This window comes from Conger conger, chromosome 9 (genome assembly GCF_963514075.1).
Source record: "Conger conger chromosome 9, fConCon1.1, whole genome shotgun sequence".
NCBI classification, from domain to species: domain Eukaryota; kingdom Metazoa; phylum Chordata; class Actinopteri; order Anguilliformes; family Congridae; genus Conger; species Conger conger.
Window position 1 is genome coordinate 18,582,870 of NC_083768.1, and position 72,089 is coordinate 18,654,958.

Here is a 72,089-nt window from a genome sequence, read left to right on the forward strand (position 1 = left end):
TCATTTTATAAATGGCACCGTGGATTGTTCTTTGGAGGAAAATGATTGATAAAAAAAGCCATGCACACAGGAATGTAAAGCTCAAATATGGTTAATTGGTTCAGGGAGTTGATTCCAAATCTAATCAAGTCACAGATTTATCCAGCACACTGGAGTTATAGGCATGCCTTTTCCCCAGAATTCTGGCAATATTTGCCTACAAGGTGCTGAGAAAACATTGTGTTTTGACATCAAACCTTTAGCTACACTCACTGCATATGAATTAATGAATCTTTCAAGAATGCATTTCATTTAAATTCAAATAAATACCTAAGAAAAAAAGATAAAAGAAGCATGTATTATATTTGATATGATGTAGTGTTATGTTGCACATTTAAAAGTCTGTTTGGTGGCTTGTGTAGTGATATTGTTATAAATAATCATTAGAATCAATGTTCATGTTTTATTTTATTTTTTTCACCTTAATACTCAATTACTGTATTCTGAGATGTTGTCTACCTGTATTGCTCTTGGCCTACTTTGGCGATATGCTGTGTTTTGCCATGTTACCATTGTTATTTGTTCTGGGTCAGAACATTTGTCACATATATTTAGACATAAAGAGCAGCTGAACAGGTAGGTGAGTCATTACAAAAAAATGTATCGATTGCAAAATGTATCGATTTACTTACATTAAATTAGTACAAATTCAATCCAGCTAAGTCTAGCAGCGTCAAAGATCTTTGGTAAGGAAACGTCTTCTTTTTTTTTATTGGCGTAGCTACGTGTAGTGACGTTACAGTAGATGCTGCTGAGGTTTAGTGCGTCGGCGCAATAGTTTCAGGGAGGAGGGTGAGTTCGCGGGGAGCTGCAGCAGTAGTTTGAGTTATTTAGCTGTCGCTGGGGAACGGAGAGCTCTTTGGTGATTAGACTTAGCCAGCCAGCAAGTACGCTAGCTTAATATTCTCATTGTAAGGGCACGGTATAAACGGAAGTCATATTAGCTAGTTGGCCTTACGAAATCAGTGCAAGATAGGAACAAGACAGACTGGTCACAGACTTTGAAGGGTCAGATCACACGTTTTGGAAGGTTTCAATGTTTTCTGAAGAAAGGGGTAAGTCAAGCTCATCGAAACGTCGATTAGCGTTTATTTTGATTTTCAGAATGATCCTAGCTCGGAGGACCCCTCTGTTGCCTTTGTCTCTGCACTCTGGTACGTTACTGTACCGCTGCTGCTCTTAATAGATAGCTAACGTTAGCACGTTAGTGTCCGGTTTGTCTCGCTCCTGCGACGCTGGTCATCTAGCAGGGTAGTTATGCTAACGTAGGCTAAGTGACGATGATCCGTCCAGGGCCTTCACAGGCTGTCGTTTGTTGGTTAAGTAACGTTAGCTAGCTAGCTAGCTATCGGATCACATCACGTAACTGTTCCATCTGATTAAGTTACTATTAACTGATGGTAATTCGCTCCATATTCTGTAGCGAACTAGATCAGCTAACCTGTGCTCTTTCAATGCAAGCTCTAGGGATGCACTGACCCAGGCAGGGTAGCTAGTGCACGATGATTGACTTTATTTTAACGGTAGCTAACATTAGCTAACTGGCAATTTCATTTTGTGTGTGCAATGATGCCCCAATGGAACTAGCTAAGCGTTGTCTGTGTGTTTTCCCAACTAGTGCTAGCTACCTAAGTTACAGTTTTAACGTTCGCTAGTGCTGGATTATAAACTGCAGTATTAATTTTTTTATGGTATGTAATGTTACTAGTAAGTTGCCAGTCAGCACCCTGGAGACTGCCGTTTTATGTCGCTAGCTAACGTTAGCTAGCATGCTGTCTTTTACCACAGTGTTTTGCGATTGTAGCTATAGTAACATTACTGATCGCATTAAAGACGGGGACATGGAAATTTGCTTGTCAATTTCACAAAACTGAATTAAGAGTTGGTACCCCGAGTTACCTATAGCCAGCTAGCGAGCTAATGCCGGTGTATGTGAGCTAGCTAGGCTAGCTAGTTCCCAGCCTGTCATCCGAGATCAAGACAACCTTACTAGACTAGCATTTATGTAGCTAGCTAATCACTTAGCGCTATGATTACATTATCTTTTTCTCTTGCAAATGGTAACGTTATCTCTTTAACTCAGGGATGTTACCACGCTACTTTGTTTGACGTTTGCAGCTGTTCTGCTAACGTTTGCCAAATTAAATCGTTGCCAGTCTAACATTATTTGCAGTATGAACCTACTGGTCGTGTTGATGGGAGGTTTATCTGATGGTTAACGTTCTGGATAAATAGCTAGGCTTGTTGCCACATCTAGCTAGCTTGTAGTGATTGTTATTTGTTTATTTTCGTGCGTCACTTAAAAGGCGCATTGAGAGTAACTAGTAACCCACCACGCGTTATAACAATCCCTTAATAGCTACGACACAATCGAGGTCGTTATTGATATCTAGCTATCTTTAGGTAACTGTACTCGCTTGCTAATTACCATTTTCCACAGCATACCTTATGTATTCTTTGATGAACGTGTGCCTTAAACGAAACAAATGGTTCACAGCGTCGACTACGTCTTGATACCACAGTATCGAAAACCAGCCGCACCACCTCGTGTATTACAAAATGGAACGCAGGTGTGGCACCACAGTTAGCAGTGTGTAAATAATTCACCGACACCCCTTATATTTTGGTCTTTCAGGACACTTCAGTGGATGAACAAGTACTGTGCCGTTTTATGTAGGTTTGCAGTTTCCAAATGTGGAGTAGCTCCTCAGTATTTTGATTTGTGGAAAGGTTTCTTGTTAGATGACAATGACATGTAGCCTAACTTCTGAGCAATTGGGCCGGATGCTGCTTAGCAAATGAAACCATAACATTACTACCCTTTGTCTCTGGAGATTTACATTAAAATAGAACGGCATTCTACAGTTCTCTTGAATGTCAGTGGAAATGCCAACACATATTTTCCAGCACTTCTTGGGGTACTTCTTGCTGTCTTCAGAACTGTCATCGGTCACAAGACTGCTTACAGTTTTACTCCGTCTCGATAATGTCCTTTGTATTGGCTCCTACACAGCAGAGAAAGGTACGAGTATGTCATGCATACAAAATAATCCAGTAGTGCATTGCCTCTGTGACACACAAAATGGAAGGATTCTCACAACTAGTCAGAAAAAAACGCTTGGTAAACATTGTGTAGATGTTGCAGGAGTAATGTCTGCAGGATGCAACCTTCTTTTCTGTTTAACTATAAGGTCATTGAGGTGCAATCAATGGGAATAGGAAATTAGGAATAGCAGAGATTTGATTCTTGAATTAGCTACGTTCGGTGTTAACTTTGGAAGTTAGCATTTACTTCTTGTGTTGAGGCATTGAACTTGCCACTGAAATTTCCGCATGGCATTTGTGAGTACTAACGTGGGTTGCAAGGTTCAGTCTCACCCAGATAGTTTCTCTGATAGTTTTATGGAAACTGCTAACCTAAGATATAACATTTGAGATGAAGGCATTCCAGACTGATATCCTCAGTTCTATGCTGGGACTCTGCTATAGATGCTGGTAATACATAACCTGTAAAAATTGATTAAACGGAAAAAGGAGAGGTGATTTGACACTTGACTTGTTCCCCACACACCTTATTCTCTTGAGCTAGCACCTGACTTTATCTCTGAAAGTTTCACTTCAGGAGAAGTTTTGTCAATGATAACGAAGTGATTCTGGCAGTCAAGGTGTTTTGAGGAAGTGGGGTGGTGGGGGGCAGTTGTGTTGAAGCAGGAACACCAGTTACATGGTTGGCTAAGAGGAGATTGGCAAATTGTATTGTATGAACAGGTCTGTTTTTGGGGCACCATCTGGCTTGGGCTGACTTCTGATTAACCCCTTTTCCCAGCCTTCCCTGTATGCAGCATGACAAATGTTAGAGTATTTGAAGTAGATTTGCTTTAAGCTTGTTAGTGTGTTTCCATTGGCAATAAAAAAAAAAAATATTGGAGAACTTTCTGACAGGATATGTGAGTTGTATTCATAATAAAATCGGTTAAGTTATCTGCTATGGCTACAAGGTCCTGAGGTGTTGTTGACAACTGCAGTTCTGCTAGTTGTGAAGTGGTTGATTGCCTTGCAGCAATATGGCCTATGCTCCTCATAACAAGCTGTCACACCTGCTAGAAAATCAATTGTTAATATACTAGCTGTAATCATGTTGTGCACTGCAAGTGCGCAATATGTGATTAACTAGAATTTAAAATGGTCTTTATAATGATTTCATCCATTTTCCTAAATTGAACTCATTGTGCAAGTTCTCTTGCATGGAATTAAAAAAGAGAATGCTAATGCGTGAGACAAAATTAAGAGAAGTAAAATGACCTGCTAATTGCATACAGATTATATGTTTTAATGTTGTATAATAAAAACAACTTGTGCTGATCAGTTTGAATGTAAGATCTACATGTCCCTTGATGTCAGGACATTCAAAAGACAATGCCTTTAAGGAAATATATTACAGGACAGATAATCAAAATCAAACAATCAATATTAGACATACATTGTTCAAATTAATGTGTACTTGTCTGTTGAGATCCACTGAATTCATAAAATGCCCTGACAGGCTTTTACAAAGTCATATCAGAAATACTACTATTGCCTTGCATACACTACTGTTATAGGTGAGCAGAATCAATTCTTCTGTTATGACTGTTTTTTGACTTCAGACCTGCAGCCATGTTCACATTAGTGGCCACAGGTGGTTCAACAGGTTTTAAGTGAAGCAGGTTACTCAAGTTTTTTTTTAAGGCAAAAACACTACCCAGAGGGATAAAAACGTCCAGCCATATCTCTGGGACTTGTTTAATTTGTTTTTGACAGTAGGTGTTTCCCCCCCCCATACACACACTAACACACACCAAAAGCTGTTCACTATGATTGGTGAAATGGATGTCGATTTGGGTGGATGTTCCATGTTCCATGCATGGTGTGAGTTGAAGCACCAGCACTCTTCGCTGTCAGAAAAGGCTAGATAACTGTGAACAAAATAATTCACTCTAGTGTCCAAATGAGCCCTGGTGCTTGGGCAGTGCTGTGATACTCAGCTCTTGTTCTTATAAGAACACCACACTGTGGTGAAGAGAGAATTTCAAGACTCAACCTATTAACCTCTTTAGTTCAATGCTGTATAATGCCTCGCTGAAGTCTACGATGAGTGTTGATGGTGTTTGGCCTTGTTGAACATAGTGCTTCATCACTTTATTAGGTGCCTTTGTGTGTTTGAACCTGACCAAAATGATGAAACCTGCCGAAGCCATTGGCATTGTGCCATGACTAGCACATTCCCATACCATCAGTCTCTGTAAACAAGATAAGCCTGTTACAGAATCTGAGGCATGGATGGCTGGTTTGAATGCAGGGGCTTGTGTGTTCTTTATGCGATGAATCCACCTGATTGCTGAGGATTTATTTTGGCTTTGGAAACGTGCTCAAGAATTATCTCTCCTTTTTGGTGTAAGATTACACATTCATTGTCCACCTCAGAACTCTTGTATGTTTGAAGCCAGTCTTTAAGAGGTCTTAGTTCAGGGATCTGGAGTCAACCTTACTTTTTATCAGTATTTTGTGTCATGAAGTGGATGAAAATGATGTTTGTACAGTAGTTGTATATCCCAGGTTGTCATCCTCTGTGAATTAAAATACAACAATGGTAATTATTATGCTGAATTTCTTGAACAGTTAAACAATGAGTCATTTTTGGAATAAGTTATTCTTAGGAAATAATATATCAGTGTATACTCTATGTAGAGCTGCCTGTAAGATATGCTGGGCTTTAGCTCCGAAGTTTTGAAGTAGCCTGTTCTTTCATACACAAAATGGCATTTTTTGGGCTCTGAAGACACTGAGTTCATTAATTCATTATCATTAGCATGCTCTTTGCATGATGTTCATTATCTCCTCAGGCGAATATTTTGAGAATGTACAACATAGCATGTGTGGGTAGAATTCTGGTGACTAAATTACATGGTATTTCTTTTTGCGGTGGGGTTGGATCATTTACAGGAAAATAACGCCCTACATGTCATGAGATGCAGTGTTTACATACAATTCATGTCGAGTCGCTGTTTTCAGTAGAATGCCAATTTAAAATGTAATGTAGATGTGTTCAAACCTTCAACAGTTTCCCATTTTAATATCCATTATTTTCCAGTTGTTCTAACTTTGTTGCCAAAATACCTATATTTCCCAGGTTTCTCTGGTTGATTCAAAGAACACCGTCTGTGTGAAGTGCCCTGTGAGAAGCTTATTATTTAATGACCGATACTAAGATGTTCTTCTGCAGAAATGGATAGTAATGCAGGCTATGATTTTACTTCTTCCTGCAGTAAACTGGGAGTTCCAGGGTTTCCCCTGGGTTTTGAAATGGCTTTGGTGGTAAAGGTGTCACATGTCGCTGATTACCCCAAGTAATTTCTGAATCCATATATTTCTTACAGATGGAATGACATTTTTTGTTGTTGCTTCCATGGCACAGGTCTGTTTGAAAGCTGGCACCATGGGCTCCAGGTCGGTAGCAGACGTGCTGAAGTGAGCCGACCCCTCCCCTTGCTATAAACCCTCACCCCACTGGGGGGCTGAGCCCAACCTACCTCCCGACCGGCCCGAGACCAGCCATGGCAGGCTTCAAGCGCGGGTACGACGGCAAGATCGCCGGACTGTACGACCTGGACAAAACCCTGGGGCGAGGCCACTTCGCCGTGGTCAAGCTGGCCCGCCACGTCTTCACCGGGGAGAAGGTGGCCGTGAAAGTCATCGACAAGACCAAGCTGGACACCGTGGCCACGGGGCACCTGTTTCAGGAGGTGCGCTGCATGAAGCTGGTGCAGCACCCCAACATCGTGCGCCTCTACGAGGTCATCGACACGCAGACCAAGCTCTACCTGATCCTGGAGCTGGGCGACGGCGGGGACATGTTCGACTACATCATGAAGCACGAGGAGGGCCTGAGCGAGGAGCTGGCCAAGAACTACTTCGCCCAGATCGTCCACGCCATCTCCTACTGCCATCGGCTCCACGTGGTCCACCGAGACCTCAAGCCGGAGAACGTGGTCTTCTTCGAGAAGCAGGGCCTGGTCAAGCTCACCGACTTCGGCTTCAGCAACAAGTTCCAGCCCGGAAAGAAGCTGACCACCAGCTGTGGGTCCCTGGCTTACTCTGCACCGGAGATCCTGCTAGGAGATGAGTACGATGCCCCGGCTGTTGGTAAGCTCGCAGTCTGGGTCCTGGCACAGGGATAGACATATGCAGTGCTATGTTTCCCTGGTTATGGGTATGCACTTTGCACTTTGTTGTACGTCGCTCTGGATAAGAGCGTCTGCCAAATGCCATTAATGTAATGTAATGTTTCAGAACAATCCTAACTTTAAAACTGGCATGAAGAGAGACCAGTTCTATTCCTTTATGGATATGAATTTAATAACCAATAATCAAAGTGGCAGTAATTTACATTTTGCCTACATTTTAGCTGATTTTGCCACTTGGCTGATGCTCCTATCCAGAGTGATACACAATGTCAAGGTCATTTCATTTTTATGTCTGGAACAAGTCACGCCTCCGTCTCACTTTTACAGTTAAAAACAAAATGCATTAATGGAAAGAGTGACTCATTTTTGTTTTAGGCTCACAGTTTTGCATTGCTACTGGGACATATCCAAATGTGTAATTGCGTACGCTTGCGGTTTCACACCAGTTTCGGTCGACCTGTCTGTCTGTAATTCAGAGGTGCGTCTGTGTGTGTATCGGGTGATTTGTCTTAATGGGATTGGTGCGGCCTTCACTTTTATCTCCCACTGGTGTGCTTTGAGGGCAGTGTAGGGTCGGGTCTGTGCAGAATGTTATTATGGATTGTGTTGTATTGCTGCCCCATCGGCCCTGGCAGAGATCTGTGTGTGAGAGCTGCCGGTGTTTTCTGTCCTTCGTGTGAGTAAATAAATGTGCATTACCGCGGGCAGGAATAGCCAGTGGAGACCATTTCACTTGAATGTCTGATGGCTTTTTTTTTTTTTTTCACCTGCACCACAACAGCATTGCCTTTTGTGCAGAGTTTTATGTCTGAAACAGAACATTTCTACCGTCTCTCGATCTTACAAGGGCAGCAGACAAGTTATTAGTAGGTCTATATGCGTATCAATGTCTATTATCATTATTGCATATGCCAATTTTGTGAAACTACTGCTGCAAATACCCAATCTTCTAAATCTGAGGTCAGGTACTGAAAGGGTTTTTGGCAGTTCCTCACAGAGTGCAGGGCAGTGCATAAAATATAGAAAGTGTTCAGGCGGCATAGTGTCAGTGTCATGGAGTTTGTTTCACGAATTAACGAGCTGACTTCATTGCCAGACAGCCAGAGAGACCCCATTGTTACCGTGCTAAAACAGTTTCTCCTTCGCTGTCACAGTGAGATGTTAGGAGAGCCGTAGTTATGGTTACAGTTGTGACAGGAAGAACAGTTAATCCTCAAACCGTGTCTCATCTTCACCTCCAGATGACATGCAGGCGGTGGGAGTGTGTGTCCCTGTCTGTGTGTCTGTGTGTGTCTGTGTGTGTCTGTGTGTGTGTGTGTGTGTGTGTGTGTGTGTGTGTGTGTGTGTGTGTGTGTGTGCGCGCGCGTGCGCATGTGCGTGTGATTAGACCGTGTGATTAGACCGTCCGTTATCAACTGCGGGAACATGCCGGTTCAGGTTTTTGCTATTTTTCAGGATTTCGGGCCCTTGAATAGCGAGGTGTAGGACCTGAATCTGTATCCTCAGCTCGCTCTTCAGGATTTAGCTTGAGCCCGGCTCGCTTGCACAGACGTGATTGACACCCACATACAGAGAGCCCATCATGGCTCCTCTACCCCACAGCGGGAGGGGAGGGGAGACGTCGCCCGCATGAACATACTTGTGGCAATTACCTGAACCGACCGGTCCTGGAAAGGCGCTATGCGTAAAACCGACAGACGTGGGACCTTATAGGTCGCACCCCCCCACCCCAGACTGGACAGTACGCAGGCGTTGGCTGACTGGTTTCGGTGCGATGCTTTGGGTTCGGGCGGGGTGCTGAGCTGGCAGCCTCTCCCTGACGCGCCGTGGCGGCGTGGGAGGACCACGCGCACAGCTGCTGGCTGGCTCTCAGCTCGCAGGCTCATTCACAGATTTCCGCCTCCGTTTCAGAGGTGCGACGCCGGTCACGTTGCCGGATCGAACGCCGCACGTTCCCAGCCTGATTTACGCGTGCGAGGGCGCGCTGGAAGGGCGCGCTGGAAGGGCGTGGCCCAGGCTTGCGGCGAAAGGTATGCGTGCCTACGAGGGCGCAGTGCTTCCAGGAATGTGACCGCGCATGACACCGCCGTCGAGGTCGTGTTTGTCATCGTCACGCTCCGCTCCTACGGGACGCACCGCGCGGTTACCGCTCGCAGGGGGAGGGGACCGCGTCACTGCCTGGAAACTCGGAGAGCAGCCGCCTGAGTATCAACACCGCGTAGCCTGCGTTCTTTTTTATTTTCCATTTGCCGTGACGTGGTGTCCATGCCGGACTGCTTAGCGTGCAGGAATGAGCGGTGTCGCTGGTGGAGTTGCGTGACTGAAGGGCCGTACACACCCTGGGTAGTTAATTACGTGTGACACGGAAAGGCCTTGATGAACAGGTGTGTTAGATTCCTCTTAGACAAGCCACACCACCTTAACCTCATCTTTTCCGTCACTCCACGACCTCTACACTGCTCATTTTCTGTCTCCATAGCTGTCTTTCCATCTCTCTTTCTGTTTGTATCCGTCTGCCTCGCTCTCTCCCCACGCGAGCCGTGTATCTACTGCTAATATTTTGCTCTGGAGCCTGGCTCAATCACCTGCTGCAGCTCTGAATTATTGCCTTCAGAAATGTGAAATCAAGTATGGCGTGATGTTGGAGTCGGTATCTCCCGCGTGATGAAATGTCTGATGGAACAGAGTGAGGGGGGGGCCCTCTCTCTACGGGCGCCACTACAGATGAAGCGCCCAGTCCTGCCACAGCCGGGCAAATGAGAAGGTAATGGAAGGGGAATGGAATTTGCGAAAATGGAATTTACATCAGCACTGGTGCCTTTTACCTGCAGGCCATGAAATAAGAAAGGAATGGCTGAAAGAGCTTGGCTTTCCATTTTTCAGACTGAACGGGCGTGCGCCCCCAGTCTCTTTCTCTTAGGGCTTCTCTTTTTCTGTCTGCCTTCTCTGCTTTTGTGCGGCGCAAATTACCCATGTTCCTTTTAACACCATTTTTCAGCGTCCCCGCTCACTCAATTTGCAGCCTGACTGAACCTGCTCTGATTGGCCCGGGGCCCTTGATGGGCGGCGGGGTTGATTGACCTGCGATTGACAGGCGCGCAAGTGGGCGGGTCAGCGGTGCAGACAGACGTAGTCTGACCGGTGCGCTGTTTGCCACCTCCCGAGGAGCCTGCTGACAACGACTTTGCTGTTTCCGTAGTGATAGGAATGGCTTAAAAGCCCTTGGGGTTTGCTGCCACTGTCCTCTGAATTATTTTGTTTGCATGTAGCATGTCTGTTGAGAGAATGGCCAAGGAACCCAGGGTCCTATTCTCCTGTGACGTCAGAAATTAAATGAAATTACAAATTGTAATTACTATTGGGCACTATGCATATTACTTTTACTAGTAACATTAGCATACCCGTTTAAATTATGTACATTTTCAAGTGCATGTATTCTTCTGCGCTGTTGACAGCTGTGGAGCTGCAAGGGGCTGGCTTGCTACCCACTTATCAGCCAATGTCTTGTGTATGATTCTTTTACCGACACTGGATTCAATTTTCCAGGTGAACACCCGGTTGCTCCTAATTAAGGACGGCTATAAACGATGTTCTTCTGCGTGAGTCTGCGCTCTTTTAAGGCCACCGTTCCTCTTTTGTTTCCTGAGGGGAATATTAATGTGGGCGCAATTGATGGTCTTTTTGCAGCAGGAGCTTTCTCTGGACATGGGCAGTGTGGCCCAGTTGGCCGGTGTCCATGACCTGCAAAGCTGGAGAGCTCAGCCCACAGTTCCTAAAAGGTCCGCCTCATGGTCCAAAGCTAGGGCTTGGGTGGCACAGCAAGATACCCCTATAGGGTTGGGACTTTAGCGTTGGGACTGTAGTGCTAGGACTTTAGCACAAGGACTTTAGCACTGGGACTTTAGCGTTGGGACTTTTTAATCTTTCTGCCTCCCCTAATGTATAGTTATATAATATTGTTGAGTGTTGCTGACCTTTATGAATGGAATTACGAGTTTTTGGTGGTGGCGCTTTTATTCCTGACTAAGGATCCTCGTGCCTGCTTGCTGCTTCTGAGGATTGGAAGAGCTGTTCTGCTGCGGCAGGCTGTGCGTTCGGGCTGACAGGCGAGGACCCGCACCGGCGGTCTGGAAACACGGCGTCTTCTATAAATAAACCGCGCGTGGGAGGGCTCCAACGCTAACGACGACTCCACACCCACCGGCCCTCGGCCGCTTGGGCAATAAATAGAGCGCCCTGTGCCCGGCTGAGCTGCGTGGAAGGATGGGGCTCCCAGTGTTTGGGACCCTCTCTTTTATTGCGCTTTTCTGCTTTTGTGAACTTAGGTCATCTGCTTTTAATAGTGCCCACTGGCTTTATAAGGCATGCCGGTCCACCGGTCTGCTCACAAACGACTCCGTGACTTTACACAGTGATATATGTGTGAGACATTATTTGAAATAATCCAATTAGTTTTGATGCGCCATGGCATTTTATCTTTATGCCTTTAGTTACTTTAGTATATTTTGATGATGCGTGTAGACAGTGATTGGTTAATCAAGAGACTCAGAAGCTGGGAGTAGTAGGTCATATAGAGAAAATGGTATTGTATGGAAGCCACAAAAGCACCCTGCCCTGACGAAATACTTTCACATGAGCTGAACAATTGATTGAGTTGCTCTCATCATGTGTTCTAATGACCATGCATCAGACAACTAGGTCTTGTGTCTGGGAGTCAGACCATTTAATCATGACTGAAGATTCCTGACTGTGTTGTTGGAAAATTTGAGAGGATCTAGATACAAGATACTGCCCACCTTTGTTCCAGTGGGTGTGGCAGGCTATCCGCACGAACTGCTTTGTTATTTATACTAGAGGTTCGGTGCTGACCTGATGACTTTGTTCCGTTGCCATGGGTACAGCAGTTTCTTAATTTGTGGTGGGCAGCCTTTGCGCTAGGAGCGATTTGAGTTTTGAGTTAGAATTTGAGTGCAGGAGTTGGCACACTGGGACTCTGGGTGTATTGGTTCCTGGGTGGGGATATTTTAACCCCTGGTGTTAAAACTAAAATGACCTTCAGGATGTGGGTGCAAAGGTGTTCTCCTCGGCTCCACGCTTGGCACCTCACGTTGTTTTTTGTTTTTTGTTTTTTTCCTTCCCCTCAAACAATGGTTAATGCTGACTGGAAATAACACACTCATTTCCTCCTCTGTAGCCTGCATGTCCAACAGTGCATATAATCCTCACCTCTCCCCAGACCATGGGCTGCTATGGCACTAAGTGCAGCAACAGTAACCACACCAGCGAACAAGTGCTAGGTCAGCTTCGCTGTTTGTACGCAGCTGATAATCACTAAATGGAGCTCTGTGACAGAAGTGTGACAGCTGTAGCCTAGTTCCCTGAATTGAGACTGTAATTATTTACAGTAGTAGGTTTTATGGTAATTGGTGATTGTTATATTTGCACTCTTGATCCCTGCTCATTGCATGGATGGAAATACTCGATGTCACTTTACTCGAGATGGGTGAATAACTGGCTGCACCACAGCAAAGATGGTGCCAAGAGATAAATCCCCAAATCACTAATTAATGCTTCGCTGTGGTGGACGTGTTAGAGAGATGTGTTATATTGCCTTCTATAGAGATACGAAGAGAGGAAGAGAGGGAGGGAGGGAGGAAGAGAAGAAGAGAGGGAGGGTGGGGGGAATGAATGCGAGAGAGGAAGAATGTCCTTCCTTTCCACCCCTATATTTTCACACGAGAGGAACCCTACAATCAGTTGAGAACAATGCATTTCAGATTCCTTTCTGCAGGCAGAGCGCAGAGATAACACCCGGATCGGCGTCGCCATGGTTACACCTGCGAGCCAGGTGCCTGCAGCGGCCTCACAGCGCCCAGCGCTCCCCGCCCAGCAGAGGGCGCTCTGCTATCTCAGCTCACTAACGTGTACTTCCACGGTCCAGATCTGAGCTCTGTCATTCAGCCATGTTGGGGGAATGGGCAGCCCAGTTGGGCGTAATTAGCTGCTTGCAGATCCCTCCCCTGGATGACGACAAAGACAATAATAGCGGCGAATGCAATATAGCTTCTCTTGTGACTGAGCTAGAGAACAGAGGAACAAGGGAAGAAATGTTATTACGCTTGATATCATTATCACTTGTATTAGATGCCGTTACTCTGAAAGTGGTTCCAGGCCCACTTAAAAATCTTGTCTGTGATTCTGGCCTCACAAATCGACAGCGTTGCTTTGCACATTGCTGTTCATACGAGAAAAGGCTTCCTTCCCTGTTACAACGAACGAACGAACTCACGCACGCACGCACGCACGCACGCACGCACGCACGCACGCACGCACGCACGCACGCACGCACGCACGCACGCACGCACGCACGCACGCACGCACGCACGCACGCACGCACGCACGCACGCACGCACGCACGCACGCACGCACGCACGCACGCACGCACGCACGCACGCACGCACGCACGCACGCACGCACGCACGCACGCACGCACGCACGCACGCACGCACGCTGTACTCTGTTGTCATTGTAGCCAGTTGTGATGGAATGAGAATGTTGTCCAGATCATTTTCAACTGATTTATAAGGTTGTCCACCAAGGTCCACTTAATTAAAATTAAGAGGCTTTCAAGGATAAAACATAACCTTTTTCTTATTTCTTTATTTATTTTTTGCAGCGTTGCGCCAGAGGCACTTTGATGTCTTGTTCTTGCCTGGATGGATGCATTCCAGCGAATTTGAGCAATTTGTTATTCTTATTTATTTATTTAGGTTAATTTGAACAAGGGAGCTTTTATAATACGGGTCATTGTAATCTCACGAAGCGTAAGAAGCGCGCTGCTTTCTCCCTGAAGCCATTATGCAGAATAACAATAAGCGTGATGATAAACAGGAATAAAAATCTCCAAGCCTCTCTTCCGCCCCCCGCACCCCCTGCCAGGAGCTGATAATAACCAGCATCTGATGGCATCCAAAATACATTTCTGCTTTTATCACGTCTTTTCTTGTCTTTCCAGGCCCTCCAAGGAAGGAATCTGCCACATTTGGTTGTAGTTATTGAAAATATCCAGAACATGGTTACATTTTCCTTGTGGTCTTGTTTTGTAAAATATATGCAGATGTTACAGCTTGAATATATTATACAACGCATGCTATTTCTGTTTGGATAGTGAATGCAGTTCTGCTTCGCCTATATTTCTTGCCTTTTCCTTTTTTGCCCCGTGGTTGGTATTTTCTTCATTATCTGCTCTGTGTTTGTATGGTCTAAATAATGTTTTATTGTCATTAATCTTGGCTGAGTGTAAAAATCAACATGCCATTAACGTTCGGAGCACGAATGAGCAATTAGGGTTTGGATAATTAATGTGTTTTACTAAGAACCATCCGCCTCGATGTAGGCCGATGTTTTCCGTCAGTGTGGTCATTATGTGCATCGTATGCACCATTGATTTCATGAGGACTGCTGGGGAGTCCTGGCCCATGCTTAAGACTGTTTACTGTACTTTGTCTAGAAGGATTGCATCATTTCTATGCCTGACTGTAAAACGTTTGACCTCAGTAGCTGTGTCCCTCAGTGATCACACAGTGTTGCTTAAAACATAAATATCCCTCAATATGCTAATGTGAGCGATTGAAAAAGTATATATTGAAAGGAGTGTACATTGCCTCTATTTCTGCTGATGGCAACAGTATTATTCTCCATAGACGTTGCTTTTATCACTAAAATAATAACAATCAGTCAAATTCCAATCTGTTATCTGTTGCAGAATTGGCACTCATTGTTCTGCCTTTACTGTTACATCATGGTAGTGCAGGGAAAGTGGTATTTAAATGATTCAATGTAATGTAGGGTCATTCTGTCATAGCTTTGCAAGGTATCGGCCACCAGTATATGCATGATTTAGTGATACATCGCTGGTTTTTCCTCGAGACGTACCATTCATCGTTCATCACACAGTACACAAATCGTATTTTTGTATGTTCCGTATAGTACTCCTGTTCATACATTCCGTGTAGGAATTTGACAGTATTTTGACTGAACAGGGGAGAGAAATGTAGCACGTGTGCTAACGTGACTCTGGCAGCTGGGCTTGAGCTAGCATTCCTGCGCAGTGTGGCGCCAGCGTTGCGCCTCCATCTCCGGGGGCTGACGCTGGAGTTTGGCACGAGCTCCCCACGCCGTTCCTCGGAAGACGCATTCCATACAAATATTCTGCTGACGTCAGCCTCCCCGGAGACTTTTTGCGTGTCGGCCGCGTTCGTGAAATGGGTTTGCATTACTGCTGGCCTCCCGCCGGGCCTTCCCGATTGCGTTTTGCACTTTATTTATCCGCGCAGGACCGGACCTGGCTGCGGCTTCACACGCTGCCGCTTACTCAACCTTCTCCAGCGCTCGTGTTTCAGGGTTTAATGTGGTGTCGGATGCAGAGCCCTGGCACCTCTGCTTCACAGTGCCGCCTGTCCTGTGCACGTTATAGGGAGAGAGAGGGAGAGAGAAGCATTAGCACTAGCAGCAACCCGTGCTGCACATTTCCTTAATATCTGCGGGTAAAGTGCTTCCTGTCCTGGTGTTCTCCCCGATGAATATAAACCACCCTGCTCTTTTTGTAGGTAAATATTGCATGTGTCCAGGTGTCTGCAATTTCCCATTGACATGGTAATGCCCTGCTTGGTAGTCACAGGTTTGCTTCCTCTTCCCCAGTTTGTTTGCAAATGAGTGTCTTTGGCATTGGTTCTTGGAGGCTTCATCAGCCTAATAAAGGCTAATATGAGTTCTCCCACTCTAGCACCGCTGTCCCTACGATAGGCCTTTTGTGCCCTTCACTAATGTTGCGCAGTGTGTAATTCTGTGAGTGTTATTTTGTAGTAATCACAATTAATGCCCTATTTTGTTGTACAATACAGTGGTTTTTGGCACTTGTATATGGTGAGGTAGTAGTGGTGTAGAAGTTGATGTTACTGTTCTGTTGATGTTTTCATGCTATGATGTTGATGTTGATTTTGACAGTGATGTTGGTTCATTGTTCTGATACTGATGTTTTAATGATGTGGTATTGATTGTGTTGTATTGGCTTTGATGTTATGATCTTGTAATGTTGGTGTTGGTGTTATGATGTTGACGTTTTGATGTAGCGATGTTGATGTTTGGATTTTGTGACATTGGTTTTCTGATTTCGATGCTTTGATGTTGTGATTTTATGATGTTGACGTAGTGATGTCGGTTTTGTGGTTGTGATGATATTTTGATGCGATGTCGGTACTGGTGTTGTGATGCCTGTGCTCGGATGTTCCCATATTGAATGATGTTGTGTTGGTTGTGTCCTCATCCACCTGACGGGCTTTGCATTGCTTTCTCATTCACACTCATTAGTTTCTCAGTACCCAAAAGTCAGAGGTGAAGCTCTTGACGGTGTCCCCACACACTGATGTAGACACTGAGGTGAGGAAGAAAGGCCTAACAGTGTGGGCTATCAGTTTGCTCGCAAGGCTTTGGGGTCCTAGCCCTCTTCTGTACAAGACCATCACCAAAAAGCACTAAATATTGAACCGTAAGTCTGCACTTAGGAGGAGCATGGTAAGTGAATTGGACAGCGTGGCATACTCTTAATGGAATGGGTTGTTGTTTTATTTTCGATCCCAGTCAGCCATCTGTGGGTGTCAGGGAGTGGGGCAGCGGTGCTTCACAGCAGCTGGGTGGGAAAGTGGGTCAGTGTCTGCCTGCCGCCCTCAACAGAACCAGGCCTGCAGGGCCACTGCTGCCTGCCTGGGGCCCGTGGTCTGAGCCGGGGGCCGGGCTGAGCTCTCAGATGGTAATCCTGTCGGTTGAGGGCAGCGGCCTGCACACTGCGATATTTAATTCCTCTAATGTGTCCGATTTTCAGAAAGTGATGGAAGGCTGCCACTGGGATTTCCCAGGTCAGGCATTAACACGTGGACAGGAAATGGGTTTTGAGTCAGACTTTTTTTTTATGTTATGTTTTTGTTGAGCAGATGGAAAGAGAGGCTATAATTTCCAAAAAATGTTTTGTTGTTCTTGCAAAGGGTTGCTAAGGAGGAAAAGAATGATTTCATTCTCACTTCTCAGCTGTTCCTTATTTATAAAACTAACTCCTTTTTAATTTGGTTCGTCTCTTACACCTCCCACCAGGATGTGAAGCGTGGTTGTGTGCCGTTTCGGGCCTGTGATTTAGGGGACAGAAAAAAGTGCGCTGAGGTGGGGTGGGCTCCTTACCTCCCGACCACGCCGGTCATGACCGCTGGTCGGCTGCGGCCTGTAGTGTAGCGGTTAAGGTAAATGACTGGGACCCGCAAGGTTGATGGTTCAATCCCCGGTGTAGCCACAATAAGATCCACACAGCTGTTGGGCCCTTGACCCTGCATTGCTCCAGGGGATGTCTGTTTCCTGCTTAGTCTAATCAAGTGTACGTCGCTCTGGATAAGAGCGCCTGCCAAATGCCATTAATGTAATGTAATGTAATGTAGTGGTCGGAGAATTCCGCCTTGACACAGCTGTAATCTGCTGACCGCCCTTCCCCCCGCGGTCATGGCAAACATCTGTGGACCACGGCAGCCATCACTCTCAGAGGGGTGTTCGCACCCCATTAATTAGGATCTTGTTAACGTCGTCCATTTCCTGCCTGGGAGTTATGAGTTATTGGCACGCAGCGCCATTTTGTCCACCCTGCGTACGTTTGTGTAAAGCCTCGCCCGGGTACGAGAAGGGTAGGGCCATGCTGTTTCAGGCTGACAGGATTTCAGTGTTGAGTGAAGTGGTGGGGGGTTGTCGGTGCGTTAAACGGGAGAGTCGGTGCGATTAAGCGGCAGGCTAATATTGTGCCGGTGGGAGGGGGCGTGCGGGAGCTCTAGCGCCGCCCTGGGGGCAGTAGTGCTGCAGGCGCTAGGAATGGCAGCCGCTTTGCCCGTGGCTCAGCCTGGCATGAGATGAGGCTCCCTGAGGAGCCGAGCTCGAGAGCAGAGAGACTGCAAGCTCACCTCTACTGCCGTCAGAGTCCATACTCCTGTCTGACTGCCACTCTGCTCTCAGGAGGATTCAGACGGCGAATCGCCTCTGCGGGAGGTCGCAGGGCCCGCCTCCTGCGGTCACATGACCCAGACTGTGGAAGGAGACGCCCAGCCTTCACCGCGCACCGTGAGCGGTGCAGCCCTCCCCACTCCGGCGATGAATATTTCATGAGCGCTGCTCTCTGGTGCGTGAACGAGCTGGGAATGTGTTGAGCAGCCCCCTACCCCGCGGCATGCTGGGACGGAATCGGAGGAGAAGGCTTGGGACCGCTCCCTCAAGGCAGCCAGCGCTAATCTGTCAACTCCAACAACACTCACCCCCCCCTCCCCCCCCTTCCACCCCGGGAGCAGTAACAGCAGTCAAACCTGCAGTTTAATTTGTTTGGAAATGGCAGGGTAAGCTCTGGAACGATTTCATCTGCGTCATTAATGACGAGGCTGTGAGGTGCTGGTGAGGCGCCCTGGTCTATGCAGCGGTGGGGCATGGGTTCACATCCCGGGTGAGGGTACAGCCCCCTGAGGGTTTAGCAAAGCAAGCATACAGAGCGGTTTGCAGTTTATCTGACTTGTGGTCTGTCTCTGTATTCAGTGTTGACTGCGTGGGTAGACATATAGACAGTGATGAGGGGCAGGGTGGTGATGGGGGGGAATCGTATGTTTTACTTTAAATACGAGGGAGTTGAGTCTTTGTTTTTATTCAGCCTGTTAGTTTATCTTCTTGACATGTATTTAAAGGTTTCCCAGGACACTGACCTGTTGAGATCAAGTTCCATTTTCAAAGACAAAGCATTATTCAGGCAATATTGAAATTGTTTATTGTTGCATTTAAATTAAAGCTTTCTTCAGGTGGATTTTAGCTGAAACATTGATTCAGCGTCTTAGCAGGAAGAGTTAAGAGTTCAACAGTCGGGAACACAACTAAATAATCTCCGTCCAGCTGATAAGAGGCTACACCTGTATGCTATCAGTGGTTTTCACTTTCTACGTGGTGTAAATGTAATACTTTGCCTTGTCACAGATTTAGAGCTGGTCAGGTCAATGTTGGTAGCATTGAAAGCCTGAGGTTTTTACTGTTAATTGAAAATCCAACCCCATGTGCCTTCAGTCATGTCCTTCAGAACAGAGAGGGTTGGTTTTACCCGATTCCTATTTTTACCATGGTGAAATGGTCTCGGAACTTCACCAATACCCTGGCCTTGACCACCGTGCTTTCTGTAGATAATTCTCCCAGAGCAAGCAACATTTATTTTTGACCATGCTAGGATGACTTCCAGTGTGAATTCTCTCAGCATAGCTTTTCAGTTTTCCCAGCATAGACCGTCCTATAATTGTCCGTAATTGCCCCAGTAATGGCTTAAGCTCTTTTCATAGCCTTGCAGCTCGAGCGATTTAGGAGTAAAGCCACGTGTCTCCATGGGAACGGCTCGGCCCTCGATTGCAGGGCAGCGAGCGGAGGCCATCTCCTGCGTTTGTCGCTGTCTCTCCTCTCCGGGTTTGATTGGTTGGCCTGATCGGTCTGACCGGTTCCAGCCGCTGGGCGGAATCAGCTGCAGAGCGCCGGCGGTTGTCATGGACGCGATGACAGCCCGGCCTGAGGGGACAGGCGTGCCCGGGCACATTCCCGTCTCCTCTCGGCGTAGAGGCGGGTCGGGCTGTCCGCTGCTTACTGTAAATCAACTGCAAGTCGCTTCGGATGGAGGCATCAGCAGAATGGCTAATCATCAGTCATTTGGAGTGCGCGATAATATCAGGGTCCTGTCGTCATTGGTCGACCCAAAGCGAGCGTTTGGGTATGGGAGAGTAAGCAGAATTGCCAAGCGATCTGCCGATGCAGCATGTGTACATCAGGGAGGCAGTGCGTTTCATGCACAGCTGATGCTTTAAATTAAAATGTCACGTTCACAACGTCATGTCAAAATGTAATGAATTAAATAGTCCGCCTGATGGAGCTTTATATTCTAACCTGCCTATATGGGCTTGGACATCCACTTTACATCTGGGTACTGGCATTTGCAGTCATCGTAGAAATGTAGGCAGACCCAGTGAGAGGGAACACAATCCCAGAACTGTCACTGTTCTGAATCGGGACCCATCATAGATCAAACTCTCCATCATTGATATTTTTGTTGTGATATCAGCAAATTGTATTTTATCATTGTTTTCTAAAGATCAGCTATGGTATTCTGGCAAAATAAGCTGAATAGGACTCGAGTCCTGTCACAATTACACAGGACTCCTGTGTGGTTACAGAGTGGGCTATTGACTCAAGTCAGTGGCTGAAGATGTCATTCCCTTGACATCTTCTATGTTCTTGAATCTCCGATAATGAACCATTTCAACGGCATTATGATCCGTGACCATGTGAAACTAACTTCAGACCGCTGACCATAAAGGAACAGTTTCACTTTGAACATTCAATAGCAGAAGCAACTGTAACAATATCCTTTTGTGGGTTTGTGATGTTAGCTCTGTCGCTAGCCTCAGGTTTCTTGGCAAAAAGGTAAAAATGCAAATCCAGGTTTTTAAATCTGTGCCATGCTGTAAGGCACACTGCGGCTTTTTGGCTTTTTGAAAATTTCTATGTTTTCAATATAATACTGGATTTTTTATTTAAAGTCTTAGCCTATAACTGACCGCTTTGTTGATTTCCTTTTGGATCACCCCTCAGGAGTTATTTCAAGTGCCTAGGCAAGATGTTTACCTGTATGTTTTATTTGCTTTGCAGTTGCCCTGTTGGCGGTTTAACTAATGACATATCAGTAGGATGGTTGCAATAAAGTTTTGTAGCTGTGACAAAGCGTTTTTTGTTTATTACACACATGACGACTATCCTTGGGCTACATCTGTAATGTTTTAATAGACAATTGAAGTGTAGCAGGCAGATGGAAGAGGCGTTAAATTCTCTGAACCATGTTGATTACATTGCCTTTTCCTCAAAATTTTACAGCCACACAATATTGTTCTGTGCTTCCACATTTTGGGTGATGGTTTTGAATTTTGGTGAAAAAAACACAACAAGTCACAAAGCCTGGAGTCTCTTGCTTTGCTCGCATTTTAATCGGTCGGCGGGCTATATAGCGTCAAATGATTCATTTGTTAACATTAAAATGAATTGATCACAGGAATTATTGTAAACATGCATTGCTAGCCTAATGTCTACAAATAAATATTAGCTATATTTTTTGTGTTTATCTACATTTTACATGAATGTGGGAAAATTGGTTGCAGTTTCCACTGCCATTAGTCCTGTAATGTAAAGCAGGGCAAAATGGCCAGTCAAATAGGAGCTATTCATATCAGTCCCAGAATTTCCATATCACAGCCCACTAAATATAGCAAAGGCTGTATTTGTCCGCAGTCTTCAGTAACCATCTGTAACATACTCACTGCCAGACTTTGGAGTCACTGACAGGATGTTATACGAGGGCCGTTTTCTTTTCTGTTGTCACCAAAACCGTAGTGGACTTGCAGTGCATTATGGGAAACTGGAGGACTGTACTTTTTGATTTTCTGCTTTTATTCAAGCTCCATTTCTTCCCTTCTCTCTCTGCAGATATCTGGAGCCTGGGGGTGATCCTCTTCATGCTGGTTTGTGGGCAGCCACCTTTCCAGGAAGCCAATGACAGTGAGACACTGACCATGATCATGGACTGCAAATACACCGTACCCACACACGTGTCTCTGGCCTGCAAAGAGTAAGCCAATCCACTCGCACAAACACACTCATTCTTCATTCAAAATCACACACATACAGTACATAGGACATGCAAGAAAACACTCAACGCCTATACTCAATCGCAAACGATTGCAGTCGCACATTACATTATTACATTATTGGCATTTGGCAGATGCTCTTATCCAGAGCGACGTACAGTTGATTCGACTAAGCAGGAGACGGTCCTCCCCTGGAGCAATGCAGGGTTAAAGGCTTTGCTCAAGGGCCCAACGGCTGTGCGGATCTTATTGTGGCTACACCGGGAATCGAACCGCCAACCTTGCGTGTCCCAGTCATTTACCTTAACCACTACGCTACAGGCTGCCCCATATACATATGGACATATACATACATGCATGCATGCACAGGGTTGCACACACAAAGACACACATTTATACCACTGCACACAATCCCGGTCGCTAGGGAGTTTCCATCCCATGGGGTTCATTTGCGAAGCCAGTATTTACCTTTCAACTTTCACACACATAGTGCTTCTCCCACATCCAAGTGAAGCACAATAATGTCCCATCTGGGAATTCCTGGAAAACAAGCCCTTCTGTTCAAATACATCCCTTCTGTTTTTTTTATCCTGTTCGGAATACCATAAATATAACCTTTAAAATGCTAAATGCCACAGGCTTTGGCCCGAACCCATCTGATGTGTACATATTGCCCACGCTCTTGAAGGTTCTGGGGCGAGGGGGAACGATGCTCAATCATTTCACTCACTCGGTTGTTTACATGAGCAGAGCATTGCATGCATTAGCAGGGCACGGTCTCCGGTTCTTTCCGAAAGGCCAATCCATTTGAACAAAGCTCTTTAATTCAGGGTCACCTCTCTCTCAGGCTGCTCGCGTTGCTCACGCTGTTTCAGGCCACCGGGCCCATATTCAGGCCGTCCCGGGTCTTTATGGAGTGCTGCTCATTAACTGTAGAGCCGTAGAGCTGTAGAGCTAAAGAGCACGTATTGAATTTTCCGTGCAACAGCTTCCATTCAATTTAGTGATTTGTACATCGAAGGCGGGCTATTGGTTATTGTGTTGGTTCATTGTAATTAGCATTGGGTAATGATTTTATAACTTGCACTTTCTGATATCCCTGAGGGTTTACACCACCGCAAGGACTCTATGAAACATTACCGAGGAAAACCAGGATGAATGCCTGTCTCCATTACCATAAAGTAAAAAATTTTGCTGCCCTTGACTTGAATCTGTCAATGGTTGTTCTTTTCATTGTTGAGGTAGGGGTCTGTCAATAGTTGTTCTTTTCATTGTTGAGGTAGGGGTCTGTCAATGGTTGTTTTTTTCATTGTTGAGGTAGGGGTCTGTCAATGGTTGTTTTTTTCATTGTGGAGGTAGGGGTCTGTCAATGGTTGTTCTTTTCATTGTTGAGGTAGGGGTCTGTCAATGGTTGTTCTTTTGATTGTTGAGGGAGGGATCTGTCAATGGTTGTACTTTTCATTGTGGAGGTAGGGGTCATGGTCAGAGCTTTAAAGGCCCAGCCCTCGGTTATGTAATCGGGGGCAGAGGGGGAGGTGGAGACAAGCGAGAGCGCACCTCGTCCTATTTCGGTTCCTTTTAAGACCTCGTGCCTGAAGCACGGGCTGGCTTTGGAAGAGCGCCATCAGGTCTTTATCTCCATCCAGCAAATTTATGAAAGCCTTCAGCAGTGCACAGATCACCAGCTTAGCCCGGGCACATTAAACCCTGCCGGATTTATGGAAAGGGATGGGACGCCATAACAGCCCGGAAAACTCTGGAACGTCGCCGACCGCCACGCGCTGTTCCCGGCCCACCGTTTCTGTTTAGTTTCACCGCCTGCGAGACAGGCTCTTTGTGTTTGTCTCTCTTCGTCTCGCGGTCACCCCGGCGACGGGTTGTCGGTGCGTCCGAGATCCGCAGCGGCCTGCGTCTGGTTAGCGCGTGACAGACAGTTTTATATTTACGCTGTCTGGACGTGACATTACTTTTCTCCGGCGCCGTTTCCGTGGTAGACCCCGTGGAGGTGTTTGAAGGCCCTCCGTGAAATTAAAGAGGGCATCAGTCAGACTGCATCCGTCTGGACGCTGAATCTCTGATTATGATTGACATGATAGGCGGGAGTACGTGTGCCACCCGTCTCCGGGCTCATTTGGAGGGGCTGGGATGTAACGAAGGGCCTGGTTGTTACCTCTGATTGGCTCAAATGGAAAGTGGCTCAAAATGGCTGAGTCTGATGTGTTCTGGCGGAAGACTCCTTTGTCAGAGCAGCGCTGCATTTCATATTTGGTTCCTCGACAACTGCAGAGACTTTCTTGGTGTTTTGACACCGTGGGCCTGTTCATATGCCTCAGTTGGCCCCTCAGTTGGCCCCTCAGTTGGCCCCTCAGTTGGCTGTTGTCAGTTGGCCGTCGTCAGTAAAATCAAACGTTGTTCTACATTAATCTAACTGTCTTGAACCACTTTGTTGGGTTATGCAAGCCTTCAGGATAGCTATATAAATAATAAACCAATCAACCTTTGTGCTGCAGAGCGAGAAATGAAACATAGATTGCGTGCGCAAACTATTAGGCTAGAACAATTGCCAACGACCGTATTGATGAGGAGCAGGATTGGCGGTGGTTACGGATTTATTTTTTGTATGACAATGATATGGCCTGTTTTGCCCATAGTACATTGTTTGTTTTGATTATTGGTACCTGTCATTTTCAATCATTTATTTGTATTTTTCAGTAATAGGCTTTGTATATTGAAGTTACTCATTTTTAAGGTATTATTATTTATTATTTTTTTGTTTACACAACAACTACAAAGAAACTTACTAAGCAATAATTTACAAAGCAATACATGTCTCTTCTTCATAAGGTGGATATGTATTATTACACTATTTTAGGCTTATACTATAATAGAGGCATAAAATGAAAGAAAAAAAAAAGAAAGACAATTGCGATTAAGGATTTCATTATTTGCTTGACAAATAATCGTAGACTAAAATGTCATGATCATGACAGCCCTGGTGAGAGCCACAGTGGAGTGGGAGAGCCTGCAGTGATTCCTGCATGCTGTGAGTCTGACGGAGACAGCCGGACCCCTGCCACCTCAACCTGCCGTTCTGCAGGAGGCCGTCCTGAGCTTCAGCCGCACGGCCTGCTGATGGATTCCTTCATACAGCCCGGCCTTGCCACTCCTACCCTCAAGCTATTTTTCATCAGTTGTGATTTTTGTCATTTTTAATTTTAAGGGCTTGAATCCAGCCATTGAGCGCCTGTCACATTACATTACATTACGTTATTGGCATTTGGCAGACATTCTTATCCAGAGCGACGTACAGCAAAGTGCAAAGCGCATACCCATGACCAGGGACAGGGGGCAAAACACCCTAGTGGGAAGTACAATTTCAAGTGCTAAGGCTACAACAAAGATAAGGACTTGGGCCTATTTGGTTAATCTCACAGTGGAATGTATATCGAAAACCGTTTTTCTACACGTCATGTCTTCTTGGCGTCGAAGCGTAACTCAGCGAGTTTGATGGAAGTGTACAGTCAGCGTCGGGAGCATCTCATCAGCGGTTTTCCAGGTCAGTGCTTTGGCGAGGCCCTGGTTTCCTTATTTTTCAGTGTTGAGCTGGCTGCAGCCCTCCATTATGGCTCTGCACGTTCATGTTGGCGCACGCCAGCACTTACTGAGAGCTGCTGCTGTCAACCGCTGAACCGCTGGGGTGATGATCCATCAACGCCGTCTGTGTGCGCTGTTGTGTGATGGTTTCATGTTTTATTTTTTCCTCCCATAGTGCAGTGTATTAGAGGTGGTCCTTTCTTTTCCAAAACATTCATAAATCCAATAATTTCATAGCATTCAGGGCTGGCTTTCATTGATATTGATGATTCACATTACCGTACACTAGCGATACCAGTGATGTGAACTGATGCTGAACTGTACTCTGGGAAAATTGAGTTCCAAAGCATGAAAATATGTATAAACGCCTGTGTTTTGTGTACTATTCTCTGGGGAACCGGGTCCTGTTGTGGGTGGTTATGGGTATTTTGCTAATTGGCAGTTGGCAAGCGTTTGACCTCTCTCTGCACTGTGAACATTCCCAATGGAGGCCCAGGAGCTGTTTGTTACTGAGCTCGGTGGAGTCTCTTCTGATTTCTCCCCTGGAGCCAATCAGGGAAGAGTTGCTTCAAAGCACCAACCATAGTAGCCAGTCAGCGAAGAGCTGCTTGAAGGTCAGCCTACTTAACAGCCAATTAGAGGAGAGCTGCTTTGATGTATACCCCCAAAACATTTCTTTCTTGCTGCTGCGAAGAGACTTTGTCCCTCGCGAAAGCTGAGATGCAAATTCTCAAGGGCTCATTATTTGCTTTCTTCAGATATATTTTAGTTTTTCCTCTTTCTCTCCCCCCTCGGTTGTCTGGCGTGTTGGATTTACGTTTCCTAAATTTGTTCGAATATGCAAATGCACGCCCAGTTCATTGCAGAGCACTCTACTTAATGAAAATGGATTTGCTTGCAAGCCTTAATAATTCAGTGCGGTTAATGCACCACCCTTGTGCTGAATTCCCCAGGAATGTTCCAGCACGGAGCTGCTGTTTCTGTTGTTGACGGTAGGATGTCGTCTAATGAAAATTTAAACCGGAGCCTCAGTGCGGTGGGCAGAGCGGTCCTGTGGAGAGAGCTTGCTTTGCTCCAGCGGTCCTCCCTCGGAGCGATCCCTCCCGCTCTCCCCCGGTTGGTGCGGATGGTCTCTCTCCCACCGTGCGACGCCGGTGGCGGTCCGCGCGGGATCCATAATGCATTCTTTCCATCCCTCTATCGCGCCAGCGATTGTGGGACCGATAAGAGCCCGGGGCGGGTGGTCCGTCGAAGGTCGTTTCCTGACCGGAATTCCATGCTGGCGTGGCACGTGGCATGCTTGGTCGATTCAGACCCCGACCGTCTCATAACAAACAAAATGGCATCTCCACTGCGCTTCAGGGGAAATTTAGAACAGAGGACAGCTATTCAGACCGACGTCAGACCTTTGCTTCTTGTCCTTTTTGGAAGTTTCCTGTCGGGCTTGCTCTTTCCGGAATGGCGGCACGTCTCATGTCTGGCTAATGGCATGTCGATAATAGAGCCATCAATGGCGGGGTCATGGGCGGGTTCACCCGACTAGACTGTCTTCCTTTCTTTCAGGCAAGGAGATGCTCATTACTTACATATGCGCATGTTAATGAGTGCTCTTCCTGTAAGCTTGGCTCCTTTGGGGAGGGGTATTTCAGTATTAATCCCTCCCTTTTATTACACAAGAATCTTACTGCCTCGTCAGCTTGGCTTCCCCTCCACTCCTGCCACATGAGGGCCTCCAGGGTTGCTGTGGTTACTGCCCCCTTTAGGGCAGTAGAGATGTACTGTCGCCTGGGTGTCGGACTGAATTCTCAAGGGCTGCAGTGTCTGCAGGTTTTTGTGTTTTCTTTTCTGTCAGCTGCCAATGAAGGCGTGTGGATTATTTTGCCAATCAATGATGTGAATGAACCATGGGTTATAAGAACAAGCAGACACTGCGGCTGTCCAAGACTGGTGTACTGCCGAGACCTGCCACTGGGGGCACACCACTGCTTCAGTGAACTTAGGGGGTCATGTTGGGGGTTGTTGACTGAGAAACCAAGTAATGTGGTCTGGAGGTCTTTTACTTCAAATGGCTTTTTTCCAGTATGATGACAATTTTCTTACCGAAAATATAAGTATAAATGAATGTTGTGGCCTATCCACAGAATGGTTCTGTGGGTCCACTCCATGTTAAAATTCAACCAAAGCTGCAACATCTTGGAAATGTTGGGCTGAGCAGAGAAAATTGTACTATGAATACCTGGCTGAGTGAAATTGTAGGGTAAAATTAGTCTCTGGCAAGTAGGTAGAAGCTCTACTGTCTCACCACTGAGTGCCTGGGCTATTGTATGACTTGGATCATTCTAGTGACATCAGCAGTGGTTACCACAACCAGCTCCCTGTCATCATGCTGGTATGATATTTCGGCATTTCTCAAATACCTTCGTTCAGTGAACACCATTCATCGGTCAGTACATTTCGACATGGCAGCCTGTTTCTCGCGAGCATGGAAGCCTGCGACCCCTCACCACCGTGCCGGTGACGAGTCCTGACCGGTGACAATCCGCACGAGTCATCGCACCGCTGTCAGTCGTCTCTGTTAGGAGAGGGGAAATGGTTGAGCTCAGGTTCGGGCGGATGCAAGTCCGGTTTTAAATGCGGAGTGCGTGGGCTCTGCAGCCGGTCAGCGCCTGGCGTGTAATGAGTGCTGACGGGCCGGTTATTAAAAAACACAGACGCTCCTTATCTGCTCTGTCATTGTGCAGATAGGCTGGTGTGCCGGTCCATAGGGGCCTCTCTCTGACCGGGCCTGCTTTGTGAGCGCTGACAGGAGACCCAGACCCTGAACCCTTCTCCCCTCCTCAAATTCACAAACTGCGCATGGGGAACAATACGTTCATTTCAATAACTAGAGTGAATAGCTCATAACATAACGGTTCAAATTTGGTCAGTAACAAACTTTGTGCAAAAGCAAATCTGTGCAGTGACATGCACACCGTCTACCGGTGTGCACTCGCACACATTTTAATTCATTATTTAGGTCCACATTGATAAAATACATCATAGGGGCTACTGAGTCGTGAGTAGTGAGCACTTTATTGGATATGTATAACTTATTTTTTGACTTATTGGTTTTCTGCTGCTGTAGCCTCTTCACTTAAAGGTTTGATGAGTTGCGTGTTCAGAGATGCTCTTCTGCATACCACTGTAATGTGTGGTTATTTGTGTTACCGTCACTTTCCTGTCAGGTTTGACTAGTCTGGCCCAAACTCTGGAGACGGTTGTGCATGAAAATCCCAGATATCAGTATTTTCTGAGAACATTTGTAATTGCTCCAGCAAGAAAAATTATGAGTACAAGAAACAACATCCTCTCCATATACTGCAACTGCCTACAATGGAGGAGACTGGGCAATACTTTGCTAGTCATTTGGCTCTCCATTTAGCCAGCCAAATCTTAGACATCTTAGTCATCTTAGTCATCTTAGTCATCTTAGACATCTTAGACATCTAGCCTGTGGACATGGCCTAAACTTCTGAAAACTAGGAGCTGACACTTATAACCTAGTTCAGTTATAATAATGTAATAATAAAGGCTGGTACTTTAATTGTTTTGTTAGATATGCTTCTTCCCAACTTGAATCGAAGGCACAGCCTATTTCTACTAGGAACACATTTCTATTATGGACAGCCGTTTTTATAGAAGGCATTGCTTCAACCACCTGTTGATGACCATGATGTAACCAGTAGCGGTCATGGCTAATAAAATACCAAATGGAAAAATAGAGTTTGGTTGGTAAAACTTGGAGGTGTGCTTTTACATTGAAGATGAGGATTGTACACACACACGTTTCATAGCCCCTTTTCTGTCTTTTCCTATGCTTCAAGTTGCGTGTGGAGCGAGAGATTGTTTGCTACACCGTTCATGTAAATGCCACCAAAAACGGCAAAGTTTGCAGTAGGGCACTATGTTTAAATCTGGACTCGCTATGGTTTTGGAAATATTTACATCTGCTTCGTGGTGTAGATCTGATAACTTGCCAGTATTTTGTCTGCTGTTTACTTGCTTAGTTGACTTTTGCCGTCAGTGTGTTTCACTGCCATACATATGCTAACGCACAGGTCTCAGAATCCTGTCCTGGAGGACTGCAGTGTCTGCTGCTTTTTGGTGCATTTCAGCACCAGTGATTAATCAAAGTCATTGGTTGGCTAAAGATTCCGCATGCCTTGTTCTCAAGGCCTTAATTGGCTGCTGATTGAAAGGAACCGCAAATAACTGCAGACCGTTCCTGAGTTTGACAGCCCTGCCCTAAGAGGTGCATAGTAACGAAGAACACAACAATGTAGAAATATTACCATATCCCCGTCAATTGTTCATTATTTCTTCCCTGGTGAATGTTTTTCTGATGGAGCATAAGCTCATGTGAATTGTCATGTTATTGACGAGGACCGCTGCCGTAACGAGCACCGCGTCAGGGTGTCTGCCATCCGAACATCCGGTGATGTTTTCTGCTTGGCGGCTCGGGGAGGGTGTAGTTATGTGGGCAGTTGCCGCCTCTTTGAACCACTCCTCGAGCTAGCCTGCTGAGTTCTCTCGGCGATGGAAAAAGCGGTAAAGCGCTTTGATGCAACGCCATGTCAGTTCCCACATGCCACAAACTGAAGAAGCTGTCGTTTAATTTCGGCTCCCAGCTGGAGCTGGGGGGGGTTGGGTGGGGGGGGGGGTGTACTTGCACTCGTCTGTCAAGCTGCTTATTTTCGTTTCTAAGGAGATCCTGACGAAAAGCAGGAGGCTGACGGGGGTTGGGGGGGGGTAAAAAGCACCCTTTCCAAAGGTTGTGAGAAAAACACTCGACTGTCTTTAACCAGAAGCTGAGAGACCATGCAATTACTGCAGCCTTAGAATGAACTGACAGAGGTAATGACCGGGTTGTTATCGTTGGCGCTTGTGAGTCGGTTGACTGCTAACGGTTGGGTAAAGTGGATTGGCTTGATTGGATATTACTGCTGGAAGACTGGAAGAACATCCACTTGTTGCTGAAAGTGGCTATTTTTAGTTGACACTGTGGACTGTGGCCTCTTCAATTTATGTGCATTGTAGTCATAATATGGAATAACGGACTTAATTAGACAAGGCAGCTTTTGTGCACACAATTTATTATTTTCCTCATATTGTTCATGTAGCTTTGTAACAATTTGCAGAGAGAAACCTATGACTTCCTGTACTTGACTGCTCGGTGCAGGGATTTAATGGTGGAGTCGGATTTCTCCTTGGGTGACCCTTAGGGTGTGTAAGCCAAATTGAAAGCACTGGATATTTAAATCTGACAGCATTGACATTCCTTGTATATTTGAATGTGCAACATGTCACGTACTGACGGGGGGGGGGTCGACTGTGATGTCGAAGGTGTCATGCTTCAGACCGGTTATGTAACTGAGATGCTGACTCACTGTGCTCATTAAATGTTTCATGATACTATTCTAAAGGGGTAGTAACCCTGGTGACGAGGACAAATTCCCAAACTAGTGGTCTACATCTAGCAACCCCCCAATCACTTGCATTCCCTAACTACTTTGATTGCCTCTGCCCTCGCCCTCCAGCCTGATAAACCGCATGCTGCAGCGGGACCCCAAGCGCCGGGCCTCTCTGGAGGAGATCGAGAACCATGCCTGGCTGCAGGGCGTGGACCCCTCCCCCGCCACCAAGTACAACACCCCGCTCGTCTCCCACAAGAATCTGTCCGAGGAGGAGCACAACGGGATCATCCAACGCATGGTGCTGGGGGACATCGCCGACCGTGAAGCCATCATCGAGTAAGAACCCTAACCTGCCCCGTCTTTACCCTGTGTTAGCGGGACTTAGTGGAGGAACAACATCGGTTAAGGAGCTGTCATTGCTGAAGGCACTTGTGACAAAATAGTTCCTAGTTTGAATCCCCAGTGGGACGTATTTGTGTATCCTGTGTAACTGATGTAAATGTCAAGGCATATGAAATGAACATGAAAATTTGCTTTCGTTTCAATGCAATGAAAGCTTAATATGTAAATGTAAGGTTTACTGTTACTGGTCCTATAAAGAGTTTCCCCAGTTGACTTGTACAGTGAGGTATTACATATTTGAGTATTCAAACATGTTCTCCCACAGGGATTCGAACCAGTAATCCTAGTTACATGTACAGTTCCAAAACACAGTGCTTCCATCCTTGCGTCTTCTGTCCAGTCAGGGGCTTTTCCAAGTGAAATTATTCATATGTCATCCTGCTGGTTTATATGAGGCTAATAATGATGATAATAAGAAAAATAATAATTATTAGTATTATATGAGGTTGGATTGAAGGTTTTGGAGACAAGGTCTTCTCTTCTTCCCTTTGATACCCCATGGTAACGGCGTTCAGTAGTTCCCCCCACGCTCACAGCGAGCTAGAAACATTAACCTGCCTTTGGGAAACGACCCAGGCATGTCGGCCGAAGAAGGAGGAAAGAGACCGTAAATCACGCATTCGCTTCAATCGCCTCAGCCCATTCTCGAGTCCTGCAGTGCATGAATAAGCAGTTGTTTCTGAAGTGCATCACCACTTTCAGGAAAGTTAATAGGAACAGGCTGTTTACGAAGAGCCCTCGGTAATAGTTTTAGTTTTCTCCCACCAATGCTGTGAAGATGATTCAGATAAGCATGCGAACTGTGAAATTGTACCAGAGGATTGTATTTGGTTTTCTTCCGCATTTGTTTCAGCAGATTAGCTGCTCTTCTTGTCCTCCTCCCTATTTTTTGGGAAACACATCTTGGCCTGGCTTCTTCCGTTTGTTGGTTCATTAAAGTATTACTCCTGAAGCCTATGACTGAGTTCTGAACTTCACTCGTGGTGGTTCTTTTGTCTGGCAGAGGAACTGGGAAACGTGCTTCACATTGCAATGACAAGGAAGAATAAAGGCTATCCCAAAAGCCTGTTCATCCACAGTCTTTCAGTAACAATGTAGGTTACCTCTGAGATATGGTTTGTTCAGAGAATGTGATGCCTAAACACACCACTTCACCACAAATTATTTTTCTTTCCAGGGCTCTGGAAACAAACAAGTACAACCACATCACTGCGACGTACTTCCTGCTGGCCGAGAGGATCCTCAGAGAGAAGCAGGAGAAGGAGGTTCAAAACCGGTCATCCAGCCCCAGCAACATCAAAGCCCAGTTCAGGTACTGACGCACATGCAGCCAGGCGAAGGCAGTAGACCAGGAATCAGGGGCTCCCTGTTGGAAACAAAGGGTGTCTTCGCAGGCTTGTAATTAAAAAGGATAAGAACTAGAGCCGTAATATATATGTTAATAAAATAAGTCCATGCGCTGTTGGCCAGGATTAGGCCACCTGATTTCTGGAGATTTGAGAATGACTGACTTTTCTGTCTAAGTTATCTGCATGTATTTAACCGCGGTGTGACATTTGTGGATTTGAGGGGAACTTCTCCACTGGTTCAGTACTGTCTTTTCCAGCTTTTGGTAGCCTATTTCTAGACCTGAACTACATTACAGTGCACTGTATCCATTTTGTAACTACAGTGGCCTGCCTTGCAGGGCATTGTAATAGTTTTTAAGCTAAACTGTTAATGACTCTTTATCCAGAATTCTTAAATGGCCCCAATGACAACGCACTCAAGGGTATGTAGTAATTATAGAGGCGGGAGGACCATTGGGACTCTCTGAATGAGGTTGAAGCACAGGCTATGTAGTTTACACAGCTGAGGGTATCCCATTGGGCCCACTTTGAATTTGTATTATAGTATGTACAATAATGTTTTGTACAATCAGTTCTTTTTGTTTTGCTGAAAACACAGCGAAATATCGAACTGGTATGGCTGGGTGCTGGGTGGCTTTTCTGTCAGTGGTCATGCTTTCAGTTTATCGGTCATTAAACATATCAGTCAAGATGATTTGGGGTTACATGAAGTGCATCTGATCTGTTTGCTTCCACATCCATTTTTATAACCTTTATATTTCATACTTTTTTCGAAGGAGTGTAGGTCTTTACTCTGGCCATCATGTCTGAAAGTGACTAAATTAGCAGCATCAGGAGTTCTAGAGCAGATCTGTTGATCGGTTTTTGTGACAGCTTTCTCATAAAAATGATACTTCTTTTACACCGCTTCCCTGCATCTGTACCGTGTCTGTTATAAATAGCATTTTAAATCCACTACAGTAAATTGTAGTGGCGGGTGCTTGCCTGCAAGCCTGGGAGCATTAGATGGGTTGCAGATCTTTCATTTCTGCAGGAAGTAAATGGCTGCCTGCTGCCTACACAGCCATGTACTTTCATAACCTAATTCAGCGCTTAGCGCTGAGGTTTATGGGCTCTGGGAGTGTTGCGGATGAGAGACACTGACTAGAGCCATGCTCTCGCAGGTGGTTAGGGAAACCTACACAGGTATGCCCTAAGGCGTTGGTAACCAACCCTGTTGCTGGAGATCTACCATCCTGTGCAGTAGGTTTTTACTCGAAAGGCGGGCGTACATTATACGACTTGCCGGCTCCCAATTGTTCTTGGGAGGAAATCATAAGAAAAAGTTAGGTCTTAATGACGCTACTCACTAGGTGCTATGCCATTCCGAGTTGATTCGACTGGCTTACAGGTTCCTGATAGTTTTTTGACTTGGGAACGACCAGCTTGAATTTGTCAGGCGTGAAAGGTCTTGCAAGCTGATTCTGTATTTCGATTCCCATTGGCCAATCAGTAGGTGGTTCCATTTATGGCCAAATTAGGGCTGGAGCGAAACCTGCAGGAGGGTGCATCTCTAGGAACAGGGTTGGTTACCTCTGCCATAAAGCCTGCCTTAATTCGGATCAGAGTGCTGCCAAAGCCCTTGGGTAGACCTATTGTTGCGAGAAAAATGAAAAGAGCTTTTTGATTGGAATGGCGGGATCGATCCCGCCGGCGCTGTTTCTGTGTCGTCGCCAGCCCCCCCCCCCACCCCCCACGCCATCCCTGCTGTTCGGAGACCGAAGCCTCCAGCCTGCTGACCGCCGCTTTTCAGTACCTTTATTTTCACGCTGAAACATCGGCAGCGACCTGCATCTGAACCGCCGTGTGGAACAATCTTCACACAGCTTTCAGAAAAGAAACGACCAGACACAAACCTCTGACAGCCGTCTGCCTGCTGTTGTCCTTTGTGCTTTCTGTACACGTGTAATCTGTTGCCTGGTCATTAATACGCGGGACATGGCTGTGAGTCACAATGGCCTTACGCCCAGGCCAGTTTAGCTCCATACGTTCATGTCTAAGATTGTCCTTCCAGATAAGCAATGAACGTCTCTTTTTGTGCATTAACTTGTCAACTGGATCTGGAGTTAGTTTGCGCTTTGATAACATGCCGTTAAGTAGTGCACATCATGTCCTTGAAAAGATTTTAAAAGATATGAGAACATCACAACGTCAGAAGCATCAGGAGCTCTAGAGCTGATCTGTTCATGGGTTTTTGTGAAAGCTTTTTCTTAAAAAAAGATACTTCTTCTTTTACACTGCTTCCCTGCATCTGTACCGTGTCTGTTATAAATAGCATTTTAAATCCACTACAGTAAATTGTAGTGGCGGGTGCTTGCCTGCAAGCCTGGGAGCATTAGATGGGTTGCAGATCTTTCATTTCTCCAGGAAGTAAATGGCTGCCTGCTGCCTACACAGCCATGCACTTTCATAACCTAATTCATCGCTTAGCGCTGAGGTTTATGGGCTCTGGGAATGTTGCGGATGAGAGACACTGACTAGTTTAGCTCCATACGTTCATGTCTAAGATTGTCGTTCCAGGCAAGCATTGAACGTCTCTATTCATGCATTAACTTGGCCACTGGATCTGGAGTCAGTTTGCGCTTTGAGAACATAGCGTTAAAGTAGTGCTCATCAGGTCCTTGATCAAATTTGAAAGGGTGTGAACAAAGTTAGTGTCAGTAATCTGGAGTCAGATTTATTCCCATACTGGGAGCATTTTTTGTATTTGTCTGGATGTTGTTAGTTGTTTGACCGCTGTACCTCTCTTGTTTTGGTCATGGATGGAGTGCCTGTGCAAAAACCTGATCCTTTGTGTTGCTGGTGCTTGCAGGCAGTCCTGGCCCACGAAGATCGACATGCACCAGGACATCGAGGACAGCCTGGCGGGCCCCTCCATGTCTCACGCCGGGGGTCCGCAGTCGCCCGCTCGCAGTGCCGAGAACCTTCTCAACGGCCACCGCAGCAAAGGCCTGCTCGACCTGGGGAGGAGAGAGGAGCCCTGTGAACCCTCCCTCCTGTCCCTGACCCCACCCCTGCAAGCCCCTGCCCCCCCCAACCCGCTCAAGCCCCCCCAGGCCCCCGCCCCCGCTGCCTCCGGCAAGCAGCGCACCTGCCTGTTCCGCGTGGAGGAGGACGAGGAGGAGGAAGAGGAGCAGGAGCCGGCGCCCCTGCCCGCGCAGGTGGTGCTCCGCCGCAAGCCGGCCGGCGTCACCAACCGGCTGACGTCCCGCAAGAGCGCCCCCGTGCTCAACCAGATCTTCGAGGAGGAGGGCGAGTCGGACGACGACTTCGACATGGACGAGGGCCTGCCGCCCAAGCTGAGCCGGCTGAAGATGAACATCGCCTCGCCGGGCACCGCGCACAAGCGCTACCACCGGCGGAAAAGCCAGGGCCGCGGCTCCAGCTGCTCCAGCTCGGAGACCAGCGACGACGACTCGGAGAGCCACCGCCGGCGCCTGGACAAGGACACCGGATTCACCTACGGCTGGAACCGGAGGGACAGCAGCGAGGGGCCCCCAGGGAGCCCTGGGGGTGGTGGGGGAGGAGGCGGGCAGGGGAAGCCCCCGGGCGAGGGCGGAAACCCGGGGCCCGACAAGGGCAGTCCCCCTGGGGGAGGAGGGGGTGGAGGTGGAGGTGGAGGTGGAGGTGGTGGAGGAGGTGGGGGTGGCGGTGGGGGAGGAGGAGAAGGCGGCAAAGGACAAGGCAGCCCCTCCAGCTGCTCCAGCGGGAGCACCAACCACACGACGGGCTCCACCCGCAGCTCGGCCAAGACCGGCGGCGGTCTGGTGGAGAGCCTCAAACTCATGAGCCTCTGTCTCAGCTCCCAGTTCCACCACCTGGCGGGGGGCGGCAGCGGGACTGGCACTGGGAGTGGGGTCGGAGGAGGAGGGGGAGGAGGAGGTCTGAGCAGGTTCATCATGGACCCCCAGTGCTTCTCCAGCATCCGGGTGCAGGAGAGGTCCTCATGGAGGATGTGCATCGGGGGCTCCACCGGGAGCCTGGACAAAGTCTCGCTGCTCGCCTCCGCTGGACTCGGAGGTCCCGCCCCCAAGTCCGGCCCCGACCAATCGGCCTCAACGCTCAACGAACTGGACCTGGCCCGCGCCAACAGCATGAACCTGAAAAACAAGGTCCTGCAGCTACCTCTCAGTGACAAGACCATCTCTGTGAACATCCAGAGGAGCCCCAAGGAGGGGCTTCTCTGCCCCCCCAGCCAGGCCAGCTGCTGTCAGGTCATATGACCACAGGTCCCCTCCCTCCCCGCCTGCCCACCATATCTGTAGCATACTGAACTCCTGTTCGACAGCGCCACTCTTCCAGTGGCTACGAACAACCTCTGTACACACCGTTACCTAAGCCCACTCTTCTTTTGTCTTAATTCTCCCTGTCTGATGGGATTTTCTATTTTGTTTGGTAGGTTTACAGTTCACAAAGAGGTGCATGCTGCTAGTTTTCATTTGTTCTTTATTTAGGTTGATTCAGGTTCAGGTTTTTTTTATCGGCACTTTTATGGTACTACCTTCTCTTCTGGAAATCACATTTAAAGGGATGGTCATTTGAGTTTGGGTGAAAGGTTGTTGAGCTTGATGAATGAGAAGAACTGAAACCCAGGGTAAAGTCTTTTAGCCGTTATTTGTGGAATGTATTAGGCAGGAAGAGAAGTCGATGACACAATCAAAGCAATAAGAGTGATATCACCCCAGGAAGGCCTTGGATTGGACGACTCGTATTCCGCCACAAGCAGATGCACTGATCTTGATTTTAGCCCCTCGTTGTTCAGTCTTAAACTGTCTTAAGTCTTATGACTCATTTAAATAACAGAAATACAAATACTTCTATGAAAATTATTTTAAACTGTAAATCAACATTTTAACCTGGTGGATGAGACTGGAGTCTGAAAAGTGCCAGTTAATTATATTGCACACTGACAATCTTTTTCTTTTCTTTTTTTTTTTAATTGAAATGAATCGATTTTAAAATATAATCAAGAGTTTCAGGTTGAGATTTATTTTGGGTTTTTTTTATCTTCACTGCCTGATACACAAAGGTCTACCTGTTGTAATTGTCTTTATTTACCGGTGGGTTTTTACTATTTTTCAGTACACAAACAGATGTGTAACAGGTTAATCAAATGAAAATCATAATTGTATTCCTAAAACAGGGTATATCTTTAGATGTGGTAATCATTCCTGTTTATGAGCAGATCTCACGTCTGCACTATCCGAGTTTATCAACCGTTATGCAGTGAGATTTAATTTATGACTGGACATGTGCCTCCTTCTGTACTTTTTGCCTCCACTCTCGTCTTCTATGGTATATATACATTTTAAATCGAGAAGGGCGGGGTGTCGAGGGACCTGGGTTCCAGTTTGGGTGGTCCGGTTGGAGTCCGATTATGACCAGGTCATGTCTAGGTGATGAAAGAAGAACTCACCAAGCTCTTCAAAACTACATTTACCAGTCAGAGACAGTGTCGCATGTTAACCTTGGTGTGAGCATTTGGTGAAGGAGGGAAGGGGCACTTACAGGTGAGGTTTAAGTTATCTGTGGTGAACCAGACTAAACGATCATGAAAGAAGAAACAAATAAGGAATATATTTTAAAGGGCATTGGCAATAAGCTATGTGTTGCAGCTATCTGTAAATGAATAAATATTTTGTTTTATATTTAAAACATGTACAGCCTTGAACAGAAAATTATAACCCCCACCCTTGTGTATTTTAGTGTCTCCACCCTCCCCCTCCTCAGCAGAAGATTTGTAAATAAAGTTGTAAATATGGTAATATTGTGCTCTACATTTAGAGGAGCAGTGTTGAGCCTTTGGTGCATAGCTGTAAAATAGCCATATTAGTTATGCGTGTTTCAAAACAAAAAAGTATATATAAAAAATAAAAAAACCCAACCATAATACTGATAATGTGGATCTCTTTGACTGTTGTCTTACCCTGATGTATCCAGGTATATGGCTGTGCATGTGTTGTACATTTTACGTTATCAATTGAGGTACAGCAAGGGGGAGAGAGCAACCACTACATCTGAGCAATGTTTATCGGACCAAACGTCACTCCACGTCAAATAAAATGGCAACAATGCAAACCAAGAAGGTGAACAATACTACTCTGTACCGAAATTCTGTCTCCAAAAGTTGCGTCTAGCTATGGTAATGTCCAAAATAAAATGTTGTGGATAAAATCTAGTTTTAAGGTGTCCTTTTTTTTTTTTTCATTGCATTCTCAACTCTGAAGTTACACATACTGTACTACTGTAAGTATACTTGTTCTCATGTCTTAGGCGTACATTTATGGTTTATTAATTCATTGTCTTTGTAAAAATGAAATAAATACATTTAAACTCTCAAGACAACTGGTTGCCTCTGAAACACTGGTGCATCAGTGGGAGGAGCTTGTTGCTGTTGTTGGGAGGAGCCAGTCCTGTTACTGTGGACCCTTGGTCAGTCTGCTAATTATTCCAGTCTTAACCTGTAGCTACTACTTAAATGTGTCCTTTCTAAACTGAGAACTTCCTTTTCAGATATCGACCGTACTTTAAGTATGTCTATGGTCACAATCCAATGACATTTCCTGAAGAATGCTTAAAATTGTGTTGTGACCGTTCTTAGCTAGCATATGACAGGTTTTTTTTTTTTTTTTTACCAGCTGTTACTCACATTTTATTTTATTGCTCAAGCTCGGGAGCAGAGCAGAGGTTGAAGACCCTCTCACAGTTAATGGTGACCAAACTGAAGGAAATGCTGGCTGGTAGTCTCCAATTACTTATTGAGTTTGGACTGAAGTGACAAATGCCTTTCACAGTAGTAAAAGAGGGGGGAAAAAAAGTGCTACTTGAGGCTCACAATACAAAACCATAACATTTGATTGCTTCATTTAGGTGGAATAAGAAAAGTCTAGGTCATGAGCTTTTGTGTAAACATTGGTATTCGGTTTGGTGCAAATTAAGGAGCTGTACACTGTGGAGAGGATAACATTGTGTAGCACAGTGTAGTGGGTAATGCATCATCGGCGAGTGGGTTATTTAAATAGTCTTCTCATGTACAGTTGCCCTTTTTGCTAAGCAAGAAGCTATTCTGTTGGTCTAGGCTGGGCTGTGTTTAAAGAGGTGATTTTTTACCTTTGCTCTCCCCAAATCAATACTGTGATAAAAAAAGTTTCTGGATGGAGGAGAAAGAAATGCATTGTACTGATGGTTCAGACGGGAGGCTATATTCCTGTCAGCGTGGAGGCTGTGGATGGGGGAATTGGGGGTCAGAATGTGGATTCTATTTTTCCTGTTAGCTGTAGGCATCAATCACCTGTATGCCACAATAAGTGCTATGATATCGCTATTACTGCAGCACTGCAAACCATACAGGACTCGTTCAAGACAAATGGAAAGTAATGTAGGAGGGAAGTCTCTTTCTTATGCCGCAATTTTTTTATTTAGTTTATCAGGGACAGTGCACATTAATCAACATTTTCAGTTTCCACTGGACAAGGACACCGGATGCGCCAGAGTTAGCTAATGAGTTTGCATCTGTAATCCCTAATCTGCACGTTTTTGGACAGCATGTCTTTGAAATGAGCAGCTATGCGTATCAGAGGAACGATTCTTTATTCCATAAAGGCTGCAGCCTTTAGCTTTAACTTTTAACTACCACTATGCTACATCAGCAACTGTAACGTTGTCAAAATCAATGTTTCACATCAAGATTTAAGGTAAATTATGGCCATTACCAAATTCGTATCGTTTAAAAAACCACTGACATAAGCGTAGGCCAGCGCCCGCCAAAGCTAAAGCTCTGTGAGAAAGGCGTTTCATCATTGTTGACACCTTAGCTGCCTAGAGTTGGATATCGAGATCAATGTATAAGAGACCAGACCTGACTCGACCGCTGCTCTTTTGCAGCTCCTGCTTCTAGCACGCTTCTGCGGGAGCCTAAATAAGGAGGCAGCTGTCACGGATGGGCGAACGAAGCTGGAACGCGTCTGTTGAGATTTGCGTCTGTTTTGTGTTGGCTGCGGACACAGTGTCCGACCCGTTATTCTCAACCGAGAATAACGGGTCGCGCATTCGGAGTGGAAAAACACAATGAGTAATCGTTTCGTTAATCAAACAGCAGTAGATGTTCAGATTGGTGGACTCTTTATTTACCACAAGATTCATCATGTTCTGTTTCTCGGTGTATTCATGGAACAGGCAATAAATAGCCTAGGCTACACGGGACTACTTTGGAACACAGTATGGGATTTTGCATCTCCGAAAATATCAATAGCTTTCATGTTGCACATAACGGGCAAACTGGTTGAGGTTAAGAGCAGTTTTCTCAACAATATTTTTTTTTTTTTTTTTTATATATCAAATGGGGAAGTCTTTCCACAGAAAAGTACTGAAAACATTTGCATCCTTACAAAACAGTTTTTAATTGTAGGAATATTTATTATTTCATTTTTCTGTCAGTAACAAAACGGGTGATTTATGGCATTCGAATATTTAATTCCTCGTTGGATACTGGAATAAATATGTTTCTAGTTCTCTTTAAATAATGTTCAGGTTTCTGTCTCTCCTCAGCTAGCTGGTAACACATCACCAGGACAGGCCGCAATCATTAATCATAAAGGAGACATATTACAGATCACACATTTTAATACACTGCAGAACTGCTCAAACTACCGAATAGATGCTTCTCATAATAGCAAATATATCATTGCAGTTATTGTACTGTAATACAATAGATGCATCTAGTCAGCATATCTGTTGTCTGAGATTATTAAACATGTTCTCAGTTTTCATGCCTCATTGTATTGTACTATAGTTGTAATATTCTGAATATCTTTGAAAAAAACAAACAAACCCATATATAACCCTGAAGAAGCAGTTACATTTCTTCTGGAATAATAGGTATTAATAAAGCTTGGTCTTAATCTCAACTCTTGTATGGACTGAGACCCCGTTTACACTTGGTCATTTCATGCGTCTTGAATATCCGGATAATAAGTAAATGCACCCAAGACATATTACGAACAGATTCAAATCCAGAACACATGTAACTTCACAATGACAACAAGCATGGAGGACACGACTTCAGGAGGTAGAGGTGAGACGCATTCCAGATGGATGTTATACAAGTGTAAGTGCATCCATCTCTCCATATGACATATGACAACTGAAACTCAACTTAAAGTATGCAACTTGGTAGTCCTCTAAACTGGAACACATGTAACTTCACAATAATAACAAGCACAGAGGACACGTGACTGAACTGTTTTAGCTACGGCTGCAACTGGGGTCTCAACGCAGTGTTCTGTTGTGTGTTGTCTGCCAAATGTAATTTCCGATTAAGAAACTGAAACTGAAATATACAAATATACATTGCTATTTTTATAGTGACACAACTTGCTATTGTGTCCTCTCCCGTGGAACAAAACAGGAAGTGGGTTGTCTGGGTTTTGCATTTTACATGCAAAATAGCAATCGGATTTCAATCTGGCTGGCGGGTGGCGCATCTGACTAGCAAGTGTAAATTCATTGTGGTGAAATCATACCCGGATACCATCTAGGTACGAGTCTGTCGCACGCTGTGACACACCCCTGGGAGGACAGAAGAGCAGGGCAAAGGGAGATAGGGGAATTCCAGACTGGTAAATGGGGGGAGTTGATGGTGGGCCAAAAGGGATGGAGATGGGTCTAGCAACTGGCGCCAGGGTGGGGTCAAAATGGGGAACTGTGGCCGGAGCAGGGTTAAAACAGGGGGTTGGGGCGTGGTGAAGACAGGGAACTGGTGATGAGGGGTGGGGTTAAAACAGGGGGTTGGGGCGTGGTGAAGACAGGGAACTGGTGATGAGGGGTGGGGTTAAAACGGGGGGTTGGGGCATGGTGAAGACAGGGAACTGGTGATGAGGGGTGGGGTTCAAACGGGGGGTTGGGGCGTGGTGAAGACAGGGAACTGGTGATGAGGGGTGGGGTTAAAACGGGGGGTTGGGGCGTGGTGAAGACAGGGAACTGGTGATAAGGGGTGGGGTAAAAACGGGGAACTGGGCCTGGGACGGGGGAATGACGGGGAACGGGCTAACCGACCGTAATCTGCCAGTGCACTGGCTGGTATGGTTTGTGCAGCCCATGGCTGTCCTTTCAAACAGTTCAGTGAAGGCCTCTGGGTCATCCTCTGGACCCATATTCTTTATTTTGAAGTGGGCCAGGAGTGGGGTCGGGGTAGGAACAGATCGCTCCTTCAGCAGCTCCATCAGGACAGCTTGATCTGCAGCCTGTGAAGCTGCTCTAGCCTGCATCGCCTGGTATTGTTTGTCCTGCAGGCTGTGGAGAGCTTGATGTTGGGTCTTCTGAAGCTGTGCCAGCTGCTTCACCATCTGCAGCAGGCTTCCATCTTCGGAGAACTCTTCTGTCCCTGGTTTCTGTCTAAAATCTCATGCCGTGACACAACCCTGGAAGGACAGAAGAGCAGGACACAGGGAGATACGGAAATTCTGGATTGCACTGTTGTTTTATTAAGTGTTTGTGGAGCGGGGAGAGGGAAAGTGTACGCTTAAACAAACTCAAAGTCCTCGCCCTTTCCCCTCACAGGTTCTGGGTAAAAATAATAAAGGCAAAATAACAAAGACAAAATAAATCAAATGACACTGTAGCTTCTCAGCTCCGTAGCCTTCAGCTCTGTCTCAAAGAAGCACACTTTATAATTCCTGTACTGATTTGAAATGCCATCCAGGTTTGTGTCCACTTAGGCGTGGTCCTCGGATTGCTCTGCTTGCTTCCCGCAAACCGAGTCCAGCTGTCACAGAGTCACATGGAACGACCAAGGGGACCAAACAGGGTCTTAAATTCCGTAAAAGTACATTTTAAAAACATGCAAAGATGGACACTGCCCTGTAATCCTTCAGCAAGTATGACACCCAGCTGGCCCAACACCTTTTTACATCATGGCAAGAACCAAGTAATTGGCTGTGTGAAGGACAGAGAATGTTAACACAACAAGCCGTGTTCATTGAGCTCAGTGGCTACCTTTAGCACTGGCTGAAGGATACAGATGTAGGTGTACTCTCCCAGTAGTACTGGGCGACACTGGTTTTGTTGCGGGACCCTTGAACTTAAGGTTGCAAATTTGGGTCACAGATGGCAGCTCACTGTCAGTCTCTAAAGCAGGGCTCTTTGATTGCTCTGACAAAGACCCTACGGTGAGAATAGGTTACGGGAATGCTGAATGTCATTTTTGATTAGAGCTACTGCCTAGCCTTTGAGAGAAAAAAAAAGACTCATTCTGTCTGGTCTCAGTATGAAACATGATTCTGATGAAATGAAAAACATACTTCTTATTCTCTGGGCTCAGCTGGGAGGCGTAATAGTAAATGACAAATAACGCAGGTTGCATTAAATATTGAATGCATGCAAAACCATTAAAAATGTGATTATTTCCTGTTGAGCGTGATTTAAGTTGTCTGTCAAACTTGAGCAGTCTTTCATAAAGGAAGACAGTATGGCAAACTATTTCTGTCATGTCAGTCAGAGGCATCAGATTTTAAAAGATAGCTGTCTTTTATGCACAATCCAGTACAATAGCAGCTTTTTAATATCCTGAAGTGTTTGCAGAGGAGAATGCACCATCTATTTTGTTTACCTCTCCACTGATCTGAAGATCTGAACGCTGGACACCTCTCATTATACTGAACAGAACACAGCCCTCAAACTAGAATAGCTGGCGGGTTGACTTGACCTGTCAGCACACAGTGTGTGCTCTTCAATGGATAAGTAGTACTCTCTGCTGCTCACAAAGTTGTCCTATCCATAGTGCACAGGTAAGTTAAAATGGGTGAAAGTTTACACTGACACAGGGTTCTTATTTTCCCTTGGGTGGCACATTTCAATGGCTTCAGGCCTGAGACACGTTTTGGAGTGATCTCACATTCAAATGACTGGGTCCCTAAATCTCATGCATTGCAATGACAGCTGCCATGCTGGGTTTTCAGCATTTTTACCAGCCCGGATAGCTCAGTGGGTAGAGCATCAGTGTTTTCAGTGATTCCACAATTGTGGTGCCATTTGTGTCCCACTGATATTAAATGTACAGGTATGCATGTAAATGAAAGGAAATTGTCTTTTTACACTTAGGTAAAGTGTCCTATTCAACCAACCGATGTAAGTTTCAGATAAACAGCTTAAAACATTAATTACACCTATCTACAGCACCAAGAAAGCATTTTTGCCTGTCCAAGCCCACTACAAATAAACTTTACCTTGATATATCATCATTAAAATCCATTTTATATCTGATACATAAAACATATTTTTTCATTAGTAATTCATGAAAAATGTATATAAAATGTAAATGCAGTCTCGTGCCATAATGTTAACTCGACTCTGTTACCTGAACACTTTCACCACTTTGAAATATTTGGAATATTTCAACAGGAAGTTGTCTCATCTGAATTTCCTGAAGGTTAAGGGAAGAAGAAAAATAGGCAATAAAATGTATTTTTCTCTGATATTGTGATATTGCCTGAGAAGCTCACTCTCAAAGTATTTTCAGATATAGTATACACATTAATTATAACAGACATTTAAACCAGAAATGCCCAAATTTGTGCACCCCACTGTACAATGCCACATACTATAATACTTTGGCTGACTCGGTAGAGCATTGCAACAGCAATGCAAAGGTTATGGTTTTGATCCCAGGATACTACACTGAATAATGTATGCACTCATGTACTGTATATTGCTTTGCATACAAGTGACTGCTAAGAAGCATGTCTGCAGCAGATGTTCCATGGGGACAAATATAATTGGCAATAACATCCCTCGCGGACGGAAGAGCTTTAGTTTGCAAGGTTCTCACAGGAGAGACTCCTTTGTTGATTGTGTGTTTGCAGTCTACCTCAGCCAGCAGCACTGTGCTGTCATCAGGCACGACCGCTGCTCAGCTCAGCTCAGCTGATGGACAGAGTGAATATGATGGATAGCGATGACTAACAACACCACTGCTGTATTCCACATTCACAAAGGGGATGGGTTAGCTTTCATTAAAACATGGCCTTTCTACGACGCATTTTAATATATAGCTTGAGTGCAAGAAAAAAGCGGATTGTTCCTGTCAAATGGACTCTGCGTGTACTACCTCAATACATTTTATTGTTTTTATGGCTCTGAAATGTAACCGTTCAACATTAGATGTATTTATCTTCTCATTCCTTACTGTAAAAGGTTTTATAGTTTCAACTATGACTTTAAATTTTGTCATTCATTATTTGGATACACGCTGGAGACAAGATGGCCTCTTTTTATCATCATCATGTTCTTATGCAGTAGGACATCAGGAAATGGCAGTGCTGGTTTTTATTTCAGAATTCTTTAAATATGGCTGATGCATACATCCTGTCTTCTTTAGGAATAGTGAGATGAGTCATTTGTGCATCATTACTGTGTCTACATTGAATTAATCTATGCTGGGTATTTATGGTATGAAAGCCATATTCGCTACTGTTTAAATTTTGGAATGAGAGCAATTCATCATGACAAATCTTTTAGAATCCTCTTCGATCTGAGTCAAGGGAGCAATGATGCACTATGCAGAGGATAATATGCAACTTCTGCAGCTTACAGAGTGTGATGAATTATTCACTGGCTCCATTTGTCTCGATGAATACACACCACTCTAGAGTGCCATCAATTTTTTGAATCCTAAAACATCTGCACCTTTTTACAGTGCAAGTGCTGAGCTTCTAATTAAACATTGTTATTTTACATACATATCATAAATAGAATGAAGCAACGAAATTGAGGACTGATTTTGGATATTGAATAAAAGACTCCCTGAATTTGATTAGCAAGCCAAATTGTGACAGACAAAATGGTTTTGCTGAGAGAGGTGAGTGGGAACAGGTAATTAAGTGATTCAGCCAGTTCACTGTACCCCACCCCACCACTGTGCCCATCAGGAAAGAAAAATGCTGGAAGAACTATACCCTGATTGTCAATAAAACGATACCTTTGTGTTAAGAATTAGATACAGCACTATGCGCCCTGTCACCAGAAAGAAGCTACCAGCCCACCACTTTCGCAGCTGACAACACTATAGTTAATCAAATCTTAATGAGTAAAATTAAATTACCCATCTCCACTCAACAAGCATCAGTGCACCTGGCAAAAGCTTGCATTTTTTTCACATATGAATCTCTGATATGAATGCTATTCAGTATTCACTGAAAGAAAAGGGCACTGAAATGTTTAAAAATAGGGTTACAGATTCAAGCCTTTTTAAAGAGGTAGGCCGACTCGACCTCTGCCCTTTCCGACAGAGATTGCTTTGCTTTTAATACATTTTTCTAATTAAATCCATTCCCCCAGACCCTGATGTATCGTGGCGTTTGAGTTCAGTTCAATCAATTTTCCCCACTGCCTTCAGCAAACCGGAGCATGCTGCTTTCCTGGTCGGACCGTGTAATGTATAATTAACGTTTCAGTCAGAAAGGGGGATCAATAGAGGAGCCTTGCTGACACCGTACCTTCTAATGAGTCAAGGGTTCCACGGACGGGAATTGAGCGTGTCAGCAGATTGCGTTCGCCAGTGCGGTCACCCCCCGGTTAAAGACCGTGGCGGTCCCTGAACTTCACCCCTGTACAACCGCAAGTTAAATGACAAGAGGGGATGGTGGCAGTTAACGTGGATCAAGTATCTCATTATTAATACATGATTCTGCTTTGTCATCAACAATAGGGTATTAATTTACAAGATGCTGCACATGCTAGATTAGAATATGATTGTAATTTCTTCATTTACTTATTGGCTCTTATGGTAGAATGTGACACCCTTATACACAGCTGGAACATTATCCAATCAAGAAATCAACTGGAACTTTTGCGATGAACCCTGCTTTAGGGTACAAAAGCAGGGCTTTGTGGAATTCTCCTATGTGAGCTTGAAACTGTCCAGTTAATATACTATTTCCATTATCCATAACTAAACAATGGAAAGCCAGAATACAGACGAAAGGTTTGCATGCTGCTACCACCTATGTCATCCACATGCTGGTCATGTAATGTTCTCCACATGAGCCCCAGAACAGCATTCATTTCTCTGGTTAAAAACCCGACTCAAACCCCCAAGAGCACTGGGATGAATGGCAGCGGATCACTTATCTGTACAGAGAACTGCAGGGCTACAGCATGCACTGCTATCACCAACACAATTTCAGTGGGGTCAGAGTTCACTTCCATCTGTGTTCAGTCCCACAGTGCAGCGCTCAACAATGACTTGTAATAAATCTCTCCCAGGAAATGGTTGCACTGACCGTCAGGAACATTATTTAGTTTCTATTTCAGAAGCCCTTTCCTTTGAACATTTTGTTATTAGATATTTCAAATAAAAAAATTTTTTTAATCAAACAGGTCTAAAGGTGTTAATGGGAATTACACTGGTTTTGCAGGAGAATGCAATGCAGTCCCTATGTAGCATTTAAGGGTTTAATTGTAGAAAACCTGTTAAAGTTACCGTATCAGTTAATTCACATATAGCCTACAGAGCTTTTTATCTCACTCAAGCACATATCAGTGTAGCCATGTCCTTAGCATTGACACTGCTACAGCATGGCAGCCACGCACAGCAGGGATAATGGAATACGCGCACAAGAAAACAAATTCAATTAAAGTAGTGTGACAGATGGCTGAAGCCAGTCTACTCTCTAATGCACACTAAGAAGATTTTTCACTTCAGTCTTTTCCATGGTGGCTCCAGACACAGATTTGCAGCCTCCGATAAAATTAAGAGTGACAATATGCCTCTCTAGAGTAAGACATTAAACCCCAGTCCATCTCTCTGTCACTGGCTCTCACCGTCTCACTCGCTTTCTTAAATTCTTTGAGGGCATTCTGCTCAAGACACCCAAAAACAGTGCAGGCCCGTTAATAGTTGACCGGGTGTGCATTACTCCCATGGAGAGGTCTGCCAGTATTTAATATGGCCGTTCTTTCACCCGTAAAGAGGACCAGCACAGGCAGCTCCTAGCTCATTTGTCATGTTCTCTCCAGCCATATGCCGGCTGTCACTTATTTTCTGGAAGTTTCCGCAGGTTAAAGGCTGGGGTCTGGAGCCTGACTGAGAGCACTGCTGCTGCGCTGCGCTGCCGTACGCGTTGCTTAACAGCTAATGAAGAATACGTAACAATCTGTGGGATCCGCAGACAAGCACACTCGCTTCTCAGCTGTCCATATGGTACCCGGAACCATCTGTTCTTGCGCTCTTGTAAAACAGTTTTTTATGAAATGGTCAGAAGTGATGTTTATATAAGTATATGAAAGGAGAAAATACAACCATAGTGCAGCCAATAGCAGGTTGGGTAAATATAGCCACGGAAGCTTATGCAAGCAGAAGCACACCATCAGTACAGTGCGGCACACCAACAATGATCTTATTCTTATTCAAAGCCAGCAAGGCTGATGGCCAACACCCAATCGTTACCTGATACTAGGACTGTTGTACCTATTAATATTGCATAACCTCTTTTACCATGACATTAAGAAAAAGTAAGACTGATGGTCGTGTTTTTATATGATGTTACAAGTGTACTGCTTATGATACAAGCATTAAACTATCCAGATCATTTTCTTATTTTGACTAATTTCGGAGTACATCAAAACAGCTGCTGTAATTGAACCGTTGTTCTCTTTAAGTGCTGTTCTGTAATGCATCCACTGCATGGCCTGAGATGTATTGTTGACACAGCAGCTTTGGGCAGTGGTTGGGATCTCACTGTACCGCAAGATTGCATGCTCCATTTGTATAAATGGATCATGTGCAAGAATCACACCACTCTAAATTACAGTGGATAATACCATTTCTTGTGACATTTTTTAACTGTGACACAATAGTTCACGGAGAAATATATTTTTACTGTCTTCAGTGTTCCGTTTTGTTTTGTTTATTCTACAGCTTTTTTGTGAACTCACCCTTGTGTCTAATCATATGTGACACTCCAAACATACAGTAGGTGTGTTATATTTGAAGGATAGCAGGACTAGCAGGGAGGTGCTGAATAACAGAAAACAGGATGAAACAGCCTCATGTCTGTCATACCCTCTATGGGTAGACTGTACTGGCCTGTCACCACACGTTCAGCCCTGGTTACTTTCTGCAAAGCTTCTGGGTATTGTGATTCCCGAGTGTTGTAGATGCAGAGTGCTCAACAGGACAACAGGATGGCTGATGGGCTCAAACTGTGCCAAACACAGTCATATATTTACAGACACACACACACACACACACACACACACAGTGTTTGTCATCCATCCAAGCTGCAAGACAAAGAGCAGTGTCTTCAACTTGATACAGTGAAGCAAATTCACTTAAATAGATCCCACTTCCAGGTTAGGGCCCCGGCTGAGACAGCTATATTCGGCACAAAGGGCCTTAGTCATGTCCACTGCGGTGTATACAACTGCCCTGACTTCTGTCAGCCCAGTGGTGACTGTTGAGTATAGAAAACAGTGTGTGCGTATAAGTGTGCATACGCTTGTGTGTGCGTGTACATGTGCGGGGAGGGGTATTTAGAGCTGATGCACTTTCATCTTATAGCTGGTGCATTATCTCTGCTATCAACTGGCTGAATGGCTCATTCAGATCAGAGTGCGGAGGGGGGCAGAGTGGCAGTCTGTTTCTAATCTTATACTTGCCCGTTATGTTATCCATCCAGCCAGCTTGCTACATGGAGACCCTGTGCCCAGGACAGTTGTCATGACACTACGTGCATTTCGGGTGGGGGGGGTGGCGGCTTATCTGTGGTCCTACGCCTGAGGCCTCATCTATGAAATCGGCTGTTGCGCATGGAGGGAGATGCAGTCGCCACAGGCTGATGAACGTGAGGGTGGTGCTTCTCTCAGAGAGAAGCAGGCAAGTGAATCTCAGTGAGTTTGTCTTACCGGTATGGAAAATCACAGAAGGTACAATAACATTCTGTCCACACATCTTTTCAAGAACTGACATTAACTGTGCAAATAAAAGGAAGCCCTTAATCCCGCTGCTGACGGCAAGCGGGACCATGGCGACCGTCTCCAGGTGTACTGGGTTATACTCCCCAGTACTTTTCAGATTACAGGTGTGGGTCATAAGCAGAGACTGTTTAAAAATATAGAACAAGTGCCTGTGACGTCCCCCTCTGACTATCCATGGGCTTGTGAAACCACAGAAGTGAGGTTTTCTGGCGCCACCATTTTGTACAATTTGGTGCCAGAAACTGCAGTAGGGAAACGGGAAGCCCTTATATGGGCATGTTGTCCACCGAGTGCAGCTCCTCCACTAAGCGTGTGAGAGAGTGACTCGGCAGTGACTGTCCCTGATTCATTAACAATGTATGACCACATTGTCCTAATATCATAACTTAAAGAAAATTGGCAAATGGGGAGAAGAAAAAACACTAATTGCAACTACAGTAGTGGGAAAAAATAATTGACTGTCGTATTTTTACTTAATTGTTCCCATTGACTTTACATTGAACGGGATGGCTGAAAGACCTATAATGAAGCCGTAGTGGAGCTTGTTAGCAACTAGTGATCAGCGTTTCTCAAGAAGGCCAGGAGATGAGCCACAAAAATCATGCCTGGCTTTAGCCGCTTGATCACAAGCAGTGGATTTTGGCCACATAAGCTCATAATATTAAACAAAAAAAAACATGGGAGTACTTTCTGTTTTAATTTACTCATGTTGAGCAGGTTAGCTAGTGTGACATCTCATTTTGACTTTTCATTCAAATTTCTGTTTCAATCTCACAATGCTGCCAATGGCTGTGTAAATATTATGAGCAATAAACAACACACGAAGATGGCCTTGCTGCTTCTCCCAGGGGACGTTCCTTAACAAAATAAAATACAGAAATATGAAAGGATAAATATTAAAATAATTATTCTACTATAGTATTATACACTCGCCGTCCACTTTATTAGGAAAATTAGTACGTTATTACACCTAATTATTCATGCGTCTAATCAGCCAATTGTGAAAAAAAATCAAGTGAGCAGCAGTTCTGTGGGCAAAAATGGCTTGTTGATGAGAGACGTCAGAGGAGAATGGCCAGACTGGTCAGAGCTGAGAGGAAGGTGACAGTAACACAAATAACCACACATTACAACATGGTATGCAGAAGAGCATCTCTGAATGCACAAAAAAAGTCTAATAAATGCTAACAGAATGTGTTTAAGATGTCTGCTAAACAAAATTATAATAATAATTTTTTTGGACACATTATCTCTTGGCTGGCTGCGATCATATGATTCTGTGGCTGATCTTGTTGTGAGCCAACTTTAATGGGTGTTAGAGAGCTTGAGAGAATCCATTATTTCACAGCCACTCCCTATACAGTCACATTTTAACAGAACAGCAGGCTGTGAAAAGCTGCTGTAGCTCAGAGAAATTGCTCTTCCTGCTGTGCGCTATATGACTTGTGCACTTTCTTTTTAATAATAGCTCAATCTTATCTGCCAGTGCCTGCTGATATTTTAAAGGAGGTATTCTGTAAGACACTGTACAGTACGTGTGTGTGTGTGTGTGTGTGTGTGTGTGTGTGTGTGCATTGTTTATCCACTCATCTAAAGTATGGCTTTAATGTAGGCATGGAGTGCTCTGAGAATCTCTCCAGAGATATGAATAGGCTGCAGTGATTATACAAAACACCCTTTGAATTTGTCCAGAAATAAGCAATGCTAAAAATGGAGAGAGATTTAAAAAAGAAAATGCCTCTATTTCATCTTCTCTGGTGGATCTCCTTGGCTCATTTTGAAAGACCATAGCTTTGTACTATAAATATCTTCAAATGCTTAAACACATTTCAGTTGCCCAGCAAGAGTTCCAATATTTTTGTGTGTGTGTGCGCATGTGTGTGCGTGCATGTGTGAATTTGTGCTTAGTGGGAGAGTGTGTGTGTACATGTAGAGTGATGTCTGTAAGTATTTGGGCAGTGTTATATTCCCTGTTCTATTGGCTCTGTACTCCAGCACATGGTATTTGAAATGAAACAATGTATATGAGGTTAGAAGGCAGACTGTCGCCTATAATTTGAGGGTATCTACTACTATATTGGGTCATTCATGTAGGAATTGCATCCCTTTTTATACATAGGCCTCCCATTTTAGGGGACCAAAATTAATTGGACAGTTGGCTTCTCAGCTGTCTCTGATTAGACAGGTGTATTCAATCGCTTCCTTAGTGCAGGCACAAGAGCTTTTAGATCTAGTCTTGATTTGAGGCCATTGGTTGCCTTTGGATCGTGTTATTGGCCTTTTTCAACATGAGGACCAGAGATGTGGCATTATGAGGCTGAGAAATAAAAATAAAGAAAACAGTCATAGACTGGAAAAATAGGCTTACCAAAATGAACTGTTCGGAATCCTCATTAAGAAGAAAGACAGCACTGGTTAGCTCAGTAATTGCAAAGGGGCTGGTAAACCAAAGTAGAGCTCTACAGTTGATGGCTGAAGAATTGTCACCATCATGAAGAAAAAACCCTGAACACCTGTCTTCAGGAGGCAGGTGTGGATGTGTCAGTGAGTACTGTCTGCAGAAAGCAAAAGCACTTCAAAAGCAGATCGACACAGACTATATTGCAAGGTGCAAAACATTAGCTGCCAAACAAGATGGCCATAATTCACTAAGTTGTCCCTAATCAAGCCTGCAGAATTCTGGGAAAGAGTCTTGCAGACAAATGAGATGAAGATTGACTTGTTTCAGAGTGATGGCAAGTGTGGAGGCTAAAAGAAACTGCCCAAGAACCAAAGCACCTCCCTAATTTGTGAAACGTGGTGGGGGTGTTGCTAGTCCGGGCATGTATGGCTGACAAAGGTGATGGCTCGCTACAGTTGATACCAGCAGTAGAATACATTCAGAAGCATCTTATTTACTGAAATTCAATTGAATGCCTCCAAACTCAATGGACGGTACACAGCAAGGCAATGATCCCAAACATACAACAAGGCTCTCTTTCTTCTTAAGTACTTGCAGTTGTGCTCATACAGGCCATTGTCATGGATGAGGACACAGGTCCAGCCAGAGGAAATTGCTAGAAAGCATCGAGACACAAACTTCCTGCTGACTGAATCCCTCCTTCCCTGGGCTATGCGATTTCAAATGATTTTCTGTTTGACAAATGATCTAATTATGTAGCAAGATGTATCTACTGTAATCCAAAGCATTTCAATCTACCCTAGGGTTTGAACCTGAAACCTTTATATGGCAAACCCAATGTCTGCTCCTCCATAGAGTACTGAGTGCTGAGTACTTGAGTGCTGAGTATGAGAGGAAGGGGGAAGAGAATAACCGGTAATGTTAGGCCTTTAACTAATAATCTTGTGATTTCTCTTGTCTGAGGTTCCCCCAGCACAGCTCCCCTCCTGTCACTGAGAGGCTGAATGTCTGGAAATAAATGCATTACTGTAATTTACTGGGCTCCTGTACCTTGGCTGCCAGATTGACAGGGACCAGATGTGCCGAGTCCGCAGTGCAAAAAAAAACAACAACAAAAAAAACCCCTCCTCATCTCTTTCATCCCCAAACTCAGCAAACTCCTACTCTTTGGCTCCAAAAGTTTCTCATTACATTACCAACTCTGCCTGGCCATATTTCACTCGTGCTAGGCTTTTTTACATGTGTCAGAGTACACCGCGGGGGACTTTTTAGCTCGTCGGCTGGGTTAAGTGATGAAGCGTGCGATTGGGAAGACGGGTCGTCAGAAAGAAGGGAATGGGGTAACTGGCAGAGAAGCGGATTCCGTTTGAATGTCACACGCCGGCCGACCGCGGGGACCTAACGAGGAGTGACGGGCTGAGAGCCGGCCCTTCGTGCGCCTCGCAATTACGGAGCGCTCCTCTCCAACTCCGACGGCCTTCACTCAGTCAGGCCTGCCCTCTGCCTCCCATGCACCCTTCACTTCCAAACTGACAGCCTGCTGCAGTCTCTTTCTTCTGCTCATCAAGGACCTCTGACAAATTTGCCAAGCTCAAATCTCCCCAAAGCTTTTTGTGTGTGGCATTTATAATGATATTTGTCTGTTAGCAGCATATGTATATACTCATGTGGTACTCATTTGTATGCACTCATACTCATTGTTCAACACCCGGACATTAAAAACGTAAGATATAAATGTGAGCTCTCTCTGTCTGTCTGTCAATAATTTGATGCTAATTCCACAATACATCTCCCTTCTGTAACTGCCAGTCCCCTCTGCTTTTAGCTTTCATAACCATCTCCATTAGCTTTCATTTTGATACATTTGGCTTCACTACAAAGCTCAGAACCTGATGTTTGCCATTAATATTCATACCCTGCCACTGCACAGTTAAAAGCCTGCTCTGCAAGGTTGTGTGTGTCGCAGTGGAAACATTTACAGCCAAGTGATCGAGGAGGAGAGACATGCATCTGGGGTTGTTTTTTGAAAAATAGCTGGTGGCTATCTTTAAAATTAACATGTGGATTTTAATTGGAGCGAGAAATATATTTTCATTTCTGGAACAAGTCGATAAATATTATCATATGAATCCAGGGAAAGTATATTTTTGACTTGTACACACCATGTCAATGGCTCTGACAGGTTGGCTATATTTGTCAAAATAGACTATGCCCAACCAATCCCTTTGGGCTTTATTTCATTCCTTTGCAGAGCAACACTGCCTGTATATTGCTTTGTTTTGATTAGTCCCGGGTTTAGGAATATGAATAGGAGCCAGTCCTACTGTGCAGAAAGTTAACTAATCTCAAGTCAATGAACTGCGCCTGTGGCTGTGGGCAGCTTATTTTGTATCGCTGTCACTGTTTTCTCACTTACTGGACCACATTTTGAATATCATCGTCTTGATTAAGGTCCCTACTCGCACTGTTAAACTTAACAGTGCAGAATGTATTTGCAGTTTTCTGAGTGTTCTCTCAAGCATAAGTTTATTCATTATAGTGCCTAGCATCAACCTAATGCTGAGGAAGTTGTATAAACTCTGTCACACTCTGGATAAACTTCTAATGTTATGAGCTTGCATATTATGTGTGACATGTGAAATACAAGCATGAATTTATACAATTTATAAGATTTTTGGTATAAATATTTCAGTCTATGATGTTTGTCTCAAGTGTATTTCATATTGGTTGTAACTGTGACATAAACTGTGACATAAAAAAAAATTTTTTTGGTGGGGACGATCAATACTATGCACTCAGTGACAGTTTTATTAGGTAGACCTGCACACCAGCTTGTTAATGCAAATATTTAATCAGCCAATCATGTGGCACCAACTAAATGATTTTCAGACCAAATGTCTCGAAGTTATGTGATCGAAGTTACTTTGGCCAAAGAATGACTGTTGGTGCCAGACAGGGTGGTTTGAATATCTCAGAAACTGCTGATCTCCTGGAATTTTCACGTGCAACAGTCTCTAGAATTTGCAGAGAATGGTGCGAAAAACAAAAAACATCCAGTGGGCAGCAGTTCTGCGGGCAGAAACGCATTGTTAATGAGTGAGGTCAGAGGAGAAGGGCCAGACTGGTCAATGCTGACAGGAGGGTGATAGTAATGCGAATACCATGCATTACAACAGTGGTATGCAGAAGAATCTCTGAACACACAACGCAACAAACCTGGATAGGCTACAGCAGCAGAAAATCTAGAAGAAAAGTCTAATAAATACATAATAAAGTGCTCACTGAGTTTATCGTCCTGCAACTGAGAGCTGCAGTCCTTTGCACTGAGAGCTCAGCTATATACAGTCCCACCGACCATACATTATAGATGAGACTCTGGACCAGATACTTCTGCAAGTCAAATGAATCCAGAGAATCCAGGCAATGACCAAAAAAAAAAATTTTCAATGTGGAATTTTTCTTCCAGACCATGCCCTTACAACCTGTCACAACACACCCAGGCACAGCTGCCTAACGACAATGTCAAAGGCAAGTCTTGCAGTTGCCTGTAATAGGCTGCCAATAATGAGAAATGGCTGGCTGACTCCTGTATTGTGGGTGATAATTGCATAACGGCTGGCTCGCTATCATTAGATAACACTGAGCCTCCAGCAGTTTATCTCAAACTAATCCAGGTTTATAATTACCGTTAGGCCTCCAGCTCCAAGGCAAAATAGAAGCAAAAAGCAGGCCATTTGATTCACTGTGATTGATAGTGCCTGTATATTTGTTCATGCAAAAACAAGTAGTTTACCTTCATATGTTGTTTGAGCATATTTTCTACATCCCATGTCTGATATGGGAAAGAATGTATTAACATCAAGGCTCATTGGATAAATATTATTTTAGCCATTACAACTATGGCTATGCGAATGGTAAACACCCCCCAGTGTAGACATTTGACTTATTATTAGTTCTACATTGTATAAGCTAAAATGAATGCAAGATATAATTGGCAATTATATATGAGGCAATAATACTTATCTACATGGCATTCATATACCTTAGATATGGCTCATTTGGCCAAATGAAACACACTATAGTATTACTTTTCCAATGGCACGTTTTAGAGCTTCATTAAGTATAGCTGGTGTTTGTGGCTTTTACTAAAGAAATACAAAATCTGGCTAACCATCATAACAAACAAAAAAAAGTCCGGAGTCAGCACAAATCAATCAGGTAATTAATGGAATTTTTTTTACATATATTTACAGGACTTATTGTGACGGGTTGAAAAGAGACCTTATTGAGAAACTTCAGTGAATGATTACTTCTTTCTCCATGCATGATTTAACATTGACAATAATCATCCAAGCAGTCAGAAGACAATATTTAATTGGGGAAAAGGCTGGCTGCCAAGAAAAAGCTCAGCATTTTGGTATAAATATCATTGATTGTAACAACAGAATATAATTACGATTAAATTTATCCAATGTTTTCTAAAACAGCGCTACTGGTAAATAGACCTGGAATCATGCTGTAATATTATAATGGCATAAAAATGCTGTACATGCAATTATGAAACCATTGAGGCATGAGTCGAATTTACATAAATTCAATTTATTTTGCCATCAAAGAAAAATATATCCGCTCAAGATAAATGTGAAGAAGCATGTTTATGACTTTAGTTGCATGCAATGAATGGTGTAGTTGTGTACCATACCCAACAGACAAAAGCTGTTTCTTTTAAACCAGGAATAGAAAAGATTCCTTTTATAGAGGCTGCCATTTTAAGATGTGCGACCTTCTTTTTTACGACCATTTGTGTCAGCTCAGTCTGGTCGTTGATGTCATTTACCCCCGTTTTACCCCAGTATGGAATAGCCGATTGTGATTGAGTCCATGCCTGCAACCTCCTCTGTCAATTTGGGAGAGCACAGCCAAGCATACCCTATCCTCTGAAACACGATGTTAGCCACTGCTTCTTTGCATGTAGCAGTCCATTAGTTAAGCTCACAGGACGAGGGGGACACTGACAGGAATGTGCAGCTTGTGTAGGCAGACTGTGATGGTGTCTGATTCACCAGAGAGGTTTGCTGTTGCGTCATTATATACCGATATCCCGCCATATGAAATTCCTCCCACCCTTATACTGGCACATTCAAGAATCAATACCAGAGCATGGAGCCTAGTTTCACACTAAAAGACTGCCTTAACAGGATGATGTAGTTTTGATTGACATCCCTGCATGAGTCATGGTGACAGAGCTTAGTGTCACACTCACCAAAACTCACTCATTAAGGGTTGCCTTGGGCTATTCGCTGAAAATATACTCAGCACTTTAAAATGATCACAGTTGTATATAGAAATGAAGCTTGAAATTAATATTTTTCGACTTCAGAAATGGAAATGGATTTGGAAAAAGAAACTCATGAAAGCGTTTATATGGGCAGGCCAAGCGTATACTTCATGAAAAACGGTTTATCAAATAACTTGTGTATGTTTGTCTTAATGAAATGCGGCATTATTTTGACCAACATATAGACGAATCCATAGACTGCAAATCACGATGCTGTAATCCTCATCTTGTGGTATCTGGATCAGAATTATCCTACCTGAAAAATATACCACTTATACCACTGAGAAAAAGGAGCTGTGTGATGATTTTTTATTGCTTCAGTAAATATCTACGTGCAGTGCATTTGTGAGAAATGTATTTCACTTGTTCCCTAGATAAGCGTTCCTTCAAAGCAAATAGAAATGTGATAAAATGATCTGCTGGATCTGATGTAGTCATCTGTTGGAAATGTTAATCTTTAGAATAATCTGAAACATGAGTCAGGTGTCTTAAGTGCCATAACCACAGTAATTCCGTTCTCCCATGCCACAGATTCTGGTCTTTTGAAATAGGTACAGTATGGTTGCTGTTTTGCAGAAAGTATATTTAACCGTTGATGAAAGGAGAGAAACTACAAGTTCTGCAAGTAAAAGAGCAGTGAACAGGGCAATCCCATGCATTATGCTGGCAGTTACATCTGTAAACGTTCTCAAATCAGTCTCATTGCCACAGAATACAATAAAACCTTGCGTTATCAAATTTTATACTGCGTGTCACCATGTCAAGACTTGGTGGGCCGTATTTGTTGCTGGCTTCAACTGCTCTGCCAATCATATTCATGTACTGTAAAACAAATTAATAACTAAACAAATATATCTTTTGGACTCGGTTATTAGACCAACGACAAGATTACCTTAGTAGTTAGGCTGGTCTCAGGAAGTCATTTAGAGTCTTGATAATAATACTTTTGGTCATTTATAAAATTTGGATTGTTCAGACTGCTTTGAACTTCAGGAGTCGTCCAGTGACTGTATGTGGTTACCCTCTCTCTTCAGCTGTGCAGCTGCATGGCTGTAATGGTGCTTTCTTTCATTTTGCAACATGTTTCATAACACCACCATGCAGCAGTATTGACACACTGAACATATCACTCTAGCCTGTTATCAGCTCCTGATATGCCAGCGCTCAAAGATCCTCAAGCTAGGGAGCTGTGGTCATCGATTTAGAGTTCAAGGACGACTTGGTAATATGACACCACCTCATGCTACAATTTTCTACAGTGCTCATAATATAATCCAGATCACATAGGTCATATATGTTTTTTGTTTATGTGTGTGGAAGGTGGGTTGGGAGAATATGGCTTCATAGAGTGTTATTTAAACATGACTTGAGCATCCAAGAACCTGGTTGCATTTCAGGATTTTAGAAATGTTGGGTTCTCCAAATAATATAGATTTGATATAATGTATAAAGCTTTAGAATTCTCATGGTATTATGGTATTGTTTTGTAGCAAAACCATATGATTGACAATGTGTGGTAATAATTTGTACCAGATACATTATATAATTCTGATAATATAGATTAAATGTGACGTCACTGCAGTATTGTTGCTGGGAACTGAACTTTCCCCGGAGAGTACGGGTCATTTCACAGAAACAAAGAGCAAAGTAATAATTACACACATTAGTGAGTGATATCAGAGCTGTGAAGTGTCACCAGTAATTCTGCCACAGTAATTTCCCTGAGCATACATGCTAAAGGGCATCTCTAAAGACTCAAGGGTGGCTATAAGAGACACTTCAGGGGTGGGTCTCAGAATAGAAGGGGCCATGAAAACTGCTCTTTACAGTAGTTGTGTGGCTGACTGAGAGTAACCTTATATCTCTGTTCAATATCCACATACAGTACAAAGAATTTCAAGTATCTTGCATACGTTTTTTCTCAGAATAATTTCTCTCTTAAGGCCCGGACACACCAAACCGACGGTCGGGTGCGGAGCGCCGACAAAGATCGCCTCGCGTCGATATGCGTCGTTAATGTTGGCTGTGCCGAACACACCGCAACGACGGTCCGCCGACGGCCGAGTTGCACGTACGTTCTGCGCCTGCGTGAGAGGTAATAACTCTCCACACCAGGAGAGTTGGAAACCGGAAGACCGGGGAATGCGTTTGCATTGCGTTGGACCTAGAAGCAGCCATTGTCTCACTCACAACAAACAGTTTGCAGCAATTTCCTTGTTCTCTCGCTATTTAGTAATACTAATCGAAAACTATGTCTGGTAGTGATAGTAACTTGTCTGTGTCCTCTTGACTTCCTCGTTTGCTTGCTTTCGTCGCTTCCGTTTCTCTTCTCGTGCACTGATTCGCTAGCTGGACAGCCAATCAGAGAGCTCTCTCTCATCGACGGCTCCGGGGGCCATGTTGAATCGGCGTCGGAGCCCTCCAAAACACGCCGACGGAGTGTCGGCGTGCGGGACACACCGGAAAGACTCGGCCGACAGGGCGCCACCGACGTCCGACGGCCGACCGTCGGTTTGGTGTGTCCGGGCCTTTAAGTGGCACTGGGTCCACTGAATTCCGATTCTGCTTTCCAACCGAAATAATTACTTTGCTAGCAAAGAGCTAGCCCATGTTTACATGAACTGTACATCACCCATGAAGGTTCTGTGACAAGGGTTCCCAGGCTAGTCAAAGCTACCGTTAGCCAGCAAAGAAATGTAAAGCAACCACTGAAATTACTTAAGGAAATTACTAACAAGAACATCAACAATAACAACAATAAAAATATTTACAGCAATATACTGTATACTGTACAACTGTTGTAGTAGTAGAAAAATTCAAGTAATAGCCATCAGCAATGCAAATCGGTTGCCAACAAAGTATGGCAGCCACTGTCAGGAGAATGAATCGGACATTGGAAAAAAGAATGGCAAAGTATTTCAAAATGTTATTATACTTGTATGTTTGAGGAAATTTAATTTATGTACATTTTGAGGCTTATGTGACGATTACCACCTGCTCTAACATTTGAGTGCTGGCCCAATGCCTATCTCAGATCCTCCTTACCACTCTGGAGAGGTTCTCTGACTGGGACAACCTTTCCCCCACACGTCCATGGGAAAACAGGAGAACTTCATACCTCCTCAGAATACAATATTGTGGCACTTGGTTGACTATCCTTTGCAAACAAACAAACACACACATACACACACACTACAGTACAAACAACCATTGGCAATCATCTCTGACCTTGATTCACACAGCCCTGTCACAACTTGTCTTCTCATTCAACTGAGGCCCAGTGCATGCAGGGAAAAGATTAGCGTCCCAGAGCAGATTGTGAGAGACATGGACAAAACGACAGGCCTACTTATCTGCCAAATGCAGTGTAGCGATAAGAACGCACTAATACACAAAGTGCACACATCTTCCTGAATATTGGGCAAGGGAATGTTTGATTGTGTTGGATTTAGTCCCCTGCCTTGCCACAATTTCCTAAAACCATTTATTAATATCGAGGTCACATTAATGTGAAGTCGTAGGCCTAACCTGGTTTTAGAATGTGTTTTATGTTTTTAAAATCTCCTAGTGTGATTGAAAGTTTGTAGCACTTATGTCACTTTTACCTATTCTATAGGAGATGTGTTGGTGTCTGCCCATTAATAACTGATTCAGTTCTATGAACTAAGCTACTGGTGAGCCAGTTCTGGTTCTGGTTCAGTCATGCTGCCTAGGTTTTTGGGTCACAGGCCATTGTAACATCTGAGGTTGATAGAATGGGCGTTTTCTCTGAAGCCCTGGTGATTTTGGGCAAAATGGCAGCTCTTGCAGTACCCTTCCCACTGGTCTCTCGGCTACAGTTCTGGCATATGCACATTTTCAATTCTGCTGTGAGGGTTCTGACACACATGGTACACTACATCAGTACCATTAACTTCTTGTCTTGCCCTCGCTACAAACTAGTGAGTTGTGAACAGTGAATAGTGAAATCTTCTGCAGAGATCCAACAGTGTAGATGATAAGCAGATCCCACGTTAGCCCAGTTTGGCATATTGTAGTTTGTTCTGGGTGCATGGGTTTTTATTTTGTTTTTAATTCACTCTCACTACTCTTTTTTTTACTCCTCATCTTTATTTTGTTTTACTCTGCTCTTGTTTCACGAATCTTTTATAGCTTATTTTCTCTTTATCAGCTTTGATCCACTGATCCATCTCAACATTCTTAACTAACCTTCTGTCCTCCATCAGATTTTATATACTATCACTCTGGGTTTTTTAAAAGCACATGCAAATAAAAATAAAAATAAAAATCATGATTATTATCTAGATATGAAAAGTATCACCCCAAAAAGCTGACATGATATTGTTAGTCTTTAGAAATCCCAAAAATGAAAACCCTGAAAAGCAAATTCTAAAATACTTCAATGTAATTATCTTAAAACCTTCAGTAGTTATGCAGAAAAAAATAGAATAATTATAAAAACTCAATTTCCTCCCCTTTCACACCTCTTTTGCGAACATCTGTATTCATTATCACCTGCAAGTGCAGTGATTTTGGGAACTGAGCTTAGTTTCTGCCTCATTAGCACAACTTCCACTCAGTGACCCTTGGTATGAATGAAGCCATACTTTCAGATGAGATACAGATGGGTGCTAATGGGGCCCTTAAACACAGATACCATTTACCTTAAGCGGGTGTTTAAAGAGTTATTCACACTTCAGCACTTTTTTTTGTATTTACATTATAATGGAATTTCATTAATACGATATCATGTTTCTCATTTACTCCATTTAATTTGTTTTGAGCCGGCTACTTTATCAAAAAATAATTTTCTATATTGTAAGTGTGTAGCTGCATTTGTGTGCATTTACTTCCAAATGCCATCTCTGATTAAAAAAATATATATATCATAATTTGTTATGAATCATCAAAAGTCATGTATTTACAATTTAGTTCAAAACACCTATGGCAGAACTGAAACTGCATGCGGTACAAATGAATGGAAAGCAACAATAAATGGTGATGGAGAGAATAATGGGACCTAGTTGGGCTCCTGGGTTTCCATGTATTTAGTCAGATGCGTTATGCATATATCACTGCACAAATGTGCCTGCCACTCTGGAGATTAGCATTACCATGACAACTGTGAATGCAAATGGGAAAAGCACGTTTGAGCACAGGCTCACTTGAGAAGAGTTCACATGCAGGCTAACACTCAGAAAAGTGCCACATGCCTCCATGAATTTCATTTCACATTAATGATGCTTTGTGTTAATGGCTTTGTGTGTAAAGTAGCAATGCACCGTATGCATCTATTTAAATAGGTAAAGATTGTTAAATAGATGTTGTGCATGGTACGCATTTATTCTGCTGGCTATCCGGTTATGGATATGCTGGTTTGCTGAATGGTGCATCAGAAATGCCCTCTCCAGGATTCAACAACGTGGCCTTCAGTTTATGCATTCAATCTTCTATGAACTACTTTACAATAAACACCTGGTCAAATGGTCAACACCTGACCTTGCCTCCACGTGCAAACACTAACAAAGATTAAGGGCCTTTGAATATATAATTCTCAAGGACGTGCTTTGCTTCAGTGCTGAACAAAGGAACAAAAACTATACAGTACACCTGGTATGTGGCACCAGCAGAAACACAGGTCTTAATATTACACATCAATATATGGTTCGACACATCTATGCTGATGAACAAGACCAGGGCATGCACATGTTCTTCCCCTCTAAACAGTGCACATGAGGTATTGATTTATTCCCAGTGCACTGAGGTAATTGGGTCTGTAGTAAAGCCTACACCGTTGCCGTGGAGGATATGAATTTGACCCCTGCTCATATCACACCTGTTACACTCAGATGACAGACTACCAGCGCAATGCTCCCTTTTATTGTGTCAAACATGGTGGGGACACAGGGCAGGGAAACGCTGTATTAAATTGAGAGAGTCTTGAATTAAAGTAGGTAGCAGCAAAAGAAATACTGCAGTGTTAAAGTGATGAGCAGCTGCTGATGCCAGGTTAGCTCAAGAGGTCGGCCATAGAGGGTGCCACTGCCAGCTGGGCACAGAGTAGTTTTCTTTCTCCCCTCTATGGGGTGCCACACTCTCATTCATTACATTACATTACATTATTGGCATTTGGCAGATGCTGTTATCCAGAGCGACGTACAGTTGATGAGACTAAGCAGGAGACAATCCTCCCCTGGAGCAATGCTGGGTTAAGGGCCTTGCTCAACGGCCCAACGGCTGTGCGGATCTTATTGTGGCGAGACCGGGATTAGAACCACTGACCTTGCGTGTCCCAGTCATTTACCTCAACCACTACGCTACAGGCCGCCCTTCATTCAAATCCCACATCATTCAAATTCCACATCATGACTTAAGGGGCAGTTCACCCAAAAAAAAAAGTATGTTTCCACTTACCAAAAGTACTATCTATCTAGTTTTGCTGAGATGTGACAGTTTCCGAGTTCCAACAGTAGAATAATTTTTTGTCGATTTAAAATGTTCATTTTTGAGTTCTGTTGATGTTCATGAGTAGGGATGTGACAAATCATCAGTTTTTTTCAATGTTTACAATCCCATTTTGGAAACAGTTAACCGTGTAACCGATACTGCTTATGTCCGCTAGGGGCCGTATATTGCATTTTCAAACTTGGGCCATTTTGGGCCATTGTACTAGTCCCATTGAAATGTCAACATTGTCAACAAGTCAGATAATATCCTAATTGCTAAATTGAATATTTCACTAAATTGCAACTAATTTTGATCAGATTAGTGCCACACCTTTGCGTCAGATGAAGCAGATATACTGTACAGGTGTCTGTGAAATGTAATTGGAGAGCCGTCATACAACATGATAGAGCTTTTTCATTGCTTCACTAATGCGACAGGGCCCTGTTCATTCATGTTGTTGACCGGTTGCTGGAGCTCAGCTTATGGCTGGGAGCAGACCTGACACAGTGCTCCAGTAGAGTCTCCCACAGAGAAACATGCCCTTAATGGTCAGGCTGTCAGGATGGATGAGACCCAATTATGTGATTTCACTAATTACAATGGCATGCACTTATAACCAAAACATGGCTCTGGGAAATAATATACCCTAATGAACACACATTCATCCATTCTTTCATTCTTCCATTCATTGATTCATCTATCCTTTCATTCATTCATACGAACATCAAACAAAGCGAAATTGGCAATACAATTTTACTTTCATTGAATTAATTTCAGTCTATAGGAACTATATTGTGCCATTCCATCACTTCCAGTTTCACTAGAATATACAAAATGAGGTAACAAGCATGCAAAAACCCTTTGTCAACCATCAGCATGGGAAAAGCCAAAGAACTGACAATTCAGAAGACACAGATGGTAATTGACGGTGGTAGGTCATTGGTGTTTTGGAGATGTTTTGGTTTGGTCTCGGTCGTAGGTTGATTGTCCAGTAGGTCAATGATCCACACAAAAATGCTTAAGTAAAAACAAAAACCGTGTTCTGCAATGGCCATCTCAGTCTCGAAAAAAGTGTAATTTGATGGTTGTGCTGTTCAGTTTGGAGGAGAGCGGGATAGTCTCGGCCGTGGCTGCAGGCGGAGAGCATACGCTTGATACACCTGGGATGTTCTGGGAGCGCAAGTTTGTGTCGTAATTTGTTTATGTCATCAGTGCAGAGGAAGAAGACGCCACCGAATAGCTGTGCTCGGTTTCGCTTTCTGTTGTCTTTTTCACGTTAGTTTCTTGTGTTATTGTTTTTGGCCAGAACCTGTGAGGAGGAAGGGGAAGACTTTTATTTTTAATTGGCGTTAGTGTGGGCGCTATCTCTCTCTCCATCCGGCAAACAACGGTGAAAACACATCTCCCTCCCAGGGGTGTCACACACCATGTGACAATGGCCTTCAAATGCTATTATTCAATTGTACTAAGGTATCTTTCCGGTGTACTTTAAAAATAGAATTTGGCTGAGTCTTTTTTTTTTAACATTTGGCACGCAACAGGGGGGCAGATTACAGCTAATCTCCCATAGAGTGAAGTCAGGTGAATATGTGGCTTTGACTGCAATCTATGCACACTAGATTGACCAGCAAGAATTGCTAGATATCAGTGCATCACTGTGCTGGGTGACGAAATCGGCAATTGAGCATCAACATCGGCCCATGGAGCTTCCGGGTCCTGAGGCTTATCCAAATGAGCTGTCCATTAGCCCATGACTCACAGTCTTAAAATAAATCATTCTTTGTTTACCTCTCTGTGTGTAGAACAGAGAATACATTTGGACTCTCAGGAAATACTTGTCCTTAACCCCTCTCCCCCCACCCCATACAGGCACCCCAAGAACGTAACATGTAATCTCTTTTATTCTCGGATAAGTCTACATATGTTTGTTTAAAAACTTCATTTGCAAGGGTCCTTATTCTACAGTAAGGGAGGTTTTTTTTTTGCAAAATAAAAGCTGGATATGGTAGCTCATATATCCTTAAAAAGTTTTTCCTGACCTGGTATATACTTTATTTTTTAATATACACAACCAAAGCCAGTAGATCAAAACCAAGCACCCAACAAATCTGTGATTTATTTTCATTTAGAAATATAAAAGGTCCCTCATCACACAGACACCTTTAAACAGAGAAGATGTTTGTTTTTCTGTGTCAAGGCTTGAGTTGAACATCCTGCAGTTTTTATGAGATTACAGAGATGGGTGAACTGTGAAGGGCTCAAATGTCCAAACTTCCTGCCCTGAATGGCACCTCAACACAACAGTGCCAGCCAATGAAAAGGCCTGTTAATATTGTTGCCACATTTATCGCCCTCATTCGTCATTCATCCAGTTCGGTGAACACATAAATAATATACATTAATGCAAACGCCATTCAAGAACCCCTGCTGCGCTGTCGATAAATGTTCTCCTCATAACCAATTAATTCCGAAAAACTAATTTTGTGCAGTTAATTACAGGATACGCTCATCTGAGAGCGCCTGTCAGTTTATTTTCTCGGTACGTGTCATCTCTTCATGAGATCAGATGTGGCAGGTCTGAGAGACTGGAATGGGGTAGGTGGAGGGCGGGGGGGGTCGCTATCTCCTTCCCTCAGAGGCCTGGCCACCACATCTTCCGGAAACCGCCACCCGCGGGTGTCCTCTCGTGACAGTTTGTTGCCGTTGAAACAGGTGAAGCCCTCCTGACAGCAAGCCACACAAGCGATTAAATCTGGCTCATGAAATGTCAGTTATGCCACTTGAGCAGGCTATACTGTAATCATCTGTAACACTGGACTACCTGTATGCACTAGTTTAACAGGGTTTGATTCCTCTGCTACTGTACATTACATAAGCTGGCAGAAAGCAGCCGGGAAATAAAATAATAAAATAAGCCTTTGCATGATCCTATCAGATAAGCATCATGTTAACACTGAATCTCAGATTATTATTATAATGATACTTTAAACTGTAAACTGTGGTAATCCTGTAAGGCTGAGGGCAAATGCTTGGGCATATGTCATATTGCATTTTGCTCAAAGCAAATATGGTGTTGACCTGGATACACATTTCTGCATGCCTTGTAAAGTTATTTTAACAGTAACGTAAAAATGAATACTCCCACTGCTTCTTCTGCAATCTAACGGCAAAATCAATCTCATTTTATGTATTATTTTACCCTGCTGTATTAGTAATAACATAGCTATGCAATTTAAATTGCCTGATTTTACTCTCAAATCATTTGTCACATTGGTCGGTAAATCATGTGATATGAGTGCGTCAGAATTTTCCACAACAGCACATCCATTTCAATATACAGTAGTGTAGACTGTGGTTGCCATTACTCATGCTCCCTAGACTGTCAGTCTCCTTGGCTACCCTGTTGCCTGGATACTGCTCTCTGAAGCTTGTCCTGATGTAATTACCTGAATCTCATACGCAAGCCATGGATCACTCTCTCAATCAAATAACAGCCTCACTAATGTGTGAGGATGTTTTAGCATCGCAAGCAAGGAGCTAACATCCATCTCCCTTTGCTAACTTTAACATCTTAAAGGAAGGTCAGAAACAAATGATGTGATGTATATAGCAGAAATGTTCACAAGTCATCAAATACAGTCCAAATCAAGTCTCAAGTCTCTGAGCTAGAGTCCAAGTCAAGTCTCAAGTCTCTGAGCTAGAGTCTGATCAAGATTCCTATGCTGATTGAAGATATAGAAACCAGAAGTGTAGAAGACATATTTTGTATATGACATCAAGTGTGTGACAATTGAAGAAGCAGTATTATCAAGGGCACACAGAAAGATAGTGGTTACTTAATTTATTTATTCATATATCATTGAACTACCACGCCTGATCCAAGATTTTGGCAAAGCCTTTCTCAAGATGGCTGGAGAAAGGCTTGCCAAAACCTCAGGTCTGGTGTGGTAGGTAATTGACATATCAATAAATACAATAAAATAAACGACCATTCTACTTTTTAAGAACTTTGTGTGACTCATGTGACTCATAATGTAAGCATTACCATGCGCTGTAATATAAGATGATGGTCAATAATAAAATAGGGGTTACATGAACACAAGTTTAATCCTGAACTAAATGTAGCTCTGTATGGATAATCTCCAATTAAATGTAGTCTAGGACTAGGCTTAATGTGCATCTGCAACTCAAGAATAATAATTGTAAACATTAAAAGAGTTTACATTTCAATCACGTTGCAGTATTGGTTTAATAATATACTTGTAATTTTTAATTATTAAATGAAAGGTAACTGTTAAGCATTTACTTTAATCGTTCAAAAAAATCTAATGAGGCTAGATATTGTTTATGCAAGACATCGGGAGCTATGATTTTGGGACTACATCTACATTATGCTATAGGATAACCTCGTATCCTAAGGAATGGCATTGCATTATTGCATAGTAAAATTATACATAATTTCAAAACCGCATGCAACTACAGTACCAAACTCGGTAGCTGTTCATGTTAACGTCAATTACAAACAAGCTCTCTGGAAAATACAGTTCATATTTGTATGACTGGAACACCAAACAATGTCCATGCAACTAGTACATAACCTCACCTAACAAGACATTCAAAATCACTCGTTGACCTGCTTGCATATCGATCTTAGAGACCATCCTGAAAGGCTTTTAAAATAGGGCAGCCCTTGATCAGGCTCCAAATCAAAATCCCATTACATGGCCGTTTTACTGAAAACGCAGCTGCTTATGGGAACTACGTTGACAATGGAAAAGTACCTGAAGAACCTGAAGAAGTTTGTTACTGCACCTTACGCTCATTGTTCTGTAGCTTGCGCAGATCAACCATTTGAAACGCAAGCCAACATCGCTACAACTTGGCAGTCAACAAAATGAGAAAATATGCGCTTCTGTTATGCTGATTAAACGGTGATACGAACATTTGCTATACTGAGTCTGAAACGCGAGTTACGTTAACGCAACAGTGAACAGCGTTGTCATTAGCTCCGGTGCTGATAAAAATTACTTACCTTTCCGTATGAGTTTTCAAATATCTGTAGAAATTTTACGTGATTGCTCCCGCATCTTTTAAATTAACTCTCCACATTTTGCTAGTTGCAATCATTTTGTTTGGCTCGATGACCCTGAATTATTCAAACTCAAAGGCCACAACATGCGGAACTGTGATCTTAGGGAGCTATGCTACAAGAAATACATCGTAGGGTGTAGCTGTGATTGCTACTAAAAGGCGGACGGTGTGGCGCTTAAAATGACATTATTCACTTCGTGATTTTCACGATGCCATTTGGCAGACTCTTATTGTTCACGAATCCTTATTGACGAGTCCGAGTCGAGGCTCAAGTCATTTTTGGACGAGTCAGAGTCGAGTCTGGAGTCCGTGTATGTGCGACTCAAGTTCGACTCGAGTCCCCATCTCTGGTATGTAGCCCGTCGCATTGCATAGTATAGCGCATTGTGTATACAATAGCAGTAAATTAAAATCCCTCTGTGACACGAAAAACTAATTCCCCCCTTAACTCAGAACACGAAATAATATGTTTATCAAAAACAAGTGAACTTGTATGATACTATATGAAGATTTTTGTATTAAACAAATGAGTGAAGTACCTATGTGCACTTTTAGCAGTGGTAAAGCACACGCCATGAACTTTGACCCCATTCTGTCTCGGCAGCTGCAGAAAGGTTGCTTTGTGAGCATCAAGGCGCCGGGCTGTGCCTTCCGCTTGGGGTTTGTGTGGAGGTGGGGTCTAAATAAGGAAAGGAGCTGCACTACACAAAGCTACAGGCCTGATGCCTCCCATTGGCTTTACCTCACAGTGTCTGTGTGCTTCTCTCCTGAAACTCAGATTACAGGTTCGATAATGTAACGAGGGAGGACGTATGCTCCTCCTCTCCGCTCATAGGGCACATCTTGGTTCTCATTCCACATTCAGCATTCTTATTGGATCCCCATGTATGCTGCATGACAAGCGGCATGTTGGGATATACTGCGTGTCCCAGGGATATTCTTAACACATACACACACACGCACATGCAGACATACACAAACACACGCACACACACGGGGATCAATCCAAATGTCATGTTCCCAAATTGTTTCCATATTTATGTTTATTGGTTGAAACCACATGCCATTCCACCTGGCTGATTCCATGGTAGGAGACCGGAAGCTCTGGTTTATTTTGGGGCGACGTGGCTCAGACAGTAAGAGCAGTAAGAACAGTTGTCTGGCAGTCTGGTTCGATCCCCCGCCCGGGCTGTGTCGAAGTGTCCCTGAGCAAGACACCTAGCCCCCAAATGCTCCTGACGAGCTGGTCGGCACCTTGCATGGCAGCCAATCGCCGTGAGTGTGTGTATGAATGGGTGAATGAGAAGCATCGATTGTACAGCGCTTTGGATAAAGGCGCTATATAAATGCCGACCATTTACCATTTTTGGTGTTGTGAAAAGCCAGTCTCCCATTGCGAGGCAATGTGTTTTGCATTAATTATTTAGCTGTTGCTTTTATCCTAAGCAACTTACAGTTGATTAGACTAAGCAGTGGCCAATCACATCTGAAGCAATGTGGGGTTAAGGGCCTTGCTAAAGGGCCCAACAGCTGCACAGATTTTACTGTAGCTACACTGGGGCTTGAACTACCAACCTTCCAGGTCCCAGTCAAGCACCTTAACCCCTAGGCTACAGGCTATTTCCATTTTGTTCTGTTCACAAAGGCTTTACACTGCCTCACTAAAAAACCCAACTTTAAACAAGTAAATATTTGATAATTATACATTTTCAGAGAATGTTACAAGGTACCTTTTAAGGCCTCTTTATTAAGGTGAGAAAACAATTAATACAAAGCAGCAGGAAAAGGTTCACACTTTCATGTGAAACTTTGGAGAGAAACTTCTGAAGGCCAGATTTTCAGGACATTTATAGGCGGGGCGATGTAAGGGGGGTCAAACAGCCAGCCCTCAAAGTGACTGTTCTGCACTCGATCACAGGGAATTGCAAGGCTTAACAACCCCGACAAAACCACACATTGCATAACTCCTTGGCCATTCTATTTTAAGACCAGCAATACGTGCTGATTC

At 44.1% G+C, this 72,089-nt stretch overlaps 1 protein-coding gene across 2 annotated transcripts; it reads left to right on the forward strand.

Annotated features, from left to right (window-relative positions):
• Positions 1-816: 816 nt before the first annotated feature.
• Positions 817-39,012, forward strand: LOC133136897 (SNF-related serine/threonine-protein kinase-like). Of its 2 annotated transcripts, none has more exons than XM_061254758.1 (6): positions 817-1,094; positions 6,494-7,221; positions 21,837-21,978; positions 31,168-31,380; positions 32,624-32,758; positions 35,647-39,012. In XM_061254758.1, the coding sequence occupies exons 2-6, from the start codon at positions 6,633-6,635 to the stop codon at positions 37,055-37,057; spliced, it is 2,490 nt and encodes an 829-aa protein (XP_061110742.1). In that variant the 5' UTR covers positions 817-1,094; positions 6,494-6,632; the 3' UTR covers positions 37,058-39,012. The 2 variants fall into 2 exon arrangements, with proteins under 2 accessions (XP_061110742.1, XP_061110743.1); XM_061254759.1 differs by lacking the exon at positions 817-1,094 and adding an exon at positions 4,603-4,640.
• The last annotated feature ends 33,077 nt before the right edge of the window (positions 39,013-72,089 follow it).

Excerpts from the sequence above, each read along its gene's own strand:
- LOC133136897 (XM_061254758.1), top strand. The coding sequence starts at position 6,633 with ATGGCAGGCTTCAAGCGCGGGTACGACGGCAAGATCGCCGGACTGTAC. Across the intron at positions 7,222-21,836 it reads GTACGATGCCCCGGCTGTTG|ATATCTGGAGCCTGGGGGTG; the intron begins GTAAGCTCGCAG and ends CTCTCTCTGCAG. Across the intron at positions 31,381-32,623 it reads GACCGTGAAGCCATCATCGA|GGCTCTGGAAACAAACAAGT; the intron begins GTAAGAACCCTA and ends TTTTCTTTCCAG.